At 43.3% G+C, this 65,911-nt stretch overlaps 1 protein-coding gene across 1 annotated transcript; it reads right to left on the reverse strand.

The window, feature by feature from the left end:
• Nucleotides 1-29,163: 29,163 nt before the first annotated feature.
• On the reverse strand, nucleotides 29,164-60,524 carry FEM1C (fem-1 homolog C). The gene is made up of 2 exons (XM_090038404.1): nucleotides 59,695-60,524; nucleotides 29,164-35,209 (listed from the first exon to the last, which is right to left on the reverse strand). The coding sequence occupies exons 1-2, from the start codon at nucleotides 60,236-60,238 to the stop codon at nucleotides 33,900-33,902; spliced, it is 1,854 nt and encodes a 617-aa protein (XP_089894530.1). The 5' UTR covers nucleotides 60,239-60,524; the 3' UTR covers nucleotides 29,164-33,899.
• Between the last annotated feature and the right edge of the window lie 5,387 nt (nucleotides 60,525-65,911).

The raw sequence follows: 65,911 nt of genomic DNA on the forward strand, positions 1-65,911 counted from the left end.
ATCAGATTGAAAACTAACCTTTTTGGAAAGCCAAATGACACCACAAAAAAGAATACAGACCTCAGCATAAAAATTCATATTCACCTACTCATAGCAAATGGATTGAGAAAACTCCACTTGCCTCAGACTCTTTCCTTCTACATACTGTGGATGTTGCTTAGATACTAGTGATAGACACTTTTAAACAGAGAGAAATGCATTGTCCATTTAAGTGAGCTAGAATGAATTCCTCTGCAGTGTATTCATCACTTCCACTAATATTTGAAAAAGACAGAATGCTAGAAGGGTAGACTACAAATTTTAAATATTGTGCTTAAAAATTACCATTTTATGCACACCAACTCCCAAATCCTTCCCAATCAATAGTGTTCTACAGAATATGACATCAGAAAGTGACCTTCGGTGGCAGCGATTCCTGTGAAAGCAACCATCGTGTGCTGCGAGAACCCATTAAGGATGCTGTGGTACCCACCCGTGTGAGGAGGTATATGCTCTCCTACCCCACCCAGCACCCTGCTTCTGCCCCAGCTATTCCAGAGGTGCCTCTGTTTGCTCCCCTGCTGCTGCCTTCTCCATGCCTTCTCTGCTCCCAGATAGCTGCTGTGCCAGCTGCCCTTCCCCACAAGCTCTCAAAAGCACACACTGCTGTTAGCAGACAGGAAAACACAGATGGAGCCACGATTTGCAGCCTGGATTTTCCCCTCCACTCGTCCCATGCTACCAGGGCCAGCAGGAGGGAACTATCTCCAGCACGAGAAACCATCCAGGAGTAACTCCAGCACTGGCAATTGCCCTTGCTCTAAGGTACAGGCTAGGGACTAGCCAGTGGAAAGTGCAGGGCATACAGCAGGGCGAGGTCCTACCCCTGTCATCCTCAAGCCTCAAGCACCCCCTGCCCCACCATATTCCTGAATTTAGATCTCTCAGTGATTTTCAGCTGGGATGCTGCAACACTCAGAAAAGTTATAGAGAGGTGCCTTAGGGCCAAAAAGTGTGAGGACCACTGGTATGCATTGTATTGGATATATAAAAATATAATATAATTACACACACATGCACCCCTTTTAAGGTGTAAGAGTGAAGTGTGCCACCAATTTTAATCCAGGAAAAAAAGTGTGTCCCAGATATTAAAAGTTTGGGAAGCACTGCTCTACAGGTTATTGAAATCTCTTTCCTCACTATCATACAATTCCTTGTATTAAATCTCATCAGTAACCTGTCATTTCACAGCATGGTTTAAGTAGGTCATTCTGAATTTAGTTACTGTCCTCCTTTTGTACAGACCTAGTCCCTTACGTTTCTGCAACTATGTCTTATCTGCACGCGCTAATTTACTACCAGTTATTTTATGCCATTAGTGAGTAGAGCCCCAAATAGAACCCCAAAAGTGATCAAATTTCATTATGTCAGGCAAATTTCATTATGCAAGCACATGGTAAGACATTGCCCCCTCCCCTTAAGAGCATAACATTCAAATAGATAACACAGGCAAAAGGTGGAAGAAGGAATTACTACCTCCATTCTGTAGATAGAGAATTGAGGCATAGAGATTAAGTGACTTGCCCATGATCACTCAAAATCTATAGCAAAGTCAGAAATTGAACCCAGATCTTCTGAAACACAATCATGACCTTATCTCTGAGACCTACCTACTATTGTTGTTTCTTACCCAGTCAGTTTTCCATCCAGCACATCAATACCTAGGACATATTTGCTCTTCCTGCTCTATACAAAATGTGGTATTTCTTGTGTTTTCATTCCTGTATTCTGTGGCATTATCAGTACTAAATACATGTGATACATTGACATATTTAACTATACCATGCCAGTAACACACTACACACAAAATCATAGAAAAATTAGGGTTGGAAGAAACATCAGGAGATCATCTAGTCCAGCCCCCTGCCCAAGCAGGACCATGCTTGTGCCTGGGAGGAGCGGAGGCAAAGCAAAAACCCAAACAATTGCTCACATTTTAAAAACCCATCTGGACACAAGGACAGGGGGTCAAAAAAGAGGACATGTCCAGGAAAACCCGGACATATGGTAACCCTGAATGCTCCAGTCCTGTGAGCTCCCACCAAGTCTCTGTTATTCCAGTTATATCATAGTTCCTTAACTCTGCAAAGACTTGCGATTCTTCCTGCTGGTTTCCCAGGCTCCATGCATTTGTGTACAGACACCTGAGGTAACTAGCCAAATGCCCTACTTTCTCAGGAAGAATGAGGAGGCCTCCCATGTTGCCCCCTCCTCTTTGTGCTTCCTCCAGGTCCCCCGCCTCCCCATTTACCATCTCAGGTGGATCCCATCTCTTCCTAGCAAGCCTTCTTGGAAGAACATCCCATGGTCAAAGAAGCCAAATCCCTGCTTGTGACACCACCTGTGCAGCCATGCATTGATCTGCAGGATGTATCCATTCCTGCCAGGGCCCTTCCCCTTGACCAAAAGAATCAAGGAGAACATCACCTGTCCCCCCCATCCCCTTCACCCTTGCACTCAGAGCCATGTTGTCACTCTTGATCTGCTCAGGGGCACCTCTGGCAGTATCATTGGTACCCACATGAGAAAGCAGCATGGGTAGTAGTCAGAGGGTCAGACAAATCTCAGTAATCCTTCCGTGACATCTCAGATCCAGGTTCCAGGCAAGCAACAGACCTCCAGCAACGGGCAATTGGTGCCTCCTGGCTATGCGGGGGGGACCAGCTGCTGATTGCTGCTCCTGGAGGCAAACAGGAAATGCTGCCGGCATTTCAGACCCTGGTCAGCCATCAGCCAGATTGCCGTCACTGGTGTGAGTGGAAGGGGCAAACTGGAAGTGCTGCCAGTGCTTCTCAGTGGGGGTACCACCTGGTGCTCCCCACTCTCTGGCTGGTGAGGGCCAATTTGCTCCCCCATGGCTTCCCTACACAATGCCTATACCTCCCGGGATCACAGGTCAGGCTGGCAAATGGATCTCTCCATCCTCCACAAAAGGGAGTCTCCAACCACCACCATCTGTCACTCCCTCTTTGCAGCAGTGGTCTTGATCCTCCTCAACTTGGGGATTCCTGGTCTGACCTCTTCTACCAATTGGATGTCCTCCTCCTCTGTTGCTAGCACTCCATAACTGTTCTCCAGGAAAATCACTGCAGGTGGGGATGACAACTTCTTACTGCTAGAGGTCACAAGTTTCCAGCTTCTACCTTCCTTGGAGTCCATGCCCTGCTCCTTTTACAGCACTGCCTCTAGCAGTCCTTTCTCCACAATCCTAGAGGTCTCCTCTAGCATTGAATCAATGAAGTCTTCATGGCAGAGGTTGCTTCGGAGCCTTGCTACATCTACACACGAACATGCTTTCTATAGCAGAGACAACCATATATTTTGTTTAGACTTAGAGCAAGACTAAATACTACAGAGTCTTCCATTCTGACTGACTGCTCCAGCATAGTAGCAGTATGGATGAGAATGAGTGATATTAATAGTCCTAATAAAGCAAACAGTTCTCCTCTAACTGTCCATCAGTGCCCCTGAAATGGCATAGATGGCTTCCTGGCTGCAAAAAGACCTGTTTCTTTAAAAAAAAAAAAAAAAAAGAAAAAAAAAAAAGGATTTAGTCAAAAAACATAATATATACACATATACATACATACTTATACATATGCTTCATAAAGCTGGAATGGGGTAGGCAGAGCTGCAAAGATGGTGATGTCCCTCTAAGCAAGATAGAACAACAGAGTGGACACGCAGGGCAAACTGCAGCAAAACAGCATAGCTTGTGTTAACACAGCATTGCACCACTGCTGCTTACATTGTACTCCCTCAGTTGGTTCACTTCTTTCGTGTAATTGCAGCCCCAGTGCATCCAGTATCCAATGTTTCCAGTATTCTCTCCTCTAACCAGTGCTAACAGAAGTGAGAGCTCGAGTATCCCTGATAACAGAACACCACACACACACACACACACACACACACACACACATACTTCAACACTTTATACTGCAGAAAAATGCATCATTCTGGAGGAATTCCAGCTCTCAAGTGTTCCAGAGAATACATATTGTTTTTCTTGCAGAACTGAGACATGTATACAAAATTCTCAAAAAACATGGACCTCTAAGTCCTTTTAGTTTAAGGAACAGCAAACTCAGTAAACTCATAACTGGTTGGTTTAATTTCAGATTAGCTGACTTGTTTTAAATAAAAACTCTTCTAGCCTGACTAAACACTCTCTTTACAGAAATATTATTGTGATGCATTCTAAAAAAGGTCATCCATAAAAATCTAGTAAATTTTGTTTCCGTGTGCGAGGCAGCTCTAGCTATTTCACATTAGGATGACTACATTCAGAAACAATGCTAGCAGAAATGGAATAAACATATTTTAGTGCTATTTTAAACCTTTTCATAAATCAAGTCATTTGTATGTTATATTTGTAAGGCTACTGCCACCAAGACATTATGTCAATAGATCAATAGCAGGCCCAAACCACACATTTCTACCTGGGGTCAGAGTGGAAAATTTTCTCCCCCAAAGCAAAACTTTCAATTACATTTCTGTTTATTGGATCTTTTTTTTCTGTGTAAGGTACTTAGATGTGCTCCAGAAAAGGTTCTGTATTCTAATGTTTCATCAGATTAAGGCGGAAATTAACAAATATAATAAAAATAATTCCCTAGAAAACCTCTTTAATAAAATGAATGTGGTTCCTTGGAGGATTTTCCTTTTATAGACTCAGTTCTAAATTATGGAACTATAAATAGAGGAGTCAGAACTGACAATTAACTATCTTCCCAAAGCAGTCATTTCTTTTTTTCTATTTTACTTTCACAATTTCTTGTGTGTGTGTTTGCATACTCAGCGGAAGAGATTTGTAGCCCAGAAATCCATAGCATAACTGAGAGGGGAGGCTAGTTGGACACCAGTTCTGGATGCTAATTTGGGGAGAGGGGTCAGCGGCACACAAATGGCAGCTGTTCCTGTTGCCAACCCACTGTGGTTAGGAACAACCCAGACACTACCTGGAGCACCACCACTGCCCAGGTCACAGAACTACCCCATTGTACCTCTGCCTAAGGATACAGACAGAAGTGCAGCTCCATGGAATAACTCGTGCAGCTTCCCATAAAGTGCTGTCAGTTAGACTGATCCTCTTGACCCAACAGACATTAGCTGTTGGGTTGGAAGGGTAGGAGATTGAACTCCAATTTAAAGCTGATTCATGGACATTTCTGCAAACACTTCCCCTAGCCCTGCTGCCCTTTTCCTGGCCCAGTACTCTTTTCAGAGTGGGATGCAGAGAAGCTAGGGGAGAAAGGCCCATTCTGGGGTTTCCCAGCCTGCACTGGAGTGTGTGTGTGTGTGGGGGGGGTTCCCAGCCTGCACTGGAGTGTGTGTGTGTGGGGGGGGGTTCCCCAGACTGCACTGGAGTGTGTGTGTGGGGGGGGGGTTCCCCAGACTGCACTGGAGTGTGTGTGTGTGTGTGGGGGGGTTCCCCAGACTGCACTGGAGTGTGTGTGTGGGGGGGGGGGGTTCCCCAGACTGCACTGGAGTGTGTGTGTGTGTGGGGGGGGGGTGTTTCCCAGCCTGCACTGGAGTGTGTGTGTGTGTAGGGGGGGGTGTTTCCCAGCCTGCACTGGAGTGTGTGTGTGTGGGGGGGGGGGTTCCCAGCCTGCACTGGAGTGTGTGTGTGTGTGTGGGGGGGGGGTGTTTCCCAGCCTGCACTGGAGTGTGTGTGTGTGTGGGGGGGGGGGATGTTTCCCAGCCTGCACTGGAGTGTGTGTGTGTGTGGGGGGGGGGATGTTTCCCAGCCTGCACTGGAGTGTGTGTGTGTGTGTGTGTGGGGGGTGTTCCCCAGACTGCACTGGAGTGTGTGTGTGTGTGGGGGGGGGAGGGTTTCCCAGACTGCACTGGAGTGTGTGTGTGTGGGGGCGGGGGTTTCCCAGACTGCACTGGAGTGTGTGTGTGTGGGGGCGGGGGGGTTTCCCAGCCTGCACTGGAGTGTGTGTGTGTGTGTGTGTGGGGGGGGGGTGTCCCAGCCTGCACTGGAGAGAGAGTGTGTGTGTGGTGGGGGAATTGGCCCCCCACCCCCCCATGCACCCTACCGTCCATATAATGAGGGTTCAGATTGTCACAGAATCAGGCACTTTTCAAGTGCTCTGCAGCCATGTACTTGTGTTAGGTCACAGCTGCAGAATACTTTCAGGGGCCAGATCAGACGAAAATTGTCACTTCTGTGTGCACCCAAAATTACTAGTTTAATAACATTTACACCTAGCTTGTGATGCTTTCAGTTGTTTTTCCAATTTTCATGTAGGCTGCAGCTCTTTTTTCTACCCAGGACTTATCATACTGGTTAGCCTTGCTTATTCTGAATGGACACCAGTCTGCCAGGAAAGTGCGCACTCTCCAAAATTTTACCTGCTGCCACCTCCCATGGTGCCACTGTTCCCAGATCTGGGCTATTCATTTGCCCTCCCCAGATACAGAACCTTTCATCTGACAACTCACAGCAGTTACAGCCTTCAATTTAGCTACCAAAACCAAGGGAAAAAAGCCTCCAATTTTTTTCCAGCCCCCAAGGTAACTTAGTATGTCAGTCTGCTGTGTGACATAGAAATAAACTAACCAGATATGAAGAAGCCAGATCAGGTACTGGAAGAATATAGCAATGACAGAACAGAGCACACTGCAGGCTAATCTACCCACCTCCTTGACAAAGAGGACAAGCTCCTGTGGAGTTCACATTTCACAGTTAGCCTGCTACCGATATCCAAGTGCACTTGGACACCTCTTATCTAAAGCTGCAGTTTACAGACACAGTCCTTCAAGAGTGCACTGCCCATATACACTCTGTTTTCCCTAGTTATACTCTTCAGGGATGACATGACAATAAAGTAAGGAACACAAAGGAATACCAAGGAGAGAGTGAGATATCTGTATCTATATCTACCTCTCTCCCTGCCATTTCGCCTGTGTCCCTCTGTGTTCCCCATATACACAATTCTTAAAAAACAAGATAACAACAGCTCTGTGGGCAGCAGCAAAGTCCTCCTAGCAACATAATTCTCCTAGGCCCAATTTCACCCTTCCCACAAGTCTTAGGGTTTGGTAAGAGGTGTTTAAACAGTGTTGGAAACTTTTTCAGTTTTATTGGGAGCCTCACAATATATTGGTTGCTTCTGTTAGGATCTCAGATCCTGAAGTCCTTCCATTTGGCAAGCATGTCAGCCACCATTTATTTTAAAAATTATACTTTACCAAAAAAGCTCAAGTCCTCCAAAGGGCTATAAAACCAGAAAATAAAAAGGAAAACTAAAAACTGACTTTCTTGTATTTTTTTTTTTTTTAAGAACCACAATAACCCACATGTGATTCTGGTGCTCAGACTCATCATTTCTCCACACCTGGAAGAAAGGAGGCAAGAAATCTCTTGCCTCTGGTCTTCTGGTTGAAATGGCCCCATGTGGCTAAGCACATAGCTTAAACTAGTCTCTTTCCCTCTATGTCAGATGAAGAAACTGAAGTTTTCCTCATCTTGTGCTCAGGAAGGACGCTCATACTTTTCCCTGGAGAGAAGTGGTAATTTGACGTTGCAAGTGCTCAGCACTTCTGGAAGTCAGTCAGGTTTTCCAAGCTGAGGACCTAACAACTGAGCTACTTAGGATCAGTAGGCTTGAAAAGGGACTTGCTTCAGGCCACTGAGACAGCTAGAACTCAAACGTGCATTTTTGACTTCTCTTTGGTGCCAGTTATTTAGGCCATGCTGCCTCCAAATGTTTTAGTAAGAACACCTTTAAGTGCAAGCGATATTTAACACATGCATGCATCCAGCATTATACTAGAGCAATAGCTCTCAAACTTCAGTCCGTTTCAAGCTGGCCAGTCACACAGCATCCAATTCACTCTGTCTGTTTCTAATTGTTAAAGGTTATATGCCACTGTAGATGGGCTTTTGGGCTACCTACAGACATTCGTGAGCTTAAATTGGGTTCAAAATGGCCCCCCAGTTTAAACTTGGCTCATCCCAGTGCTGACTTTACACAGTGGGCAATTTTACACATGCAAGCGCCCAGCACTGTAATGCTTGCAATTGTATAAGCAGCAAAACACACATCAGCACTGAGAGAATGGCAGCGGTGCGCTTTTGAACTAAAACGAATCAGAGGCGCTTTTGGTCAAAAGCATGCCACCACCATTTTCTGTGTGCTGATACGTGCTTCACCACTTATACAAGTGCACAGCGCAGTTTGCCTCAGCTTACGTGCGGGCAATCTCCAGTGCATCATGGGACAGGAAAGTATGTGTATAAATGCCCTTACAGGCCCAGTCTCAGTGACCAATAACCCCGCAGATGGTACCTGCCCCCCCAACGCTACCCACGGGTTGCACCTACCTCCGCTACCCCATCCATGGATCACACCTACTCCCCAGACCCCCTACGCCCTCCAGTCTGCTGGACTCCCAGCCCCACAGCTAGCCCCTCCATCCTGACTTACCTGATATCAGGCAGCCATTCTGAGTCAATTTAACCTCCCCCTAATGCCCTGAATGTCTGTACTTAGCCCTAATGTCTTCATTGTTCAGCAATGCTCCTGAAACTGAATTACTGAAACAAGGCAGGCAATATCCCCACCTCGTTCAAGTCACATAATTAACTGTAAATGGCAGAGCACAGAGGAACAAGGCTCCACATACCGGTCTAACTGACCATCAGGAGGACAATCGGGCCAACCCACATGGTGCACCTGACCAGTTACCAGCAGAAACCAGATGAAGGTAAGTGATCATCATCATCATGCAGAGCCAGTATTAGTGAACTGCCACTTTATACCCCTGAATGGTTCAGGGAAGTATGTTGGTACTAGATTTTTGCTCACATAATCAAAAACCAACCATTTCCATTTAAGGAAGTATTTCATTTCAAGTAGCCAGGAGAATGGCATAGCAGGGTTTTCAGAACTGGCATCTTTACCTTGGAGAGAAAAATTGTTCTCAGGGTATTCATTTGTTTTAGTCCCAATTTGTCATTAAAATTACAATCTACTTTTTACAGAGCACATAAGGAATTCAGTTTCTTAGCAACCCCCCTCCCACAGACAACAAGAAGAAAGAACGGTATTAACTCTCTCGAGTGCTAGGGGACTGGGCTCACGATACAGATTATGCTGTATGTTTACCATGCGAAACTGAGCATGAGAAAAGCTATTGCTTATTGGACAGAGCCCACAAATACTCTGACTCAGACCAATTCCAGTCTTATCCTAAAATAGAGGACTTTGAAACCAAGTCTTCTTTCTTCTCCCCTCGCCCCCCCCACACTCCCGAGGGTGGATTAAAGACATAGAAATTCTCTGAAAAAAATGTGTATTGTCAATTTATAAACCTACACTGACATGAAAGAAAGGAGATATTTTAAACAGCGTGTTCATAGACTAGTACATCAACATGATCTACTGGCTGAAATACACAACCATACAGCAATTCTATTAATTGAGGCTGACCCCCTGTGAAATCCTCTACAGCTAGCACTTTCTCAATGATTTTCTCACTCAGCCAATATAGTCCTTCTCCCAGTTTACATCACAAATTTGCTTGGAAGATGTGTGATATTAAATCCCTCAGGTATAACCTAAGTAAGACACCTGACCTCAGCCCAAGAATTGACCTCAAACTCTTAACAGTAACAAACACAGATGGCCAGGTTGCTTTTACAAAATTTTTTTTTTTTTTTTTATATATTATATATTTTTAACAATCTTATTGCACATTTCTGTATGGGGAAAAATAGCATGGTAAGGTAATTCACTAACTCTGTTATCTGATAACTGCTGGTTATCTGAAGCATATATTCAATCTGTCCACTGAGCTGCTTCAGTAAAGAGGTATCCATTAGTCTTTGGGCTGTAATGACCCTTGTAGTTGTAACCCTATCTTGGACACTTTGATGGCTTCCAGAAGGTTGCTGAGTCAGCTAAATTGGGTGGGGAGGAGAGAAATCAAGCACCCCTGCACACTCAATGCCCAGCTTCCTGATGGAAAGGAGGCATGTTAATCCAAATCTAACCATGATAAAAACTGCAGACACCAGTGTCACGTGAGCTGCTAACTGTAAAATGAGCTGGTGCAGCTAGAGCAGAAAGGGCTGTTGACAATAAGAGATTAGGTAGTAATAAACGTATAGCCCTATAAACCAGAGAAAGGACAGGCACCACAGCAGGGGGGCAGACAACGTAACCAAGCAGCTGCATCCATCACGCTAAAACCTTGTCTCCTTTCTGCTGCCCTGCCACCATTATGTCTTGTCACCAAGCAGTACATTTTATGCATGGTGGAAAGGGAGTGCAGCCACAAGGTGGGAGGTATTGTAAGAAGTGGGCTCTATGGTAATATGACAAAGTTCTAGGAGCATTTATGTGAGATGATGGATCACCCCCCGAACATAATTCAGCTTGTGGAGCAAGAGTTCATCGTGTCAGTTCCAATTAGTACCTCCAGGCCTTTCTATTTTTAATTTTTGTTTCCCTTGGAAATGAAAGGGCTACTGTTCCTCCTTTGCCTTTCAGCTAAGATCTGGCTTCACATCTCTTCTATATCAGACGCATCATTTAACTGAGGACCATGTCCTGTCATCACAGAGAAAGGTGGGCTCCATCTCAGAGGGCTTTTTTATTTTTTTACCTCCCACCCCCATTTAAAAGACTAATTTGTGGTCAAACAGCTCACATTTTAATCACATGGACACACAAACAAAATATGCTTTGACAACATAAAGGTTGTGACTCAAACCAACCGAACCAGAAAATGATTTGTGAAGGATTACAAATAACCCGTTCACCCTGCTAGTTAAAGGGAAAAAACAATGAGTTGTACCATGACTAGAAACTGCGTCAACATGAATGCTCAGTTCTAGCACTTACATGAGCTTGTTTCACAGCAGTAGTATTACCCAGACATAGCACAAAGCCTTGTTAGCCTATTTCCTGGGATTGCATCTACATTTTGGGTTGCTCTTTAATTTTCTTATCTGTCCTCTATAATCCCACCAGTTTATATCCCATCTGAAAGGCCCTGTCCATCCTCAGTTCAGCTGAATTTTAAATTTGGAATTTTTCAGCTAGTAGGAGTATTATCCCACTGTTACTTTTTTTGACAGAATCCCATCACAGCCTCCTTTGATAGTTCACTAGGTGACACTTTTGATATTTTTAACAGGCTACATTTGACTTGATAAGCCTGCAAGAAGGCTATCAGTCTGTGACTTTCTAAGTAGGCAAGCACAGAAACAGAGAGCTGGAAGAAATCATCTATTCCAGGGCTCTCCAACTGGTGGCCCATGGGCTGCATGTGGCTCACAAGGGGTTACGTTGCAACCTCTGGACTCCCACTAGGCCTCTCCTAATATAGCTCTGGCTGTATCAGCAGCCATAATCTCTGGGCTCCCCTTCTCTCCATTAGCTTCTCTGTTCTGCACCCGCCCCAGGGGGCGGGGGATGGCATAGCCTAGCATGGCAACTCAGTATGAGAAGGGCAGCTGGAGGAGTGGGGGGGAGCACCATTGCAGGGTCATTGCAGGGCTGAGGAAGGGGGTGCCTGCATAGGTAATCACTTCTGTGGGGAGAACGGTTGCAGGCACATACACTGCAGCCTGTGGGGCATGTGGACAAGTCCAAATTTAGTCCAACCCCCCCATGCACTGATGCAGAATTTACTGTTCCTAAACCATTCTAGACACATGCCTCTTCAGCCTTTTGTGAAAACCTCCAAGCAAAGAGATTTGAGAGTTTTTCCCAAGATTTAGTCTAAATCTGTTTTGCTACAGCGTAAGCCCATTGCTTTGTGTCCTGCCCTGTGGCAAGGGAGAACAGTTGGTCTCCCTCTTCTTTATGGCAGCTTTTCAAGTATTTGAAAACCGCTATCATGATCTCCTATTCTTTTGCATGGCTCTTATGGCACATAGCTAGCATAGCATTCACATGCATGGCTCTCCGACATATACCTAGCATAGGCTGTGTGCTCACTTCCTCTTTCTGCTGCCCCTGACGTCTCTAGGATTTGCAGTCCAGAATTACAACAGCAGGACTCTGAAGAGTTGCTCATCACTTCCTCTTCCTGCTTCCAGGTATTACAGTAAAAGCTCTGTTATCTGGCATCCCCTGGGAATGGGGTATGCCGGTTAATCAAATATGCACTGTCTGGTGCACTCCCTGGCATCACTATGCCAGAGGACAGGGGCGGGGAGGGGCATGCAGACTGCTTTGCCCCAGGCCGTGGTTCACAAGGAAGAAGTGAAGAAGAAGAACTCGACTCGTGGCGGAGAAATTGTAAGTGGGACTTCCGGGTTTGATTTTGCTGAGTCCCTTGGAAGGAAGATTTGTATTGACAGATGCCAGTTAGTGGAGCTTTCCAGCTGGTAAAGTGCTGGATAACATGACTTTTGCTGTACTGGGATTTGTAGTCTACAGTTGCAGCCACCAGTAAGTTTAGCAGGGCAGGACAGATCTGTACGCAGGGGACAGGAAGGATGGGACAGAAGTTTCATAAACCTGTTTGACTCAAATCATTTAAGTCTGATACTACATTCAACCAGGTTTATCTTAAACCAGTTTCAGCCATTTTGAAACAGGGTTTATGTGCACTGAACTTCTATTTTGTTACAGGTGTAAATCAGTTTCTGATCACTTAAACCAGTTTATGTGTAACTTCTGTCCTTAGCCACAATGTCCTTCTGTTGTGTATGCACTGAGCTTACTAAAACCTGGAACACATTATGTCAGTACCCTTGGTTGCTACTCTGAAATCCTCAGAAAACTAGAGATGTTCCCAGAAAATTCTATAAGAAAGGTAGTGAAAAAATACTGTTAGTGATGAACTGTGCAGCTGCTTGTTTTCTCAAACCAAACCCCACGTGATTAGCTGGACAAACAAAATCACCTGAAAGCCCCTCTCTTTTCCCTGCTACAAAAAAAAAAAAAAAATCAAACTGAGTTATATTTAATCTTTCACAGGCAATCAATTTACTATAGAAATGTTTGCAGATCTCTCTCGCTCACAAAACCCCGTGGAAACTAATACACTTTTTCAGCAGTCCTGTAACTTTAGCCAAGTTCATTTAATTTCCAGTTTTCCAGCTCAGAATAATTTTTGCATCCAATAAAACACATCTGAATGTAGAAACTTATGTAACCATTTAGTCAATTTATACGCCACTTGTAAAATAGATATCATCTTAACACCTGGTTAAAAATCGCTTGACTGCCATTTCAGCCAACAATAAAACATTCAACTCAATTGTAAGGCTAAAATGTCATGGCCTGTCACAGCATCTTTATGTAGATGACATTGTTGAACTGACAACAGAGTTAATTTACTATATGAAATGCGATTTGATACAAAATATTTCTGACTTCACCTAAAAGTATTGCTATGACTGTATAGTCTCATAGCAGAGTCACCATGTAGGTTTCTAGGCAACAAGTAATCAAAACAAATGTGGTCACTTGATTATTTAAAGGGTAGTCACTCCCCAAAGGGTCCAAAACATTTTTCTGACACCTGTCACTTGAATGTTCAACATTTTTGTCTGCAGATGATAGGCTCAGTATCATAATCTAGTTAGTACTTAACATTTATAAGGAAGACATGCAACATGTATACACTCATTTCTGACTCACAGTACATTATAGTTACTTAAGTCACATTTCAACACATGCACTGCCAGATGGATCGCTTGTTCCAAGTACAGTGTTCTGCTATGGATTGCAGATATAACAGTTAATGAAATGGCATCTTTTCTCCAGTTCTTAGCAAAGCTATGCTATTATTTTTTCAATGCTTAGTTTATTTTAAGGGGTATGGGCTGTAGCTGTGTTGGTCTAAGGCAGACAAGGTTCTTTGGATAAATCCGATATCTTTTATTAGACCAACTAAAATAGACTAATAAAAAAAGTAATAAAACAAAATTTTTTCCAACTATTTTAGTTGGTCTAATAAAAGATATCGGATTTACCAAAGAACCTTGTCTGTCTAGTTTATTTTGATACACCCTCTTCTCTTTGACAGGAGTAGAAGTGAAACTCTAGGTCTCCATACTCACGCATACTATTCAGCGAAACAGCAATATATATTACTAATAAAGCACCTAAAGATAGAAAGCTATTCAAACAATACACAGAAACAACTTGGAAGCTCAGATTATTCCAAATACTAAATGATAGTGATCAACTCCAAGGCTCACCTCAGCTTCTGGAAGGAGGTCAATCTAGAAAGGTTACACCTAATATTTCAAGAGCGAAGATTAAGTGTCAAATTCAAAGCAGATGTACAGGGAGAATCAAGCTATGTGACTGTAAGTGGACATAAGGGTATCCCTGTTAGAAAAAAGTATTAATTATGTCAACATAAATATTCTTAGACTCACTTCTAAGTCTTTTAATCATCAGTAACAAAAACGTATTTAATAAAGACTCGTTATAACAAACAAAACTGTGGATAAACCAAAAGCAGAGACTTAATCAAATTCAGTAATATGCAGACATTCATCTGTCCAGAAACTACATTAAAAGAACTCAGGAGTCCTGACAAGGACTTGGAAGTTAAGAATATCTTTCTAACCTCAATTCAATTCCCTTATGTCAATGTATTAGTCTTTAAACACAAGGTCCTATATTATTTCGGCCACAAGATCTGGGCTCTACAAAATGAAATCACAGTTTTGGTTCAGCCACTGAACTGAAAACTGAGGGAGGGTGTTGTCAGGGAAGAGAAATGGATGTGGATCAATTTGAGAGCAAGGAAGATGAAAGGTTAGCAGATCTTTAACTCAACAGCCCACTATACTGAAAAGGCCATACTGGTCTACAGGACTCTATACTAGGAGTCCTGTAGACCAGAGTTTATCATCTTTTTTGTACCAGGACCCATTTGTAAACATCAATGACCAGTCCTGACCCAGTACCCCTTACTTCTGACCTGCTGCCTCCCAGCCCTCCAGTGTGCAAGGCAACAGAGGTTTGTGTGGGGCATGGGAGGTCCCAAGCAGCCCCCCACAGGGTGGAACTCTGCCAGCCTGCAAGGGAAAAGCCATGGTTTCCCATGCTGTTCTCCTTTAACGGAAAATCCATTTTTACAGTCTGTTCACGACCCTTTCATATATCTTTGTGACCCACTTTTGGGTCAGGATGACCCATGGGTTGAGAAACACTGCTGTAGACAACAGCTTCTTTCAATCTAAGGCCTGATTAGTTCCCAGAGCACCAGCAGTGAGTTAAAGGAGGCAAAGGCTGGATGGACAAAGCATGTGGTATCAAGCAATATCATACTCCACATGAACATGGCAGGAACAAATGACGGTTATCCAGACAACATTAATTCTAGCATTTTCTAACTTTTCATTAATTAACTAGTTTTACATTTCTTGTAACAGAGTTATTGTGAGCAATAATATAAATACTGAAAGCCACAGACGGCAATGCCTCGAATGAAGCAAATAAGTAAAGGATGAGTCAGAGAAATGGGATGCTGTTGGGGGTGGCGGGGAAGGAAATTAAGGTGAAGGGAAAACAATATCCGAGACATATCTGAGATGTAAGGGGCTGTTTAGGAAAGAATAAAGAGTATGGGAAGCTTTAAGAAGAAGAAAAGCAGATGATCAGATTAATTTGGAAATGCCAGGATGAGGAAACCTACAGTCTGACTCAAACATTCAATTTTATTTAACTGTGTAAGCAGCCAAGCAGCAGCTTAGATAATGTACACAACTTATGAATAATATGTCTTCATAATTTATGCTCCAGACAGTGTCATAATAAGTTCCATGTAGGCCATAACAAAAGCAGAAGTGCTACAAAGCCTATTCTGCCCTCATAATGTGCACAATTCTGTAGCCAAGAGTATAAAACAGGGAAGGAAACCCCAACGAAAGAAAGCCAGGACCAGAGCTGGAAGTTTCCATGACAAAGATTCACCATAAAGTCTGACTCATGGGATCTGCAGCTAGAACGCACGCCCTATATCATGCACACCCACAATTAACTGAGGGCCATATTCTGCAGCCCTAACTCATGCAAGCGTTCCTAGTCTCCTTGATAGACCAAAGTATTTTCCTGAGGAAGGTGAGCAGGGAGAGACCCTAAGTTACTAGAAGAGTGGAAAGTATAAGGTAATGAGTCAGGTTTTCTGCAGGCCACACTGTGCCAAATCCCCTAGGCATAACAGAAAATTCAGACCAGCAAAAAAAGACATCAAGAAGTTTTCTTAAAAATACCAGGACAGCAAGTGCACTTCAAAAAAATATTCATGTGTGTATAAGTGCACCCCTACTGAGGAATTTTGATTCAGCATCTTGTAATCTGCTATGGACACTAGTTTTATACTGTTAAAATACTTTACATGCCAGGGGCAGGCAAGACTTCACTTTACACAGTCCACTCAATTCCTATATCCAGGAGATTGATCAAAGCTGATTTTTAACACATTTCCATTTGACACAAAGCACATGAGAAATTTTCCTACCTTCCCGCAGCTAAACTCCCAGAAATGAAGGAACCACACGCTCACCACCCAGTTTCTCGGATGCTTCCTACCAGTGAAGTTGATTGGAGTTGGGGAACATTTAACTGACTGTCAATCTAGGCCAACCTGAGGGATCTATAGGAAGAAGAAAATACACTCCTCTCCACAGAAACTGTCTCTTGTCCTGCCCAGGGCAGCTGTACTATTAGCTCTGCACATCTCACATGTGTGCACCCTCTCCTGGAAGCTGAGTTGCAGGTGTACATGCTTCAACAAAGGCAATGCTGCTTCTAGCCACCTTACCTTCCTTTGATTATTTTCAACTCAGAAAGGTACCATGTGCTAGACTTCAGCCAGTTTGCTGGTACAACTCCCCTCCCCCAACCCAAAGTCTTAATCCCACTGATCTGATACAAAGATCTGTGTTTTTGTTCAGGTTTAGGAGGGAGGGGAAGCAGAGAGCAAAGCTATTGCTTCTTCTCTTTTCCCTTCCCCTTCACCCATTATTAACTTCTACCAAGTTCATATACTGAGATACTGTGATTTATTCAAGTCAGCAGAGCCAGATGAACTTTACCTTAGAGTAGGAGTACCTTTTTGGCAGGGATGCCACAAATTAGTTCTAAATACTCCATGAATGCCACTCCCATCCCCTTTCCCTTTTCCTTCTCCTTCCTGATCTGTTGTTTTGCTTTCTGCTCCCTGTCCTGTGCTCCCTCCTAGTCTGTTGCACTGCTTTCTGGCCCCTGCCCTATCTGCCACTGTGCTGCCCAGCCCCTTCCCAATCTGCCACAGGCCACACATAGAGGCTACCTAAGTCACTTGTAGCATGCATACAACAGGTTGGTCACCCCTGCTCTACAACATTTAACAAACAAGCCAAAGAAATCACTGAACTCTTATTTGCTCCAAGAATTCAAGGATGACAGGGGAAGTCCCAACAGACCAGATAAAATATTCCCTGGATGTGTACATGAGATGTTTCACTGTGAACTGACTACTCTACTGCATAGTAAAGTGTCACTATTTAACCATGCACTAGGCTACTGCACAGTAAAAGAGGCTAATACACAGTTATCTACTATTTGAAAATAAGGGTAGATTAACTCCACATTAGCTACTGTGCAGTAACACATGTGTAGATACTGGCCAGGAGCAATTTGCTCCCAGTCAGTCCAGGCAGCAGAGAGCCCACTGCTGCCTGCCTAAGCCTCATGTGGAAGGAGTTGTGCTGGAAGAAGAAGCAGCCGTCTCCCTTCCACATGGGGATTGGGAACAACCTGATCCCCACATGGCCAGGAGAGCTGTCCTGGCAGCCAGGATGCTGCATCCCAGCCAGGTGGGGGAAGGAGTTGGGACACAATTCCCATATGGCTGGGAGTGGTGTCCCTACCTGACAGGGACAGCCACATGGGGATCGGGAGGGCCCCAAACCCCACAGGGCTGAGAGAAGCATCCCCAGATTTTAGGTGGGGACACCCCTCCTGGCGATGTGGGGATCAACAACCCCTAGTCCCCATGTGGTGGCCAGGCAGCAACCCCTTTCCTAGCCATGTGGGGATTAGGTCCAATCCCCACGTGACTGGGACACAGCAGTCCGTCAACCTCCTGCCAGCCCCAGGCTGGCACCTCCCCCTAACTACTGCAACAGAGCTGAGCAAGGCAGGAGCACAGGAAGATCCCTGGTCTCACCAGCTCCAGTTGGGAGCAAATTTGCTCCCAAGCTGGTCATGTGTAGACCTTTTCCCTGGGTGCAATTTACTGCTCCTTTTTTAATGTATTAAGAGCACGTATAGACATGCCCCCCATCTTTAAAATGGGGAAAAAGAAGACCTGAGGATTAGTCTTGCCTAACCTTAGTCCCTGTAAAGACATTGAAACAAATTATTAAACGATCCATTTGTAAGCATCAGAAAAGGGGCCAGCAACCTTTTCAAGCTGCGAGCCAGAACAACCTAGCTGTAGTCTGGCACCGGCCAGGTGGCTTTGGGAGCAGAGTGGGGAAAGAAAAACTGCAGCAATGCAGGTACAGCTTTCAGCTTCCCAGCCCCTGTGCAGCTCCTTTCTGCCCTGCCCTGGCACAAATGCAGGCAGAAGCAAAGCCTTCTGGCTCCGTAGGCCAGATCCAGGCCACAGGCTGTATTGTTGCCAACCCCTGATCTAGAGGAGGGGTAGGCAACCCTGGCATAGCTGCCAGAGTGTAGCATACAAAGACATTTTGTTTGGCATGTGAGCCTCAGGGCAGAGGGCAGGGAAGAAGCCAGGGCTGGGGCTGTGCTGCCCCAATAAGGGTCAGGCCCCTCATGGCTCCCCCGCCATCTGCCCCTGGCACACCAATATCTTACAAATCAAAGTTGTGCCTGCTTTTGGCAGCACTCTGTCCAAAAACATTGCCAACATCTGACTTAGGTGAGAAGAATGTAATATGGAGAACAATACAACACCTCTATTAAGAAGGTATTATGGATTTGTGAAGAACAAGCCATGTTAAACCAATCTAATTTCCTTCTTTTGTTGAGGCACAATTTGTTCATATACTTTAAAGGGACTAAGATTTTGTATATACATTTCCTGCCCTAGGTTAGATAACTGTATTAATTCTACTGAGCCAATTGTATAACTTGATTTTATGCTTATGGTAGGGCCTATTTTCCCCAAAATTCCCCGAGATTAATACAAAGAAAAAGTACTAATGAGTTTTTGCTATAGTGTAAAACAAGCAAGTGTATAAATAAGGGAAAGTAATAATGCATTGGGCAGTATTGATTAATGGTCCAGGTGCAGCAAGAACAATCCTAGAAGCTAGATCTTTTCAAGACTATTAAAGCTAGCTTAACCAATGTCTGCCAGGATCACCAAAGTACTCATTTGGTCCAATTCTCTGGGCTCTATGCCTAAAAAAAAAAAGAGGTCTCTAGAAATTTCTACCTTTTTTTCTGGTCTATATGATTTAGGTCCTTAACACATTGGGAACAGACTTATAAGATAGGCAGGATTGTGATCTACAGCTGTAACTTCAGAGAAAAGGTAAAAGAAAAAGAACTTGGTAAGTTTTTGGTTTTTAGGTGCTTTTTCTTTCTGAATAGGGCTGCTATGTTTCCTTTAATTAGTAATAAGTTCTTTTCTAGTTGGGGCGTGTAAAAAGTCTCATTTGTCACACAAGTAATTAGATGGCACTAGAGTACATTCAACAGATAGGGCTCAATTACTCAATTGGCCATTGATAATTCCTTCCTGTGTGCAACACTAACAGGATAGCTATAGCCTTGAGGATACAGTAAAGCAGAAATGTATAATGCAGCATTGACACAGTCCCACATGACCTTTTCATAAGTAAACTTGAGGAAATAAAGTCTAGATGAAGTTACTATAATGTGGGTGCATAACTGATTGAAAAACCAAACTCAAAGAGCAGTTATCACTAATTTGTTGTCCAACTAGTAAATATATCCAAAGGATGCTGGGATCAGTAGTAATCAATATTTCATTAATGACTTGGATGGTAGGACAGAGAATATAGTAATATTTACAAGTGACATGGAGCCAGGAGGACTTAAAAATACTTGGGGAAGACAAATACTAGAATTAAACATAGTCTTGATTAATTGAAAGGATGAATTCAGTGGGATGAAATTCAATAAAGATCTGTCGGAGGCACAAGTAAAAAAATCAGGACCACCTAGATAGCAGTACCACTGAAAAAAGAATCTAGGGGTTTGATGGGTCATTAACTGACAAGTTAACCATGTGATGCTGTTGCAAAAAAGCAAACATCAGTTTGGAGGTATTACTAGGAGTCTCATATGTAACAGATGGAGTTATTATTCAGCTTTCTTCAGTACTGGTGAGGTTTCCATTGGGTTGGGGCACTGTGCATAATAATTTAGACAAACTGGAAAGAGTTCAGAGGGAAGCAATAAGATTGATAAGAAATTGAGAAAAATGTCACCTATGAGGAAAGGTCAAAAAGAATTGGGGTTGTTTTAGTCTAGAAAAGAAAAGAAAAGACTGGGAGGGGGCATGATAACAGCCATGCATCATGCAGAAGGTCATTACAAAGAGGTCGGTAATTAGTCATTCTCTGTGCACATAAAGCCTGAAACAACAGTCATCAGATTAATTTGCAGCAAGGGCTCTATAGCTTAGATAGTAGGAAGAAGTCTCCAGATACAGATTAAGCAAGTACTGGAGTGGTGCTAACGGAGGCTGCAGAATCACACACCATGAAAAGTTTCATAAAAAAAGTTAGACAAGCATCTGGCAGGGACAGTCTGGGTGTACTTAATGCTTTCTAAGAGAGACAACTAGATAACCTCTTGAGGTCCCTGCCAACACTACTCTATTATTTTTATGATTTCCAAGAGGATGAAAAAAAGCATACAACTTCAAGGTTACAGGAAAAGTACTGAGAGTATCTCTGCTCTTCCCTTATAGCCTGATATATAGTACTATAAGGATGCATTTGTCCTTTTCAGTAACTAGGAGGATTTTCACTGTTTAAGCATTAAGAAGACAGTTCTTTGCTCTCTTTGATATACGAATACGACTTTCATCCAAAAAAAAAATATATATTACTTAGACAAGGATTCATTCTACTTTAGCTAGAAGGCAAGTTGTCAGGAAACATCCTCTGCTAAGTTCTATGGAGCTCAGTTGATCTAAGTCCTGGTTGCATTTAAAAGGTCAATTTCTTCTATGGCATGACCTTCTATATTCAATACTTCTGCTTAAACCCTCCAGCTCCTGGAGTCTCATGTTTAGGCATTTATCTCTCAGTTAACTTATTTAGAAAAGGCAAGGTTTTTGTCTATCTGGTTATGGAGAAAAGCTTGAAAAACTGATCCAGGTAGATTCAAAGCTCAGAAATTTGAAAAGAAATTAAATTAATTTAACATTTCTCAAATTTTAAAAAGCTCATAAGTGTAAAACCAATCCCATGAGTTCTGAACAACTGGGACTAACTAGCAAGCCTGCTTTTGTACTCATTTGCACCAGTGCAAAGTGAACATGAAACAGTACTGTTGACCTGGCATCATTTATGGCATCACTGACCTTGGACTGAGAAAGATGATTATAAAAGACACAAAGCAGAGAAGAGAATAACCAGGCCATACACATTTTAATATTCTAGTTCTCTGTTGTGGACAAGCCCTCAATGCTTACCCAACAGAGCTCCTGCCCAGGGAAAGGTCACTGCCATGAAGGACAGTCTAAAGCCTGTACTTTAACAGCAGGCGAGACTGAAATACTACAAGAGAAGCAAGGATATCCGTGATGGTGAAGAAGAAAGGAGCCCAGGGACTAAGAGAAAAGGCTTCTGTCTTAGTTCATCCTTATTAAAAAAGTTTCTACAAGAGGGTCCAAAGGACCATGGCAAAATAAATACGTGTAAGCTGAACATTATCTCTGCGTTCTTGGGAATTCAGAATTCTACAACAGGAGTGAAAGTAGTAACGTTCTGTATGAGCTAGCGTTCAAGGTCAGAGAGGGGAAAAAAAGAACGATGATAACTCTCCCATGCTACACTTGCTCGGGATTCCAAAAAGAAAGGCTTCAGTGGTTCATACATGTCATCTACCAACATGATCTTTTCTCTCATGAGCAGTAGTAAAATAGTCAATACTGTTAACGTATCTCACTGTTATTGTCTTACTCGCAACACCACACCGCACAGAGTCATGCTTCAAGCTTGCCTGTAGACCTCATGGCATTGGTTTACCAGCTGTTCACTTCTGAAAGTTATCTTTACAATCATAAAGGGTAAAGTACTAATTTAATGTTAAATAAAAAATTAAAATTAGGAACCATGAGGTACAGGCATGGGAGTAAAAGTACAGACTTTGCAACTTCTGCCTCCTCCTGGTTTTTGGGTTTTTCACTGGTAAATTCCCTTTTGATATATGAACAGTTTCTCAGTCTCATCTCCAGCCTAGTGTCAAATGCTAAGAGTGCCCACCACTTGACCAGTTACTCTACCTACCATTCACATTTATGTTACAGTGATTTCAGACATTTTTAACTTACTCAGACACTGAAGATAAAAGAAAAAAAAATTACTGACGTTAGTTCCCACAAAAAATGAAGCAAGCGCCTGTTTGCATTATTTTACAAATGACCCAGTTAAAGCAAGGCACACTTCCACTTCCATGCAAACCTGACCGTTATGACGTAAAAGATGAGGCCACCTAGAAGTAGTTCCTCTTAATGTACAGTTACTCAGTCTGAGGAACCAGAAGTACTGTAAAAATAGCAGAATTGAGGTTGTTAGGTTAGAGTGAGTCTTCCCCTTCAGTGAGCTGCATATTAATGCATAATATTTTTTGTCTCTGCATGTATTAAACATAGCGGATGGTGTAGCTATGCTCTGTCTGTAGCTGCTGCATTTCACCCCAGAAATACTTATACCTCACTATACACCATGGGTCAAAGTACACACAGTTGTTTGCAAATCAGTTTGTTAAATCAGTTCAAAATCCTCCTGGGTATAAGGTCACTAACACTACCTACCAAGGGCTGAATTAGCAGCATATATTGAAGTTGTCATGTGATTTGCAGGCCTAACCAGCTTTCTTCATACATCTAAGTGATATACCCAGTAGCACTAGACAAGAGTATTTACATTATCCAGATATGTGGCTGAGCATCATGTTACTGAACATAAAAGGACATTTTAGCCTTCTTTATAAAGGGTGCACCTGTCCAAATATTTCAGTTTCTGCTGCAATCAGTTGCTGGCAGACAGACAAGGAAACAGATCTCTGACTTTGGTTGTTGTCACTTCTCACCTTCAATCCTTCTACTCCATTTTTGGGTTTTTTGGAAATTAATTCTTCGTGGCTTTCCCTCATGCTAGCATTATATTAAAGATATATAAAAAGTGAACAGCTACATTAATGGTAACAGTAGATACTGCAGAGGTTTTAAAACAACATTTTACCTATTGATTTATACAGCTCCACAGATACATTTGCTGATCCCTCCCTTGTAGGAAACTACAATGAAGCATCTTTTTGAGAAACAATTTCTAATAGTACTGAAGACATACAAAAAACTAGAACTCTTGGTCTAATAAAAGGTATCCTTTTGGAACCAACTGGGAAATCGCAGGAAAATTGTCCTTTTCTGCAAGCTTTCAGGATCAAAGTCCCTTTATCAGGTTCTGGGAAAAGTATAGATAGTACAAGAGCCTGATAAAGGGACTTTGCTCCCGAAAGCTTTCTGAAAAGGACAATTCTTCTGCGATTTCCCAGTTGGTCTACTAAAAGTTATAATTTTGGAACCAAGAGTTTTCTGTACGTCTTCTCGTCTCTGAACAACACAGCTACCAAGTACACTCCTAATAGTACTGAAGATTTTTTTACACTGACTAGTAAAGTTAGGAGCCAACTTCACCAATTAGGTTTTGAATCTGCTTCAGCAGTCTCCACTTACATAACCACCCAGGCAGGGAACATTTAGACTGGAGATCCCAGGACTAGGATATGATACTCATGAATAAAAAATAAACCTCTTCTGCTTTTTTCTTATTGGAATCAGAGAGCTCCTTCACCTTGGATGAAGCAGGGGAAAAAACCCCACCATCACACAGAGCCACCAACAAATGGTTTGCCACAGTATATAAGGGGTCTTTTTGAAGAAATATATCCTTTCTCCACCCCATCTGTTGAAAAATGGCTGGTTTTCAATAGAAGGGGTGAATAATGACACTGGTTTAGCAACAGTGCCTTTATTTAAAATATTTTTTTCTAAAGGGCTAGGTTTTTTCACAAAATAGGGTAAATGAATGGTTCCAGTTGTCAAGAAAACTGAGTCCCTGACCTTTAGACTCCTGAGTTCCTAAGAAAGTTGTTTTAAAAAACAACCCAACCCCACCTCACCCCACAAAACCCCATATACATTCACTCAATATTGAATGAATTTAGATTCCACTTCATAAGCTGATAGAAAACAGGAAAACCAAAGACATTTATCACCTTAGCCCTTGCTGAAATCCTACTCACTTTCTAGAGCATTATTCTTGCATCCAAGCTGTACACACAAATCATTGGAGGTGGCAAAGCCATGGCTATAGCAGTCTACATAAAAATACCTACTACCAGTATTCCAGTAGCCATCAGCAATGTCACAAATTAGAGCACAGAGGGTGTTAAAACTGTATAGCACTTTGTCATGAAAAACTTCAGTAACTAAGCATCAATAGCTAAGGAGCCATTTAAGACAGGAGGGTTATGGTTTCATCGTCCCCATCATTTTGGTGCAGAAAGAAATATTAGGAATCCAGTATTTCAGGTTTCTTTTCAAACCTGGACTTTCACGATGTCAATTAAGGCAGCAAAGCTCTGTCTACACTACCTGCTTTGCACTATTTTGCTGCTATATTAGGGATCTTTTTTTGTAGAGCCTCCTTCCCCTACACACCCACACTAAACGAGCCTATTATTGAATAAATCATCTTTGCACTACTCTTCCTTTGTCAGATACAGCTACATAGATTTTCTCTGGAAAATCCATCTACTATTTAGGTATGAATGGAGTCTAAAGCAGCAGGACTTCTTGGTGAAGTAATGAGAAAAAGAAGCTATTTTAGGGCTCAGATGTCTAGACTGGTGTTCCAATTAACAAGAAACTTCCAAGTTAGGGCCTCCCTCCTTTCTTGCTAAAGGAAGTACTTCAATTAAGTCAGGCTATGAAACTAGCTTATGATCTTCAGCCAGATTTTGCTAGAGATTTTTCTTATTAATTTCAGACATCTTTTTTTATTCTTGGACCTCTTAGGAACCAAATGACACTTGCTCTATCGCCATCAGAGTAAAGTCAAGCAGAGTGCACAGCAAGTGTTAGTCTTAATGTGGTTCCCACCTTAAGCAGCACATAAAACAGTACATTTCTAATATCAGCACATGCTACTACAATATGGAAGGATAACAAAAACACAAAACCAAAACCTGATGGATGATTAAAACTCATGAGACGTGCAAAATGCGTGGAAAATTGATGCGTATTTTCTAAAACCCAAATTATGCTGTACGATCAGGGTATTCCAAGGAAACAAAATGCAGACATAGGCATTTAAATAAGAAGCATACCTTTTAAATACTTTCCTGAAGAATAGACATTTAGGATAACTATAAACAAAACACCCAGAGTGCAATTAGATTTCCATCCTGCTAACAGCATGACTTTGTATAGCACCCACCCAGCGTCTTGCACAAGATAAACAGTGATAAACAGGACATCAAGTCAGAAAACCCAATCCTACATTAATGAGTGATGCTGAGTAGCTGCCAAGTCCCTGCCTCCTAGAAGGAAAAAAGGCTTAGGAGGGAAAAAATATAGCTGTTTCCTTAATGTGACGAAGATAAGCTGATGCTCTCATAGCACACCTATTTTCAGTCACAGGCTTATTTTGAATAAGCTGTACCCTCTTAAGTAATGGAGCAGCAATTCAACAATACCCCTCTCCTACACCATATAAGCTCCTACAATTCTCATTTCAATGTTGGCCAGAGCACGCAGCTGTGGAAAGAAAAGAATGGGAATAAAATAAAATAAAAACTAATAAACTTGGCACTTATTTTAGTTTGGTCTTATTCAGGAAAAAAAGGAGGTAATGTATAATTTGAGGAAAGGTTTATTTTTGTGGATTTTACTAAGTTCTCATTTTAGGGTCAGTAGCGCAAATAGTACATAATTGAAACGTGTAATTTAAGAAAAACAGCACAAGCAAGATGAGAATATTGGGACAAGAAAAATTTGATGCTCAGACGACACCTCAGTGAGGGATAGTCAATGAAAACTCAAGTGGCCTCCAGCACCAAGTGGTCCACTGGGCTAGCAGAGTTAAGGTAGGCCAGTTTACAGTCAGTAGCACGTAAGGGGGCAAGGTAGCTAAGATCACATCTAGTCACCTTTGACCTTCCAGCATGACTGACCAACTATCCATTTACACTTGGGTTGACAAGAATCCCTTGGGATTTATAGCAAAATCCCTTAATGCCATGCCCTGCTGATGGTCACGATACAAGAACTAAACAGAACATGGAAAAAGGGAAACAAAGAGACTGTGCAAATTAAATTGAAGTTACACACTAAAGAAGCCTGGTATTATAGCTAAATCATAAGATTAGGAATCAGGAATTAGGAATTCTGTTCTTTGCTCCAACACAGGCTTCTTCTAAGAATTTGTCATGGGTAGTGTATTTTTCTGTGCAACTGCTTCTGCATCTGCAAAATGGAGATAGTATTAGCTCAAAATGCTGCTAAGATGCAAGCTATATTTGGTTGTTTTTATAAACTAATTTAAGATTATCAGGGGGAAGGTAGTGTATGCTGCCTGAATACTTGATGCATCCTTGGTAACTAGGTGGTGTATTGGCAGTAGGAATCATCCAGACCATCTAATTCTCATTCCCCAACTCCAACTTGTACTCAATGTATCCTGCTATTATCTGGGAGTCATGAGTTACTTACAAACTCTCTCTTCCAGATGGCTTCCCAAGTTAGGTCAATAAACACATTTTCCCTCCACTATCCAGGACTGTGACAGACAAGACATTAAGCAACCAAGAATAATACAATTCTGGAAAGTTTAAAAAAAAAAGTTGTATATTTGGCAATTAAAACCAGCCGTATTTTTTTAAGATGATGCTAGAAAAGTGTCAAAAAGGGTTGCACCCAAGCTAAAGTCTACACTGAACATATATAACTGCAAGCATAACAAAGACTGGCTTGTGCTACTGCCAGGAAACAGCACCCACTGATAACCAAAAAGAAATAAAACTTTTTGTATGGCTCGCATTCACTATAGGTCAGACAGAAACAATGCTGTGGGTATTATCGTCTCATCTCCTCAACTTCCTCCCAAATGAGAGTGATACAAAGGGAGAGGAGCCACAGCCTCCTCCAACCCATCACCCTCTATGTAAGCCACACCCTTCCTTGATTGACCACACACTCTGCACAGGGCAAAATTTGTTTCTTCAACAATATTCCCAAAATCAAGTAAAAATAATTGAGAAATATTTGAGCCATTAGGCTGTTTAACCATTTCATTTTATTGTGAAAGCCTGGTCATCTTCATCCAGGTACCTCCTCCTGTTTCCATGGCTGGTCATTGACAACTCCTTGTGCCATGTCCAAGGGCTTTGTCACACATTTACTTGCAACAGTTGCACATCATTGGAATACTGTGATATATTAAAGTTTGCACATATTTGGGTGGTGTCATTTGTTCATTTGCAGCACTTGCAAATTACTGGAATGTACTAGCCTAGTAGTTAGTATGTATTAGGAGATACCCCTTGCCAAAAAGACAATGTCATTGCAATGCCAAGAGGGCACTTAACATGTGCTAAATTTCTTGAATATTCACCTGCTTGTATGTCAACAGTACTTAGTAAGTGTTAAGTTGAATGTGTGACACCACCCCTAAATCTAAGTTTGTTTTCAGGAGTGAGGTGCATACTACCCTTTGCAGTGCAATGGAAATGACTATGCAGATTCCAGATAAGTGATGTTTTCAAAGGGCTTCCCCTGCTCAGTTCTGCAAACAACATGGACCAAGTTGCTTCTCGGCCTCTCGTGGGCTAAGATCAAAGGTGACTACTGAGGTAGTCTTCCTAGTCACACCCACCCAAGACTGCTCTCCCGGACCAGGGGATAACATACAGTAAACCTCCCACTTAGCTGCTGGAGTGGGAAGGTGTTGGTTTTATACCCACTTTATGAAAAGGGGAGATCCCACTCTAGCTTGCTCCTGGGGCCATATGACTGAGGGCAAGCAAAACTCGGTGGCATCCAAACTCCAAGCCTCTAGGCTTGGACCTGTAAGTAAGATGCCTGTCAAACGATTTGGAAATATCTGAAGCCCCAGATGGGGGCAAAGGATGTTTGCCAGTAGTAGGGCCACTTACGGTTCTGAACCGATTTGGAATTTGATTTGGCAAGTTTGGCTTGGAATACGGAAAATTTAATTACCACCCCCCCCAATCAAAAAAAACCCAACCAACAAAAATCCCAACATGGACCAAGTTGCAAATCTTGCATTTTGAGAACCTGTAAGTCATGACAACTTTTTGGTGAACAATCATATGTTTTGCTGAAGTCTGTTCTACTTGTTTGTTAATCATTTTCGCATAGGCCAGGGGTGGGCAATTATTTTGGGCGGAGGGCCGAGTACCGAGTTTTGGCAAGCCATCAAGAGCCGCATGACAGGCAGCCATGGGCAGATAAATATTAATTTTCTAAATTTTGGGGAGGCCTTGTGGGCCAGATAGAATGAACTGGCAGGCCGCATCCAGTTCACGGGCTGCATTTTGCCCACTCCTGGCATAGGCTGTACAGATAAGGAAGTAATAAATATTTATAAGTGTACTAGCAACTATATTAATCTCACATAGCTTCTCTCTATAATTTAGAGTCACTTTTGGACTTCTGACATTTTTTTCCTGTGTCCATATTCAGACTTCAGACATCTGGGCTGTAGTTGTATTGGACATACAACTGTTATATTTCATTTCCTTTCTGGATGTTGTCATTAATGACTGCAGCAGGAGAATGGTACAGCTGTAATATCAGGGTTTAAAAGCAAAATTTCCATGAAGATATAGTTAAAAAGTGATGCTACAAGTAGCCTTAAGGGGGGGGGGGGAAGAGATGGAGAGAGACTCAGACAGATACTCTCCAAAATGTAATTTTAATGTAGTTTGCATTTGGAGGCTGTAGAGTAAGAGCAGAGAAATGCTTGTTATTCCTTTTTTACATTACCGTTAAAGCTTAATTACGTGCCGTAAAAAAGAAACCACAGTATTTCAATACATGGAACTAGCCCTGCATAGGAAGTCTGTGAGATAGGACGGAACGCATATACAAAACAAGTTAAAAACCAAAGTGAACAATCACTTCCCACTCTGTCCCCAGTGAAGGATCCAAACCTACCCGACAGTTACTCACACTCACAGAACCCAAGGGATTAGCACGGTACAAAACAGTGCACTTCAAACTACATTCAGTTGTCCCCTTCCTTCATTTATAGTATACTTCCATCAATTTCCTCTTCCCTGCAAAATTATTTTCCAAAACCAATTACCACATACTGTTATTTGACTTTAAGGTACAGACAAAAGATGGAACTTAGTGTTATATCTTCATAGTCATATTTTAGTATTAAAGAAACCAGTCAGCATTCCACATGTAACTTGTGAAATATTCAATTAAGTTTGTAGTGGAAAATACACACATACATCCACTATTACCTTACAACCAAAATGAAACTTAAAGTGACATTTATCTTATAAAGGACTTTATTCTTCTGTATTAAATGTCAGAATATCCCTTTCCTTTTTAAAGTGTACCAATTTGAAAGTCCAACATTTTTAGAAACATTCTCAAAAACAGATTGTTTGGAGAGATTGGGAGAACCATGGTATCTGTAGCTAAAGGTGAAGCTGAACATCTGTCAGCCAGTTACCACCCTACATTTGTTGACAGTTTCATTTGAGAGACTAAAAGTGGACATCCTCATCAAAACAGATCCATTTGAAATACTGAGCACTTACTAGACAAGAGTTACCCACCCCTTCAAAGATTCTGGTCATCCAGTTCAGGAATGATACATGACTGGGTAGTGGAAAACTTGCATTACAATATCTATACTTGTTCTGCAGAAATAGATGACTCAATTCTGCACCTTCCAAATTCTATTTTTAAAATGAATAAAATGTTTGTAAATGTAAAAAAAATCCATCCTTCTTTAGAGAGAAAATAACCAAGTGATGCTTAATAATTACATGTCTTTACTTTGTGCAGTGTAGCAGTCGGAATGACCACAGACGCATATACATATGAAATACTTGCTATAAGGATGGTAATAACAGGAAAATACTAGCTTAACTTTAGAATTTGGTGGAAGAGAAAAGGGTTTCATTTTCTACCACTGTTTATTTTTCACTTTCCTGGATCAAAGTACTTTGGTGAAAGCTCTAGGAGAACTGAACAACAGAAAATCTTTGTCTCTCAAAAAAAAAAAAAAAAAAAAAAAAAAATCTACCTCATATTTCTCCACAAGTATGCCTCTAAGAGGTATCTGTGTCCTTATCCTCATAGGAATATGCTGGAAATTTTTCAGCCATTCTAAATATAACAGAACTCAAAATATGTATTGTTCTTGATACTCTATGGCATTCGACTGAGACCTCCAGCAACAAGAGTAAAATGGTTTCTCTTTCCATCAGAGAAACATATAATAGAAAATAAGAACATGGAAAGTGACCAGTTAAGGGGAAAAATAGAAAAGAATCCATCCTAATAGCAATTCAAGAACATGCACTTTTTCGTGTAATTCAAGTTCCAGCTAACAAAGCTGCCACAGTTATCATAGTGTTAAATTTGTAGTAACACTTCCCAAAACTGAAGGAGTAACAAGAGTCCAGGGAGGTGAATATTCAAAGCTACATTTACCAACCCACTAACTCGTATCTGTGGGATCACTCATATAATAACTAACATGGAGTCTAGACTGCTGTAGTTTAACAATGAAGCAAAAATCAGGCATTATAATGTGATGGTAAAAGACCAAGTGTAAAATGGGGTTAAATATACCAGCCTTTCCCTTATGAAGTCCTAGGTCTGAATATTTGATGCAATCACAAGCAAGAGTTTAATGGGTCATGCCACTACAAATTCAAAATCTGGAACAGTATGTTTTAGGATGGAGGTGTTGTCATATATAGGAGATGCACGCAGAATAGGCAAGTTATTCCATGGGAAGTACTTTCTTTTTTTTCAAAGAAACGTAAGTAGATTTAGTAGACAACAGAATAAATTTTTTTTTATACGAAAGACTTCACTATCTTCATTGGCTCTATAAGCAAAGAAAGCCATGTGCTCTTTCTGGTTAACTAGAAAACTCATTGGGATGTTTTCTAATTTAAAAACGTTTGATAGCACCAGCAGCAAAGTATTCCCGTAAATGTTATTTTTACATATTTCTGAAGTCTCGAACAGAAGCCTCTTGGAGAAAAATGTCCAGCTTTAACCATCTATTGTTCTATTCAAGTAAGAAATGTCAACTCCTCATTCTAAAGAGCAGCACAGATTCTAGAGTCCACGGCATGCTCTAGAATCCCTTTTTCCATGACCCACGTTGGAGCTTCAAACGTACCAGTGTTCAGTCCTATGGTGCGCTGTGGATTCTTAATGAAATTTACTTGAGGAATGGTAAGGAAAAACAAAGACTATTAAAAATAAAGAACTGAAATCAAATTACTTGTTCTCACAATCAACAACTGGGGTGACACATATTTTAATCATTACAAGTCAAAGAAATTCAGCCAATTGTATAAAAATTCACTAGTGCAAATTTACTAATAACTTGCCAGAGAAATTCTGAACAGGAATTCCTCATAATTTGGTTTTTCACACAAACAACATGTGTGCATCAAGGGACAAAGAGTGGAAAGCTGTTTCAATATACTTTGTAAGTACAGAGTTTTATATAAAATGCAGTTCTCAAACAATATTCCTTCCAACATGTCTGCTGGCTGTAAAGTAGTATCCCATCACATGCCTCGAGGCCATCCAACCACTCAGCTTTACTTGATGTCATGTGCTAAGGGAAAGGAGACACTGAAACAGCCAGGCAGCAAACACTGTTTTTATACTCTGTCAAGGATGTGCTCATCGCCAAATCAAATCACAAATATCAAGAACAAAGTATTCTAAATTCAAATTAAAAAACTAAAACTATTAAGTCACCCGAGTCTCATTAATTTGGCTTTTAAAACTGCTCTATCATCTGATGCCAGTCCCTAATCCAAAAAGAGTCCAGATCAACCCACTGATTTTTTTGGAGATAGAAAAAACCCATTGGAACACTCTGTTTACTGCCCATCACTGAAGCCACCCACAATGCAAGACCACTGAACTGGCAGGTAAACTGCATTCTATTCAATCAAAGATTGTTTTCTGTGAGAACAATTTTATTTTAAAGACATTTTCAGGGCTTATATGCCACAATAAATTTTACTCTGCATCAACAGTAAAGTGCTGTATTTTATTGATTACCTGAATCTCATTCTCACTTAAAATCTTCACTTATGGATGTCTTAACAAGTCAAAAGAGCCCTTTCTGCTGCAGTAGCTAAGCTGTTGTGCAAATATTATAAAAAATAGGTAACTTTCATTAGGAGCTATGTACACAACACAACTTCTGGTGTTTCCTTTATTACTGCTGACCAATACTAGAGATGAAAGATGCATGCAAATTATCTATAAAGGTGTATTTAAAATGAAGAGAAAGGGACACTATGTAACTTTTGATAGCTTGGCAGAGAGCCACTTACTATAATATAATTATACTAAATGATGTCTAGATCTGGATTGACAAGCTTCATACCACTGACATGCTTTAGTTTCTTTGTAGCTAAAGAAGCTGATTTGTAATTTCAGACTACAGCATACATTTGATCTATTTCTCTTTAAAGTGTATTACATTTGAGGTTAAAATTTGAGCAAACTTCACATCTAGTCACACAATCAGCACAAGAAAGACATTAGTGCAAGGGAAAGGTGTCAGTTGTACATGATGAAGATTCTTCCCCTTACTGCATGATGCATTAGAATGACTTTTAGACTTAAATTTCAAGTGGATTACCAAGAGAACAAAGAGATTTTTCTCTCAAATTTAGCACGCATTTCCAGAGGATTAAGAGAAAGCAAATCTCAGATACAGCTAGAGTAAAAAAGTCAAACCAAAAACAGCTTGGAGAGCTGACACATAGCTCCAAAAGTTGTCATGCTGTGAAGGCAGTATTCTCAAAAAAGAGCTCCAACAAACTGCAAAAAATGGAGTTTGAGGTGAAGTTGGCCAACTGCTGCATAGAAATATGCTAACACACAACAGTCATGTTTAAGCCAGTGCATAGAGAAGATAAAGCACTTATGGTAATTGCAAATGTTAACAAGTCCATACAACTTGTACAATTTAGCAATGAGTCCATAAAAAAGAATAGAATTAGAGCAGAAATGCTCAAGCAAAAACAAAAAAGATGACCTTCCAACTGTATAAAATCCACATACCAGTAATAGTAAAAAGACACCAATGAAAATTAACTCAGTCCCAAACACCCAACAGGCAAATAAAACCAGAGTAGACAAGCCTTTGGCAGACAATTTAAAGAGTCTAAATATGGCATTACATTTCTAAATAATCCACAAAATATATTATATGGCATATTCATATTAAATACTGGGTAACCAATTCTGCAGATCTGATGCTAACAATGCTTTAGCCAATGACAGCATGATGGGTCAAGCTAAATAAACGCTGGTGTGTCACAACAGTGCTTGAGAAAGCAACAATTAAATGTCACCAACTCGTGCTTCAACAACAGTACTGTGGGACTGTCACATTATCATCTATGGAGCAAAACAAAGTTTTCTAGTTTCTCAGGGATGTGCCCTTTATAGCATATGTTATGATTTACGATGACACGAGCAGAAAGACACTGTAATGTAGTATGGTTTATAGGCTGGATCAAATTTTTTGCCATTTCCTTCTCATCTAGCAAATCACTAGCGGTCTGTTTATGCAAGTTTGTGGCATCAAAGTGTGAACCTGACTTGATAAGAAGATTCATAATATCTGGATGGTTGTTCAGTGCAGCAATATGCAGGGGGCTGTTGTTATCAGAGTCTCTGACATTTACATCAGCACCACATTCCACCAGAATAGCAGTAACTTGCAGAGAGGGGAATTTACAAACTGGGTAGCGACCTACACATGTAGTATTCTTGTCAACAGCAAGATGAAGTGGGCTGAAGTTATTCTTTCCTCTAGGCTGCAGCTTAAGAAACTTATAAATAGTCTGCTTTTTAAAATGCTCCTGTTCTGAACTGCAAGGAACTTTTTCCAGCAAGCAAATTAAATGCAGGATGATGGAAAGGGCTTTGTTCAATTGTATGGGGTCAGGTGGACTCTGAGTTTGTTTCATGGCCCGCTCAATTTCGAGGACACTTTTACACAGTATACCCATAAGATCGTCGAATGTCACAGTGGTGCCCAGCAGACCTTTTGCTCTGTCTTGCAGCATGAAGGAGAAGAGTTCAGCAAATGATAACAGACTGCTGGCAGTCATAGGGCTCAGTGGGTCTAAATTGCTCTGCTGCATGTCCAAAGCATACTTCCATAGGTTGATGCATCGCTTAAAGTTACCAGAGTCTGCATAGACAGCACCCCGATACCTAATGTAGTAAGATGTATCTGGGTGAGAAGGACCAAGAATACGTTCTCTAATTAACAGCGCTTGCATTCTCATCTCATCAGGGTCTGCAATAAGATTTTCTAGCTCCTCTGAGCTGTTCACCTCCTTCGCATAATCATAAGCCATTATTAGCGTTTGTGGCACAGGTTTGCTGAGGATGTTAGTCCTGTCACTGTATCTCATCTCCATAGCTCTTTTCCAGTATTTCAGAGCACCAAGCAGATCTCTCTTTTTGTCCACAAAGGTTGCTCCTAGAAGTTCCAAAGCATTGATGCGTTCAGCCTTGCTGGTCTGTACATGCTGGGTCAGAAAGTCCACAATATTTGTGTGACCTGTAACACTGGCTGACAAGAGAGGAGTCATCCCATATCCATCTTTTTCCATTTTTGCACAGTATTTAAGAAGCATCTTCATGATCTCTAAACTTCCAGATTCTGCACAATCGTGTAATGCAGTGTTTCCTGGCAAGAAAAAAAAAACATAATTACACAAATCATAGCAAAATTGAAGGGTAACCACATAGCTAAAGAAACAAAAAACAAGAGAGTTGAGAGCTACATCTAGAATACACTAGACTGATTAAAACACCAAGGCTATCAACCACCTATGGAAGGGAAGGTTTACTGGATAAAATTCAAGATGTTCCAGGTACCCTTTTGTCTCATTACTTCAAATTTAAACAGAATCCTCCACTACCTGTTGACTCATTTTATATTTGCCGTTCAAGGATAAAACAGATACTGGATAAAACACGTATACTGCCTCTAGACCAGGGGCGGGTAATTATTTTGGACCAAGGGCCACAAAGGGAATTTTGGTGAACTATTGCAGACTGGGTCAACACTTTCCCCCACCTGCCCCCTAACATTGGCTCAACACTTCCCCCCACCTGTCCCCTAACAGCTCACCAAAAGTCTCCGAGTCAAGGGCCTCTCTCCCCCCTCTCCCCATAGCTGCAGCAAGCCCTAATCCCCACACTACCCCAGAACATGCCAGCCACGTCTGCAGCTTACACCAACACTTATCTGGTGCTCAGGAAACAGCCCTGGGCAGGCCGGCATCACCTGTAGACACTGCAGGTAGGCCCCAGGTGGGGATCAGGGCATCTGCCCAGGTCCACAGTGGACGTCAACACATCAGTGCTGAGCGAAAACAGCCCTGCCTGCCCAGCATCATGCATGCAGTAGCCGGAGCCAGAGCCACCAGCTTCCCACAGATCAGATCCCACGAGTTTGTGGCCATCTGCCTGCAGGCCAGATACAATCAGTTAGCAGGCCAGATCTAGCCTACGGGTCATAGTCAAGACAGGGAGTGTTTCTTCTGTGTGTCTGTATACCACTTGTTAAAACAGGACTCCACTCAAATCGGGGTCTTTGGGTGCTATGGACACTAGCCAAACTTTTAAATAAACTAGAAAATATAGTTATTCACTTATCTACCTACATACGTATTCATTTATCTACCTACATACGTATTCCTTGCCTTTTCACTTTATTTGGATTAAATGATCTACTGACACAGGGCTCCCAGTATTTATCTTAAATTATGGAATTTAAGATCCCTTTGTTCTTCTGGTTAGGATTCCCCAAGCAAAGTTGAAAGAAAAAGAGTGGATAAAGGAAAAAAAACACCGATTTCTCCAAAATACACTGTACTGTTACCCACGATAAAATGTAAATTTAAAAAAAAAGCCTGAAATATTTCATGACTACAGAATATTTCCCTTTAGTATAATGCTACAAGTTCTTTTTATAATAAAATGTCAACATGGCATGTATAAAAAAGCCAGTAAAAAACAGAAAACATTGGGGGACAACTAAAAGCCATATTTATCTATTCAAGAAGTACTGGAGCTGAAAGTTTTAAAGAAGTTCATTTCATGAAGCGGAAAATATGATGATTTAATATGTCCCTTATACCATTGATTTATCTCAGAAATAAACAATTTGGTTGTTATTTACATCTGCATATGCCAGATGCACTCATTCATTTATTTATTTATTAGATTTACATCTCACCCTATCCAAAAGGCAGCTTACAATAAACTAAACTTTATGTAGCCTATTACATTATCAGAAAAATAATTATTAGAAATTTCATACGCAAAACCTAGAAAAAAAATCTCAATGAAAAACTTCACCAAATATTTACATTCTTATACCAGTAAACTTGCAAGTGCAAATTATTTGACGGAGAATCATATAACCTATGACAACTAATATTATTATCTAGATAGTCAATATCCCTGGTGGGAGACCATCATTCCACAAGTAATTAGAACTATATCCATTGACTAATGAAAGGAAAAAAAAAAGCCAAACAAACCAGATACCTTCCTGTTAGTCATTTTTTGCAGCAGAAGACCTGTTTCTACAGCAGAACTCGTTACATCTGATGCTGCTACTTCATTTGCTATTACTCCAACCACCCATGTCATGGTTTTTTCGCTCTGTGTTATTAATTCACTCTCCAGACCAGATATTTAGTTGCATTACAGGGCTTTTGTACCACCTGAGAAAATGGGAAGGTTGTACCTGGCCAACTAGAAAATATTTTGGTGTGGAAAAGCAAACATGCTTGCTTCCTGCATAGGAGGTATACCAAAATGAAAGGGATATGGTCAGTCACTGACCGTCTCTCTCTCCTTCCGTAGTCTTTAGTGTTCTAATTTTTCTCCTCTCATACTAGGGATCGGCAACCCCCAGCATGTGTGCCAGCGCATGACATGAAAAGCCATTTTCCTCAGCACGCCACAGCCGACCCAGACTCTAGGCAGCTTCTGCCAGCAGCTGCCCAGAGCCTGGGCCAGCTATAGTTGGGAGGCTGCAAACAGCTACATGAGACTCTGCAGTCCCACCACTAGTTCTGTGGCTGCAGCAGCTGTGAATGCACCTCTGGGTGCATGGCTAGGAAGAGGCCTGGGCAGTGCAACTCTGGCTCCTCCCCCACTGTCCACCAGAGGCACATGTGCAGCTGCCGCCACACAGAGCCAGTGCAGGGGCTGCAGAACTTGGCACAGCTGTTTGCAGCCTTCTAGCCACCTGCTACAACTGCCCAGAGCCTGGGCCGGCTGAGGAAAATAGCTAGGAGGCTGCAAAAAGCTGCTCTGGGCTCCGGAGCCCTGGCACCAGCTCCATGGTGATGACGGGTGCACACATGGTTCGCAGCACATGGCAGAGAGGGGGCAGGAACAGCATAACCCGGCCCCTCCCCTGGAGACATGTGCAGACACTGACAGCAATGAGGATTGGGCCCCTTGTGGCTGCCCCATCTCTGGTACACCAAGTTGAGACATAAGTGGAGGTGGGGATGATTCTGGCACTCCAGCCAAAAATGTTGCCGATCCCTGCCTCATACTCTGCCTTCTGCACATCCTTTCACAGAGTCAACATCTGATGAGAACAGCTTCAAACTGGGTGTGCTAGCACAAGCTTTCATGACACATGCATACACTTTGGTCAGTTTATAAGTTGCAGATCTACCCTGCCTTTTCCAGCTATGCTCAGGTGAAGTATAATTTTTTTTTTTTTTTTTTTTTTAACCACAGGAATTTTATTTTTCATAGCCACCCAGATTGCAACAGAGCTCAGGTAGAAAACCAAACCCACTTGAAAAAATGAGATGGCTATAACTAGTGTCTCGACAGTTCTTCCTATCGCTCAGCATGAGAGAAAATTTGGGCTGCCTGGTTTATGGCTTGTTCCTAACCTAGAAACAGGAGTCAAATTTTGGTCTGGATTAACCAGTATGCATTCAGCCCAAAGTGAACTTGACCTTTATACTGGTAAAGATAGGAGGTCGAATGGCGTACCTCATTACAAGTCCATTCTATGTTAGAGAAAAATTCTATTATATAGAAGGATACATTAAGGTTCCATCCTATTATTTTTCATGACACTGATATGCTCGTGGAACAATTTATATATCTTAAAGTACATAAGACTTGAAAACCCAAGAAATACTACAGTATAATCCCTTCATTTCCTAGAAGTCATCTATGACCTTGCAGTGTGACCATTTTTAAAGCATTTAAAATGTATATATCCACAATTTGATTCACCACATAAAAGCTTGATTATTAAATGACAACTATTTACTTCCAATAAGATATAATGCTAGTTTCTATCCATTTCCAAACCATGGACCTTTCTGCTCATCCAGAAGTACACAAACTCAACAGTGCATGCTACAACACCAGCACAGGTGCCAGTTCTATGGGCAGGTGTCTGCATGGAGCTGATCACAGCTTTGCCCCGGTCCCACACCATTGTCGCCTTATAATCCCGGCCTCAGCCCTAGACCTGGACCCCAGCCCTGCTTTGCTCCCGGATGCTGCTCCTTGCCTACCTATAACTCCATTCCACCCCATCCCAACCACCTGGACAAGCACAGAGCAGAACCACTTATGGAGTTTTGGTGAGCTGTTGGGGGCGGGGTGCTGGCCCGGCCCATGGCAACCCACTAAAACTCCCAAAGTGGCTCTTCAGGCCCAGATATTGCCCACCTTTGCTCCATGGCCTACCCAACATGCCATGGATTTTCAGACTTCAGCAACACATCTGAAAAGAAGCGGGGGTTAATACAGCTTTTATTATAAAGGTCACTACTACTTTGCTGCAATGACCCACAGGTCCAGCAGATTCCCACATAAGGGATATCTTAGGACAATGGTTCTCGACCTTTTTAGACTCAAGGATAGACTTGAGGCCTTGGATAGACTTGGGAAACCTCTCCAAAAATGTCAGCTCTTCGTTTTCATTTGCTTTTTTGACTACAGAAAAACAGAGCTACTTTTCTGTTGCGAAGAACTCAGAAAGACCACTATAGGTCAGAACGTTTTTAACAGTACTGTGATTCATGTTTTCACACCCCACAGGGCTAACACATTTTGGACCACTGCAACACCCCTGAAAGGATCTCAAAGCATCCTGGAGTGCTGCACCACCCTCACTGAAAATCACCATCCTAAGACTACAACAGGAATTAACTGTGGTTACCCCAGCAACACTGCAAGAAAAAACAGTACAGTATTACCCATAGATTAATATAATTTGTCAGTTTACAAAAAGACTGCAATTCTCTACCTTCTGTGGACCAGCAGCAATCTTCAGACCCTTCTTGCTGGTTCACAAAATAAAATATTTTGAAAACCAAACAATGAAGAGGGGGCGGAATTAGTGTTAGGAAAGAAAACAATTCATAAAAACAGTCTCTTCTGTGAAAAATAGTCAACCGCTAAAATAATGCAATATCTATTTTTCCTTTTCAACCAAATAAGACTTAGGATCTCCTTCCAACTCTCTTTCTGCGGAGGAAGTACATTGTTACCGCAGAACTTGGATAATTCATATCAGGGTAGTTCATAACCCACTTAGTTTGAGGCAGGCTGACAAATTAAAGATGAGCAACTCACCTTTTTGCAGCATACAACCACAGCAAAGTTCCAGCTGCCCCTATAGCTTTAACTGCAAAGGCCATCACTACTCCAATCAGCTGGAACTCATCAGTGGTCCAGCCCAGCTGACTGGCAAAGCAGTACCTCTTGGAACAAAAGCTGCAGCAAACAGCTGGAGAACTTCTAGTCCTACACAGCTACAGCTCTGCTTACTACTTACGGAAAATTCTCAAATCCCCATCTTTGCACGAAAGCGTAGAATGCAATTCTGCAAGCCATTTGGATTCTATTGTGTAGAGAGCAAGCCTGGCCACCACAGAAATATTTTCTGGTGACAAAACTTCTTAAAGCAATACCAGGTACTTCTACTAAAGGCTGAAGGGTAGTATTTTTTACCAAAACTGTTACCATTAATTTTGTAAGTCATTCAACACATGAAGATTTGAGATGACTCATGCTCAAAAACAACTGCTCTAACAATGACTAAAAGGGTACCAAAATATTGTTTTCGCACGCGAGGGCCCAATTCTATCAGCACTTATTACAAGTGCGATAATGGCTACAAAAAGTGATACTTGGTTTCCAACAGAAGAATGCTTAGTACTATGCTTAGTTCATGCCTATGTCTTTGACTAATGAAATAAAAAACCCTGTTATTATTAATGAATGCTATTATTTTGGTTATGAACATTAATTTTAGTACTGGCTTTGATTGTGCTGTCAGCCAATTTCCACACCTTCATGATGGGACTGTCCTCCCCCACCATTTCTCCATCTATTAATTTTCATACTATATATAATTTTTACAGGTCATAAAAGAACACCCTCTAAAACCTCCACATTTCCCCTTTTTCTGGATTGTTCTCAGTTATACCATCAAAATGACCATCTGCTAGGAACTGTTTTAATATTCCAAGAACATCAAATAAAACTGAGAATCATGTACATATGCCAATCTATAAGTTACTTTTTTGAACAAGAGTATTTCCTGTAACTGTATTACCTACTTGTATAACTGCTTTGATTTTTTGTCAGAAGAATTTCTCCCTGGTTTAGCGTTCTAGAACGCATGGTAGATTCTCTGTATTACAGAACATCTACTACAACTCAAGTCAAACCTTAAGATGTGCCAGACAGCTATCAAGACACATGAACAACACATGGGGAGTAAAACTAAAAATAGGGTGAGGTATTAGCTTTCTAGGAACTCCTACTTTCTGCGCAGATTATTTTATACAGATACAGAGACCGAAAAAAAGAACAATTATGCAAGTTATATTAGGGTAGATACACACCCACAAACACACCTCTCTCTATATAAATTTAAAAAAAATACTTGCTTTACACATATACCGATTTTCATGTTGTATTTCACAGAAGGAACAAAACTGCTTGTGCTAAATCTACTTGTACTTAACAGCTGCTTGAATTACTTTTGTCCTAAGTGGTCTGATGGAGGACAAGGATATGAACTGTTCCCGAGAATAAATACATTGTCTCCAGCTACTTAGTCTTATGCAGATAAGTATTTGTTGTGAAGGTATGTCTCACAGGAGAGAGAAATCATTGGAATTAAGGCAATTTGACATACTCTCTAATACTTGTGTACTTAGAAATGTGTGAAAATAAGGAGGTAGGTAAGGCATCAGGTTGTGTTATGGCACTGAATATTTTGGAAACATGGACTTCTAATCTATGCATCTCTAGCAGTAACAAACAGAACCGTTACAGTAAGACATATTTTCAACACTGTAGTACACCATTACCTTATGCATCTTAGACTCAGTTCTTATCTGTTATCAATCCATTATTGTCAAAAAAGCCCAAGTTAGTTTTAAGTTTGGCACTTCCTAACTGGAGTGCTTGATTTCACAAACTTAACATTATGTTATGTTTAAAAAAACAAAATAAACAAAACCAGAAGTTAAAACAAACTGAAAAGTCAAAAATGTTATCATGAGGAATAATGCTGACTGTCCACACTCCTCAGCCTTGACTTCATCTTGGTCTCTGCATGTTATTTATTCACAAGAAAAGTTCCCCTGCTTGTGTCAACTCTCTTGAAACATGCAAGACTCACGACCATCCAAAGACAGAGATTCCACACATGCAACCACAACAAAAGTTGGATGATGTGGATAGCCATGTGTGAGCAGCAGGAAGAAAAACAACTTGTATTCAAGAACAAGAAATGAACGAGCTCTAACTCCCTGGTGTGGGGAGGGTGCCAGACGTACAACTGAGTATAAAGAAACAACATGTTTCTGGACAAATTTATTTTCTAGATAAGACTTTTTGCACTGCAGGAATTCAAGTTAAAGGCTTACTGTAGTTGTGGAAGCCGAACTAAAAATCAGGCAATTGTTTCAGTGCAGTTGGCCAGAAGTTCTAATTCTGCCTTTATATTTAGATGCACGTTGACAATCCACTGGTCAGACTACTTTAACGCAACATATCTAACATGCAGTTAAAGCATGTAGTCCCTTCTCTACACTAAAGTTTTGTAATGAGCTAATTAGTGCATTGCCACATTCCAACGTACCTTTAAATCTGGGTGAAAACAAAGCCTGGATTAAAGGGTACCTCCCAACCCCCACAAAGCATGTTCACAAATATTTTAAACTGATGTATTTTAACATTCTGAGGTTGCTAAGGAAAGTTGTGTTTATATTTTATTTATTAGATGTATAGGCTGCTCTCCCCAGAGAAGGCAAAGAGCAGCTTATAGTTAAAGATGAAATATAAAGACAGATAAAATATTTTAAAAGAACTCAGAAAATCTACTTTAGGATTTTAAAATTATTCATATTTTACCCTGCAGGGACAGGCATAACAATACTTTTAATAAGGTGTGACTAAGACTATTTTTATACCTCAAGAAAGTTAACATATGCTACTGCATTTCTAAACTTTTAGTCAGTATCTCTCCTCCAGCTACCACCAGACAACTGGAAGTTGTGGGGAGTGGCCTACCACAAATTCCAGAGCCCTTTAGCCCTGGTGGATGTCCTAATCAGGGGTAGGAGGACAAGTGAAGACTGACACTGGTCCCCCCCCCTCCTGATACTGTAGCCCCATCTTCCTGAATACCAGCCCCACTACCACTGTGTGCCCTGTGCTTGACCAGAATCAGTGTGTTATTATTACCACTGTGCTCCTCAAGCTGGACCCAAAGGCAGAGCTGTTGCCATTGCGTGGACCATGCTGGACCCGGAGCTACTGCCCTGGCATAAAACATGTCAGTGGCAGCAGTTCCAGCTCAAACATGTGGAATGCTGTGGTAGCTTGTTGCCACCACCACCAAACGCACCGGGCAGGACCTGAAGCTGCTACCACCACCAATGGAGTCACCCCTGGGCTGAATCTGGCCAAGGAGCCCCAAGGTCCAGATCCAGGCCAGGGAAGGAGGTTATTCTGACACCCTTACTTGAGAAGATAAGTCTGTAAGCAAAGAGATGTGAAAAAGAAAATAACCAGAACTAGGACTACACAAGGTTCAGATTTAAAATCACAATTAAATTCAAGGTGGCGGTTCTATTTTCTAGAAGGGAAGGTGCATTACCAACACCAAAAAGCTTCTAACAATGACTTCACAGAAACTTGAAAGCTAGGAGGCCATTTTTTCCCTGCACATCTGGCCCCACATACCTACCTAAAGATAGCAAATTTTAACATAAACTAGGATCCAAGACAGCTGCCCATACTACATGATACAAATCAGTCTTCAGAGAAAATTGCCTACTGAATGCCATCAACTTCTTTTCAGTGGTAGATACATCATTATAACTCATCAACATCAGAGACAAAATACACAAAAACTGAGGTTAGAGTTGAATCAATTTGGCCAGCTGCCAAGTCAGACATTTTTGCAGACTCATGAATTTACTATAATAAGCATACAGAGAAAAACTAGAATATTCCAGAGAATCTCTCAAATTAGACTTCTTTCCACAAACAGATCTTTCCTTTTTATCTCTGTTGAGATTAACAACAGTTCTACTTCAATCAGAAATAAGCTTCTTATTAATAATTTGTATTATAAGAGCCTCCAAAGGCCCCAGCTGCCATTCAGTTTTAACTGCTTTAAATCAGAAGGCAACTGACACATTGAAGAAACAAAGAAGGAAATTAAGGGAATGGTTCTAACAGTACAAATCTACACAGGCCTGATGGGAGCACACATGAATGGCTGCAAGTCACCTACCTTCTATATAGCCAGTCAACTGGCTATATACCTAGCAGTTATCAAGTGTCAATTTGAGAAAGAAATGGAAGGACAATATAGTAGCTTTAACACTTAATTCAAAGACTAAGGTCTATATAATCAAATCGGTGACTGAAGCTTCTCACAGCCCTAATGTATATATCAGGGCAGGGCTAATATATAGCCCTGCCCTGCCCTGATATATACACTAGGGCTGTGCGAAGCTTCAGCTCACCAATTTGATTCGGCAGAGATTCGACCCCATTAGGCAGCTGAATCTCTGAATCAGAATCGAATCAGGAGACCCTCCAATCTCTCCAAATCTAAATCGGAACCCTCCGAATTAATTAGGAGAGGTTCGATGATTTGGACATAGACACAATTTTTAATGTTTTTTCTACATACCTCAAAGTACCAGGCGTCTCGTGAATGCTGAGATGGTGGGTGGATGGAGCATCCCACAGGAGTCCCCGGCGCACTCAGCGGCAGACCCGGAAGTGGCCCAGAAGCACTTACGGTCCACTTCCAGGTCCTCTACAGAGTGCACAGGATCCCTCCCCACCCCTGCGACTGGTGCCTCCTGGGTCTGGGGGGGCACTCAGGGTCCCCCTAAGGCCGACTGCTGATCCAGGGTGGCGTGGAGGGAGTCCCCCGCATGCTCGATGGCAGACCTGGAAGTGGAGTGGAAGTACTTCCAGTCTACCGCCAAGCATGTGGGGGGCCCCCTGCACTCCTGTGGGATGCTCCATCTGCCCCACCATCTCAGCATTCATGAGCTGTGCCTGGTACCTCGAGGTATGTAGAAAAAACATTTAAAGCTGTGTCTATGGGTGAATCACTGCTTCTCCGAATCAGTTCGAATCTTCAGATTCGGACTGGGCCAAATCAAATCTGGACAGTGATCTGAATCAACTAATCAAATCACTGTGCCCTGAATCCAGCCAAATCCGAATCTAAATCGAATTCAGCCCACTTCGCACTCCCCTAATATATATATTATCCACAAGTTTTACAGTAAGATACCCATTAATAAAAAGTATTAAATATTAAATCAGAATATCAGGCTGTGCACATCAGCTGACAAGCAGGAGATTATTCCAGTAACCCATGAAGAAGTATTTTCTTGTGGGTACAAGAAGAGGAAGGTAACTTGCTCAGAAAAATATTTGTACAAGAGGCAAGAATACTTGTGGGTGATCTTTTATTGGACACAAATGCATAGTTAGGACACACGTAAACAAGTTTTCAAAAGGGGTGCACCAATAGAGATTTTTGGGGCCAATACTAACAGCCAATTTTTAAGGAAGCATATCAGCTGCTTCCGATCCAATTTCCAATATACTGTGTGCAGCTGGTAAGTCTGTAGTGGTGAAAGGGGAGGGTAGATTAAGACTGCAGTGAGGGAGGGAGTGCGGCTGGGGTAGATGCTGCCCAGCCAGAAGGGGGCAGGTGCAGGATAAAGCCGAAGCTTGTCCAGGGGGTGCGGGAAGTGGGAGCAACTCCTGCTACTGCTACCGCTGTTTGTCCAGGGGGGCCTCACCACAGGGGGCCTTGATCTACACCCCCCCCCACACCTCTTCCCTCCCCACTCCTCTTCCACCACAAACTTATCAGCTATATGCAGCATTTCACGCTGCTGGGTTGTGCTCCTTGCTGCCCATGCACTATGCTGGGGCTGCACGCACAAACAGGTATTTATCAGCCAAATTATTGGCCACTTCAGCCCAATTTCTGATATAGTCAATTTTCTTTATATCAGTGCTGATCCGATATTGGACTGATGTATCACTGCATCTCTAGTTTTCAGGTATCACAGTACCCCTTCAACTCACTTGAGACCTGAAGAAAGGTACTATGATACCCAAAAGCTTGTCTGTGTGACCAGAGGAAGGTACCGTGATACCCAAAAGCTTGTCTATAGTTATCCCAATCGTGCAGCTGGTCCAATAAAAGATATCACTCGCAAGGATTCTTGCCCCTCACATTTCCTGGACCACCACGACAACATCACTTCAACACTACCAAAACATAAGAGACAAGTTATACTGCAGTCCTGGTTATTCTAGGCATACATTTAAATAAACACTTTCCACACTACCCTGCAAAAGACACAATCCTGTGTTTATACCATTAATTTGTTTCCACTAAAACATTCTGTAACAAATTCAGCAAATTTGATCCCTCTGCTGTTGGATCAAAGAAGAGAGTATAATGCTAGAATAACCAGGACTACAATATAACTTGTCTCTTATGTTTTGGTAGTGTTGAAGTGATGTTGTTCTCATGATGGTCCAGGAAATGTGAGGGGCAAGAATCCTTGCGGGTGATATCTTTTATTGGACCAGCTGCACAATTGGGATAACTATAGACAAATTAGTTGGCTGGTGGGCATGTGGATGAAAGTGTCATATAAATAGGTATAAACTAAAAGCAGAAAATAACTTCTAAAAATATGAACAACAAGGGTACTTGGATTTACTTGTCTACCTGATTTTTAATATTCATTACATTTTATTACTTTGCAGTAATAGTTTGAGAGTAGTATATATGCCTTTCAGAAAGGTTAATGCTTCCAGTATTTGTCATCTTGATGCACATAAATATCTAATCTAGATGCGCAGTTAAACTCCTTTGGGCTCCTCAGGAGTTACAAATGGATTAAGAAAACGGAACACACTGATCTGAAAACATTTAAATTGTGAGGCTTTTAAAACATTATTAATATAACTTAAGAAAAGAAAAAGCAATTAAAATGTTTGACTACACTTTTTAAATGCAAGTTTCCTTTAGAAAAATGCTGCATGGAAACTACTATTTAGAGATGAGTTTTCAAAAGGTCTTTGTTTGCAGAGGAAAGGACTGACCCAGTTTCTTCAGGCCTGGAACGGTCCTGTGGCCCTGCCCTGGGCAGAGGGAGGAAGGCAGGGAGCATGGCCAAGAGACCCCTCAGCCCTGAGCAGGCAAGAAAACTCTCGCCTTCCTCCTCAGCCCTGCTGGGCAGGCTCAGGCAGCTGCCTCCAGGCTGGGGTTCAAGGGCATCATGCAGAAAAGCAGGGGCTGAATGGTTCTACACAGCCAGTCCCAGGCACTGCTAGGCTAGCCCTGCCTGCTGCTACTGACATGGGCACTTTTATGTGTGTTCTGGGAATGGAGCAGGGTGGGGAGGGAGGGAGAGGACGGCACTTTAATTAAAGCAGCTCCTTCAGCCACTCTAATTAAAGTGCCGTCCAACTCCTGGATCAGTGTCCACCTGCTTAGAAATGGCCGGGGGGGGGGGGCGGTGCTTAAGCTAAAGCGCATTTGTATGCGTGTTATAAATGTAAAACAAACAAACAAGAAAAGGTTTACATCTGTAGTTTAAAATGTGTTGCATTATTACTAAATATTGGTTACTGGATCGGCATTGGCTGATATAGTTGGTTAATAAATCGACTATCAGTATCGGTTAAGAAAATCTTTATTGGTGAATCCCTAGTTTTCATTATATGGTCATGCAGGAAGCCAGACTAAAGTTGGGCCCTCACAGGTAAATTGCAGAAACTTTGGCTAAAAATATCCACAAAAAGAATCATTATCAAAAATCTACTTCCTCATACTAAGATTAAAAAAAGAGCACTATGGAACAAGGGTATTCTTGTTCCCAGATGTAGTTCTTTTTAACTGTGTTCTCATGAGTATGAATAATATTAAGACATCAGTGAAGTACAAGGTTATCCGAGTCATTTAGTTTCAATATGAAGTATTCTTTTTTTCCAACTCAAGTCAAGTATTTTCTTTCTTTGAACTCTATCTGCTTTTACAATTTAATTTAGTTGGAACATGTATTCCAACTAAAGTTCAGTTTCACATAGCCTTGTTGACCAAAATATGTACACAATGTACTGTTATGCCATCATTAATAGAGACTCAAAATACATTTAGATCAAGGTCTTCATTCACTGGGAGTCTTCTTTTTTTCAAAATGAAGCTTGCCAAGTAAACAGATAGAAAAATCCAGAAGAATGAAGCCCGTCAGACTTCTTATACCTCCTTGTTAGGGAAGGTTAATTGTTTTGAATATAAGAACATATACAACAAACTTCACATCAACTGTGCATGAACTTGAGTGATTCTGTTCCACTCCCTAACATCTAAGGCTATCGGGTACAGATACACAGATGGGTGCCCCACCCCTCCTCGTCTAAGAACTTTACATACATTTCAGTCTTCATCTGAATTACAGAATGAATATCCATCTTCCTACTTAAGAGACTGAAGATTGCACACAAATGCACAGACCCAGACTGAACAAGTCTAGTGTTCTATGTTTATATAAGGCAGGGGTGTCAAACTCAGCTGGGGCCACAAGCTAGATCAGGGGTGGGCAAGATCCAGCTCACGTGGCCATTCTATCCAGCCCGCAGGGCCCCTAAAAAATTTAGAAAATTAATATATTTATCTGTCTTTGGTTCCTGTAAAAAAAAATGACAGAAACCAGGGGCAGTAGGACACAGGGGAAGCCCAGCGGACTCCCGCAACAGCAGGGTTCATCCAACCTCACCCACACCTCAGCCAGAAGCCCCAGCAGGGGCTTCTGGACTGTATCGTGGCTGCACGGGTGCCGGAAACTCAGGTAAGGGGAAGGGCAGGGGAGGATCCTGGGCAGGGGAGGAACCCAGGGAAAAGATGAGCCCAGGGAAAAGTGGCCCCTCCCCCACCTCATGGCCGGCACTCCCTGCTGCAGCTGCTCGCAGCCCACATGGGGCTGTCCTGAGCAGGCACAGGCAGCTCCACGTGGACTGTGAGCAGGTGCAGTGTGGACCGCTGGCCACATGGCGGGCAAGGGGCTGCTTTTCCCTCAATACCGCATCAGCTTGTAACCTGCCCCTACTGCCAGCCTGGGCCCCACACCAGCTCTGGGCTCGCCTGTCAGGGTCCAGGCTGGCAGCGGGGACAGGTTACAAGCTGGTGCTGAGTGTGGGGAAGAGCAGCCCCCCCTGCCTTGTGGCCAGCGCCCCACACTGCAGCCGCTCGCAGCCTGTGTGGAGCTGCCTGTGTCTGCTCAGGACAGCCTTGTGCGGGCTGCGAGCAGCTGCAACAGGGAGTGCCAGCCATGGGACAGGGGAGGGGCTGCTTTGCCCCCATGTTCAGTACCAGCTTGTTCCCCAACAGGGAGCAAGGGATCAGGGCTGCACACTGCCCCTGCCTGTACTGTGGGGCTGGGGGGCACTGGGAGTGAGCAGGTACACAGGGCCCACACCAGTGCCCCAGGGCCAGTGCCAGCAGGGCCCAGAGCAGGGCAGGAATACAGGGTTCCGGCCGGCTGGGGCTCTATGGAGTCGGAGACAGATCCCCCCTCTCCCTGCTGGTGCAGCCCAGACCAGATCCACAGCTCCCTGTGAGCTCATGCCCCGCTTTGGTGACTAGGGGGCAGGGCAACTGTCAAGGGGCGGGGCTACCCATGTGGCCCTCAACAGCTTGCCAAAACTGGGCAAATGGCCCTCCGCCCAAAAATAATTGCCTGCCCCTGGGCTAGATCCACACTGCAGTCCTCTTGCAGGCTGGATCCAACCTGGAGCATGAAAGCCGTGGCAGAAACAAGGAGTTCAGCAGTAGCGGGTCCAAGTGGGGTGAGGGAGGAGAATGTAGGAATGGTGGAAGTGAACCAAGCTCACTGGCAATAGCCATGCCAAGCAGGCTGTGCCCTCCAACTTCCAGTGGCCCACCAGTAGCCCAGGGGCCACTGGAGAGGCTCCATGAGCCAGCACTGGCAGGTGGAACCTGTCTGACACCCTCCTCTAGAGAGTTAAAGTATTGCTGTATTTTCTGGCATGCAACACATCCTTGAATAATCATACACATCCTCTTTTTGGAAGACCCCAAAGAGGAAGAGGGGGGAAAAAAAAGATCTTACTTGAGAGTACACGCATGTACCTGAGGTCTAGGGTTTCTGGTTCTGGGGACCATACAGCAGGGCACAATTCAGCACACCACCATGCCAGGGCTATGCAGCGGGTGCATTCCCACGTGCTGGCTCTGGAGCCACATGTCAAGTCTGAGCAGTCCTGGACGCAGTGCTCTGGGCCCAAACTGGCACTTGGCTCCAGAGTCAGCAGCAATTATTGCTGCCACTGCTCCCCACTACCCCCAAAAATTTCTGGGCTCATGGGGAGCCCTTTTCCTTGCAATATAATGTGCACCCAAAAATTGCCCCATCTGGTTTTGAGATGAAGAGGCAGGAATACAAAAGATACTGTATTTTCTTGCATAACAACAGTTTGTGAATATGATCAGTAAGAAAGCAGAGCCAAAGCAGTATTTAGTTCTTGGAAAATTTTGCTTTCCTGTAAATCTGATTTGCTAGCAAACCAATTACCCTTTATTAAAACATTTTCTTGATATACATCCAGTCAAAAAGTAAAGGGGAGCAGACTTAAAGAAAGGGAAGCCCTCAGTAAGGTGCTAAAATAATGCCCAGGTGACAAAGAATACCCCTCATTCTCAACTGCTGAGAAAAGGACAGGCTATTTTCCTTGGATTTTGCTGAGCAAAGGTTTAGTTTTCAGATCGTTTTTCTAGTGAAGGAGTATTACTTTCAAGCAAACTCTCCTTTTCTGTTGACCAGTCACCAGAAGGTCAGCATACACACATGTAGTCACAGTAACAGTTATTCAGTAGTAAAATGCTGGGCTCAAGAATTCAGGGAGATATTCCAGATTCTGAAAAGGGAGCATCCTGAAGGCTTACCATGTTCAGCAAGTAAGGTAGTAAAACAGGCCACTGAATTTAGCCAAAATACAGACTATTTCCCAAAAGAGCTAGGACACCTGAGAAGTGTCCCTTGCTTAGAATTTGAATGTAGGGCCCTCTCCCCCCACAAAGAACACCAGTGCCTGCTGCTCCTCTTTCTTCAGACATCTTGCTCAAGAACCAAAGAGAAAGAGAAGATTCTTGATGTCAGGACTACCAAGGATTCAGGACTCAAGATTGTCTAGGCTGAGTCTTTAGCTGTATCAGTGAAACTGACCAAAATCTTGTTACTTTCAAGCTGCTTGCTGAAACCAGGGCTAACTACACTAGAACAGTCTGCAAGATTAAAAAGATCATGCTGTTTTTAGTTTTATTTTGTTTGTTTTTTTAAAAAACTAAAATTCCAATTCAAAAGAAACGGAAGGTTTTCCTCTTCCCATTCACAATTTTCACTGGACAAGCACATTTTGCATCTGCTACTGGCCATTTTTTCCTTCATCTACATTTTTCATATGGCACAAAAAAGACATTTTAATAATTACTTAAACATTTCCAAATTCCTTTGAGACTTTTTGAGCTCTTGCCTCTACACTATATAGAAGTCTGCGGAAATTAAACAGAGTGATTATTCAGTTTAGAGCAGTAGTTTTCAAACTTTTTTGGCTATATACCTGCAAAATATTGGCCTCTAAAATTTAGAGTTCCAGGCCATCCTCTCCAATTTGTTTTAATTTTTTCAACTGGTGGTATATAAGGGCACGTTTATGTCAGGTACCACCCCAAGCTAAGAATACTGTGCCCACTATTTCCCCAAACATAAATATAGTCGCCACCTTAGTGCAGTACTACCTGTGCACATCTACAAATTCAGCCACTCAGTACTGCACTAAGGCAACTATTTATTTCTGAGGAGGCAGTCCATGTGTGATGGACAGTGTGTTTCAGTATGGCTCTGCCTGATGTACCAGGACAGTACAAATATATTCTACATCTCCCTACCATCACCACCTGAGAGACATTCCCAGAAGTTGTTGTTACCTTGACCCTGACCCTGCTGAAATCCTTATGCCTATCTTAATTACCAACTGCAGTTTATGTGGACACCGTAAACATTCCAGCAAGTAGGAACACATCATTCAAATCCCTCTTTTTTACCTGTTTCATCCAATTCTATTGTAAAAAGCAGCATCCTGTTTTCTGGACTTCTAAAAACCTACCTACCCTGGATCTCAGATGCCTGCTCCTCCCTGCTGAAAGATTTGTTTGAAGCTTTATTGTCCACTCCTATCTGGTTTCATGAATGATGTCTGGTAGGCCTGTGCAAATAGGGAAGTACTGGATTTGGATTTGGCTGATTTGGAGGATGCCAATTCAATTCAGAGATTTGGATCACTGTCCTGCATCAATTCGGCCAAATCTGCTTCGGAAGATTCCTTGCTGATTCGGCGATTCGGGTCAGTTGGGGAGAGGCAGGCACAGCTGGGGGGCTGCAGGTTCTCCTGTGGTTCCTCTGGCTATGCCTGCTTCTTCCAGATTGGAGGGAGCCATGGAAGAAGCTGCCATGGCTGCCCTGCCTGGCCCCATCCCACCCCATACCATGCCCGGCCCCAGCCTAGTCCAGGCACTTAAAAAAGCCCCATACTCACCAGACGCAGGAGCAGTGATTGGGGCCTCTGGGCACTCATGGCAGAGGCCCCCTGCATAGCACGGCAGCGGGGGACAGCAGGGATTCCCCCCCCACCTGACACCTGCACAGCAGCTGCCCCATGGTGCAGGTGCAGCATGGCTTGGCAGGGTGCCATGCGCTGTCTGGGAGCTGGGGCCAGTGGAGCTGAGCGCTGCCAGGCTCTGGCTGAAGCATGGAACCATCCCAGCTCTCAGACAGCATGCAGCGCCCTGCCAAGCCATGCTGCACCCACAGTGGGGCACCCACTGCGCAGGTGCCAGGCAGGGCAGGGGCGCAATCCCTGCTGCCCACTACAGGAGGGCTAACATATTTAACGATTTCTTTGCCTCTGTCTTCCTAAGTAGGGACCAGTTCAGCCACCTCCCTGCTGGGCCCCCCTCGGGCCCCGGGAGAGACACGCCTGGGCCAGGGTTAGCGAGGAGTTAGTTAGGGTACTTCTGGAGAGGCTGGACGTGTTCAAGTCCGCTGGTCCGGACGATCTTCACCCTAGGGTTCTACAGGAACTGGCCGAGGTCATTGCGGGACCCCTGGCGCGGCTCTATGAGCACTCGTGGTGCTCTGGTGAGGTGCCGGAGGACTGGAAGAGGGCCAATGTGGTCCCTATCTTCAAAAAGGGAAAAAAAGAGGACCCGGGAAATTACAGGCCAGTTAGTCTGACCTCAATCCCGGGTAAGCTCTTTGAAAAAATTATCCTGGCACACATCCAGGAGGGCCTTGCGGGGGAATGCATGCTCAGGGGCAACCAACATGGGTTCATCAGTGGCAGGTCTTGTCAGACCAACCTGGTGGCCTTTTACGATCAGGTCACCAAATCATTAGATGCAGAGGTTGCTGTGGATGTAGTCTTTCTGGACTTCCGGAAGGCTTTCGACACTGTCTCTCACCCTGTCCTCATCAAAAAGCTGGGAGACTGTGGTGTCGATGCCCACACGGTCAAATGGGTCGCCAACTGGTTGGAGGGCCGCACCCAAAGGGTGGTAGTGGATGGGTTCTTCTCGACCTGGAAGGACGTGGGCAGTGGGGTTCCGCAGGGCTCGGTCCTCGGGCCCGCACTGTTCAACATCTTCATCAGTGACTTGGATGAGGGGGTAGAAAGCACCCTGTTCAAGTTTGCTGATGACACTAAGATGTGGGGGGATGTGGGTGCACTAGAAGGGTGCAATAGGCTACAAGCTGACCTTGACAGGTTGCAACGGTGGGCGGATGAGAATAGGATGGGGTTTAACACTGATAAGTGCAAGGTGTTGCACATGGGGAGGAAGAACCGGCACCACACTTACAGGTTGGGAAACTCCCCTCTTGCCAGCATGGAGACGGAAAAGGATCTTGGAGTCGTCACTGACTCCATGATGAACATGGGCCGGCAGTGTGGGGAGGCAGTCAAGAAGGCCAACCGTATCCTGTCATGCATCCACAGATGCATCTCGAGCAGGTCCAAGGAGGTGATCCTCCCCCTCTATGCGGCACTGGTCAGGCCGCAGCTAGAGTACTGCGTCCAGTTCTGGGCGCCACACTTCAAGAGGGACGTGGACGATATGGAAAGAGTTCAGAGGAGGGCCACTCGTATGATCAGGGGTCAGCAGGGCAGGCCTTATGAGGAGAGGCTACGGGACCTGAACCTGTTTAGCCTCCACAAGAGAAGGTTAAGGGGGGACCTTGTGGCCTGCTACAAACTGGTCAGGGGGGATCAGCAGGTATTGGGGGAGTCCCTGTTCCCCCATGCGCTGCCAGGAGTGACCAGGAATAACGGTCACAAGCTGGCGGAGGGTAAGTTTAGATTAGATATTAGGAGGCGCTACTTCACAGTCAGGGCGGCTAGGGCCTGGAACCGGCTTCCAGGAGAAGTGGTGCAGGCTCCTAGCCTGGGGATTTTTAAAAGGAAGTTAGATGAGCACCTTGCCAGGGTCATCTGACCCCGGTGCTCTTTCCTGCCAAGGCAGGGGGTCGGACTAGATGATCTACCTAGGTCCCTTCCGACTCTAGCTACTATGAAACTATGACTCTACCACGAGTGCCCAGAGGCCCCAATCACCACTCCTGCAACCAGCAAGTACAGGGCTTTTTTTTTTTTTTTTTTTTTTTAAGTGCCAGGACTAGGCTGGGGCCAGGCAGGGCAGCCATGGAGACTTCTTCCATGGCTCCTCCAGCTGTGCTTGCCTCTGCCTTGGTGGGGGGAACCACAGGGGCTATGCCCTGCTGCTGCTTGCCCCCACTGTCAGTGCGTGGGGGCGCAATGCAGGTGCGGCTCGCACTGGGTGGCAGCAGGGCATAGCCCCCACTCCCAGCACTGCCATGCCCGCATCAGCACTGGGAGTGGGGGTTCTGCCCCGTGTAGCAGCACTGGGAGTGGGGGCTATGTCCTGCTGCCACTTGCCCCCTTCCGCCCAAAGTGAGCCATGCCTGCATCCTGCCCCCCACCCAGCTGGGCAAGTGGCAGCAGGGCCGAGCCCCCGCACCCAGTGATACCACGCACACACCCTGCACCCCTTCCCCCAGTAACACGCCCCACGCCCCGGCCCCTCCCTCCTCCATTCCCCTTCCTTCCCCCCAACCCCAACAGACTTGTCAGGTGCCTGTTTAGTCTATGGCCGAATCTCCAAATCAGCCAAATCTTTTCCAGGGCTTTTCCTAATCGATTCAGAGCTTGTAACTGGTCTCCCAATTTAATTCAGATTCAGAGATTTGGTCCCTGAATCAGGACAGATCTCCTCCGAACTGAATCAGCTACTGAAGCTTTGCACAGACCTAATGCCTGGATCAGATGCCTTAGCAGCATCTTTCTAGAAGTATCCCAGTTCATTAAGAGCTAATATTTATTATATATACAGAGCTTTGTTATTTACTTCCATGGTTTTGAAAATATAAAGAATAAAAAACAAACAGCATTTATAAGACAGTCTAAGAAGAAGGAAAACAATCCAGCACAATCTAATGGAATACCAGGATAATAGGAAAACCCACACTCCAGGTACTTACCTGGAACCCTAGGGACCCTTTACCATACAACTAAGGGGAATGGAAACTGAAGACATGTTTGGCAAGATTTGAGTCCCTCCTCCAAGAAAGAGGATACCATACAAAGACACGAGTAAATTCTATTTCCTTTCAAATTCAGGTGGAAAAAGCCATGTTGGCACAACAGTAAGGTTAGTGATGCCCCTTATAGATCAAGGATCAGGAGGCCAATTCCCAAAGGCTAAAATTAACTACAAACTTCCAGGCTCCTGTGAGTCTCTGATGCTCTCAGCCTGGCTCAAAGCTGTCACCCACAACTGACAAAAATCATGCTGCCCTCTTACTCCTCTTCAAGCCCTCCATCCCAACAGCATCTTCAAAAGTCAGGCAGCTTCCTACTGCTAATAAGGAAAGGATGTCCACCTGATGTAAACTGGAATAGTCTATTTCCAAAGAGTAAAAAAGGAAGACCAATTACCTATACAAATTCTTAAAAAGTGACTTTTATTGGACTAAAATTCATATCCAGCCAGACTCATAGTTTTTCATGAAATAGAGATAGATTGCCTATGCTGTAGGGTCTCCAATTCAAGGGATTAAATTTTGAATCATGCAGAAATTGAAAGGAAAACGTGAGACCAGAGAGAAAATTCTTATAGGGAGAACTCCATCATACAGTCATTTAAACTATATGAAGCGTTCACATATTTAAAAGAATAATTTCTCAGACTACTAGTACGAACATAAAATGTATATTGAAAGATCCAAGTCTATAAATGTGATGCTTACCCTCAAACTATTCCAGGGTGGGGGATTCATGAGTGACTTTATTCCTTGAAAGTTATCTTTTTCTTAAAAGGAGAAACTAGAATGATTCCATTCCACAAACTGTGCAATTCATATTTCTACTATCAATCAAATTTTAGCTGTATTATTCCCCACATATTTTTCTCTGCAGAGTATTCCACATTTCATTCACTGACTTGCAATTTAAAGCGTACAGCTTTTTTTCTGAAGTGTAAATCCCAAATTCTACATTTGGGTAACTTACAAAGACCAAACAACAGAAAGGGGCAACTGTCAAATTATAATTCAAATTTGGAATGCTGTTAAAATACTATTAGTCAGAACCAAGAGTAAGAAGTGCTATGCCTAATGTAGTCACTAGTTTAAAGAGCAAACCCCTCGCTACCTCAACCTACCAAAAATAAAGTGACAAAATACAGACCAACTATCAAGGATTTAAAAAAATAGAAGAAGTCACTAGTAGCCTGTTATACAGCCAATATACCCTTCAGGACAAAGCTCCATCACCATGTAGGATTGTAATGCATTTAAAAAAGCAGAAAATTGCCCACGGTTAGGACAAGAAGCTCATGCAACTACAATCATAACAAAAAGGACAGAAGTCTTCAGCTTGAACAATAGTGCCAGGATCACTGTAAACCAGAAGCAAAGAGACATCTGTTGTGATCAGTATACCACAGAAACCCTTTTTGTCGTGATCATGGTCACATGAGAGCTCCTCTTTACCCTAATGTACATTTCTCCCTTGTCACAGCCAAAATAAAAGCATCAGTCCAAAGGATTCAAGAATGAGGAATGACACACACAGACGGCTTCCTCCTTAACCAATTAGAGTATTTCCTTACTCCAATCATAATGGTGCAAGACTAAATCATTTGATCAATGCATGACATGCATATAACAAATGGTCATGGAAATGTCCCAAATTTCACACACAAATTTAAATTCTTGTATATTTGAAAAACTTACAGGGTCCACTCAAGAACATGGTCTCCCTGCCAAAATCTATTGGTCTTCTAACATTTTAGTTCAGAGCAAACATTTACGTAGCCAGTTTTTTCAAGAACTGGGTTTCACAAGTTAAAATTTGCCAATTTAAAATGAAATGAGGTAACTAGCAGTAGCAATTAACGAACCACTGGAAGAGCAAGTGGAAAATACATGAAGTTACAAGCAAAACGCTAACTTCAGTTTCTTGCTGGACTTTGAACACGTACCTTATAAAGTCAGATGAATATCTGCAGACTATCTGCCCTTCAACTTCCTCCCCCCCCACAAAAAAAAGTTACCCGATAGTCAGATACCTAGAAGTACAAACCTACGAAGTTACAAAACACTACTTCAGTTTTTTGCTGGACTTTGAATGTTTACATGATTGAACCAGACAATTACTTGTGAACTATCTTTCCTCCCTGCAAAAAAAGGGTTACCCAATAGTCAGATGCCTGAAAGTTATACACACCTAACAAATTATAAAACGAAGTGCTAACTTCAATTTCTTGCTGGACTTTAAACATTTACATGATGGAACCAGATGAATATTTGTGGACTATCTGCCCTCCCTCTCCACCGCACCCCAAAAAGGTTACCCGATACCTGGGTACCTGGAAGTTGTACATACCTAACAAGCTATAAACAAAACACCAACTTCAGGTTCTTGCTGGACTTTGAAAATTGACATGATGGAGCCAGACAAATATTTGTGAACTCTCGAAACTCTTCCCCCTCCCCGCAAAAAAACAGTTTGTGCAATAGTTGTGTAGTTGGACATTATAAACAAAACACTAACTTCAGTTTCTGGCTGGACTTTTAACGTTTACATGGAGTCAGACGACTACTTGTTGTCTATCTGCCTCCCTCATTAGCCTTCCCCACACCCAAAAAAGGTTGTCCAATAGTTGGACACCTGGAAGTTGCAAACACCAAACAAATTATAGACAAAACACTAACTTCAGTTTCCTAAGTAGTATGACTAAGTAGTATGACTATTTGTGGACTGTCTGTCCTTCTCCCCTCCCAAGAAGGCTATCTAATAGTCCACAAATATTCCCATGGCTCAATCACAGAAATGGCCCAAGTCCAGCATGAAACTGAAGTTAGCATTTCATTCACACCTTGTTAGGGTTTTACAGCTTCCAGGTACCTAAATGTCTGCCCAAATACCACCTTCCCCAGCCCTGCCCAAACACCCCTAAAACCACCTAGTTTTGAAGAGAGCAGTTCTCAACCTTTTTGAGACTACGATGCCCCCTCAAGAAGTGCCAGCACTTCGTTTCCACTTGACTACATGGAAATGACAGCGACACTCTCATAGTGCAAGGTGAAGCGCATCTCTAAACATGCTGGGGTCTGATGTGGAGCCTGGGGGCTTGTCTAGTGTGCCCATGGCACCCCTGGTTGAGACACACTGGAGAAGAGAAGCCGAAGGGGGGATTTAACAGCAGCCTTCAACTGCCTGTAGGGTGGTTAGGAAGAGGATGGAGCTACTGTTGTCAGCAGTGACAGGTAACAGAACAAGGAGCTCAAATTGCAGTAAGGAAGAGTTAGGTTGGATAATAGAAAAAACTCTCTCATTACAAGGGTGGTAAAGCACTGAAAACAGGTTACTTAGAGGCGGTGGACTCTCCATCCTTGGAGATTTTTAAGCCTCTCAACCAAGCCTTAGCTGGGATGATCTAGTTGGGACTGGTCCTGCTTTGAGCAGGGGGTTAACCTAGACCTAGGTGACCTCCAGAGGTCCTTTCTGAGCTCAACTGGTTACATCTTGGTGTTAATAATCCCAAGGCTGCAGGTTTGATTCTGAGTGGGACTAGACTGTCCACGTGGTCCCTTCCAGCCCTGTGTCTGTAGGATCTTCAGTTCCCTGTTGGACTACACAATCCCTGAGGTCCCTTCTAGCTATGTGTCTGCACAATACTCGATCCTGGGTGGGACTAGGCAGTCCCTGAGGTCCCTTCCAGCCCTGTCTGCAGGATTCTCAGTCACAGATGATCCCTGAGGCCCCTTCCAGCTTTAAGCCTGCAGGATCCTTCCTCCCTGGTTGGACTAGAGGATCTTCCAGTCCTACATCCGTAGGGTCAAACCAGACGCTTCCCCGAGGCCCTTTACAGCCCTCCCCCCACACTAGGTGACCCCCTCCCTTGACACCCGCCTGGCCCCCCACCCTCACCTTTGACGCTCTTGCGGTTGACGTCAGCGCCCTTCTCCAGCAGGTACTGGGCAATCTCCTTGTGGCCCTTGTAGCAGGAGATCATGAGGCAGGTGTGGCCATGGCGGTTGGACACCTCCAGGTCGGCCTGGTGCTCCACCAGGTACTTGACGATGTCAAGGTGGCCGTCGAAGCAGGCGGCGCGCAGCGGTGTGGAGTTGGTGAGCGTGGTGTTGTTGACGGAGGCACCGTGCTCCAGCAGGCAGCGCACGACGCGCAGGTGGCCAGCGGCCGAGGCGGCCCACAACGGGGGCGCACCCTCGATGGTCTCGCCGTCGAAGCTGACAGAGCCACCCACCTCGATGGCGGCGGCGCAGTGGTCCAGCAGGTACTCCACCGTGTCCAGGTGCCCGTAGCGTGCCGCCATCAACAGCGGCGTCGCGCCGCCCGTCTTCTCGCCCACCAGCGCCGCCACCTCGCCCGGCGCCCGGCCCGACAGCAGCTTGGCCAGCAGCCGCAGCTTGCCGTCCCGCGCCGCGTTGAAAACGGCCGTCCGCAGGTCCATGGCGCCCACCCGCCGCTGCCCTCCCTCAGCCGCGCCGGGACCCCGGGCGGGGGGGGGAGGGGCCGCGGCGCCCGCGCATCCAGCCCCCGAAATGGCGCCGGATCGGGTCCCGCGGGCGAGCCCACTGGGGGGGCGGGCGAGGGGAGGCTCTACAACGGGTCGCTACCCCCCTTGCCCGGGGACAGGGAAGGTTCCGTCCGCCCCCCTCTCCCGGCCGCAGAAAAGGCTCCGTCCAGCCGCCCGTCCTTCCCCCACCCCTCCCCTCCCGGCGTTCTAGCCTACTCGCCTCGCTTGTCAGGAACCTGGCCCCTGCACAGCCGAAAGTGCTGACGCGACCGCCCCGCCCATGGGGAGGGGCCTGCCGCCGCACCAGCCACTAGCATGGGGCGGAGTGGGGAAGGAGGCTCAAGCTAGGCTGAGAGGGCGCGGAGCAGGCGCCGTGCTGGCTCCCTCCCTCCTAGTGCTGCCGCGCGAGGGAGCCCGCGTACTGGAGTGGGGGAGGGGAGGCGCCTCATGGGCGAGCTGCCGGTCGGTGCCCCACTGGAGCAAGGAGGGGGAGGCTGGAACCAGTGTTGCCAGGTGCATGGTAATGATCGTATTTGTACTAGACTCGTACAGCCCACCATAGTACAAGGGTTCGAAATCTAGGATAATTTTGGAGGTAGGTAATTAATGCTGAAAATGCAAAACTCAAGTCACTCTCAGAAAGGCTTAACTGACTTTTGGGATTTCTGTCAGCTCTTTCTGAGGACGGCCTGCTTCACAATAAAGAAATGCTTCAACTGAGATGACCCAGTTCTCACTCTCTGCGGGGTTCCAGCGAGCAATATAAAGTAAACAAGACTTTTTGCACTTATTTGCAGATTTTTTTTTCATCGTACAATAATTTTTCAGCAAATGGGATCATTTTGAGCTTCCAATAAGATCATTTCATATAGCTTCATAGAAGTTAGGGGCTAGACTAGACCTCACAAGACTGTCAGGTCCAGCCCCCCTGCTCTTAGGCAGGAAAGGGCCTGGCATTTAAGACCTGGCAATGCTGGCTGGCACCCAGCAGGTGCTTCATGAGGGTCTTTGTGCCTGTGGGGTCTCCACCCTTCTCCCACCTGCCTGTTTAGGGACCACCCTGTGGCAGCACCTGGCAGGTGAACTCCAGGTCCCCAAAGCTGGCACTCTGCAGCTGTCTGGCCAAGCAGGGCCAGGAGGTGCACCCTTGCCCCGGCCTTCTGCCCCTCCTTCATGCCAGCGTGCTCCTGGGCCAATCAAGGGTGCTGGAAAGATGGGGGTAGTTGATGAGCCATATCATCACACATAACATCCCCCCCTCTCCCCATTTTTCTCCCATTCAGGATAAACTAATAGGCTGGAGGCCCAGAGCAGCCTCGTTCAGTGTAAGCTGGAAGCCAAACCAAGCAGAACCTCACTGGCAGGAGTGATCCATGGGCTGTGACATAGGAGCTCCAGGACCAGGAACAGCCAGCAGGCAGCAGCGTGGCAAGACAAAGGCTAGCTTGAGATGGGCATAACATCCAGACCATTAAAAGGAAGAGAGAATGGTTAAGGCCTGTGGAATGAAGATTTTAGAAGGGAACAGGTAGATGATAATGAGCCATGAAGTCATGCAATGTCCTCAGCACTGCTGGACTAGAAATGCTGCTGCCACTTCCAGGTAGTTGGTATTAAACTTTGGGTGGAGCAGGAATCAAAGTGGGGTGCCAGTTCGCCCTCCCCTCTGCCCCTGAACCGGGCTAACTACCTCTCTGTTGATGGCATTTGGACATTCAGCAACTTCCAGCAACAAATCTCTACTCAGCAGTATGCAGCAGCAGTAAAGGGGGAAAAAAAAGCTAACGCAAATGTTAGGTTATGTAGAGAAAGAGGAAGACAATTATACCAAGGAAGCATAATGTCTTTATATAAATCATTGGTACACCCTCCTCTCTAGATTACTGTTTCAGTTCTGGCCACCCTGTCTCAAGGAAAAAAGATATATAAAAAATAGAACAGGTTCACAGGCAGGAAATGAACACGGAGGCATGGAAAGGACACCACATGAAGAGAGAGACTGTGAGGACTAGCATAGTAGTTTAAAAAAGGGATGAACCAGAGAGGACATTACAGGGATATATGGAAATGCATGGTGTATGGAAGGCAAAGTGACATTCCTTCTTCTTAATAGATTAGCATGGAAAAGGAAGCAGAAAGTGAGGGAAAAGCCAGCTGACAGGTATAGAAACAAGGGTCTGTGGCTTGGGGTAGAAGCCAAGAAAGCAAGCTGCTGGGCAGAAGAGTTTCTGAGAAAATTGACTTGGATTTCTGAACAGGGAAGTTGTCAGCTACTGTTTCTTTTTACCATGCTTCAGGAAATAAGACTTTTTTGTACTTTAAAAAAAAAGCAAACAAGATTACAGCAGAGAAGTTGTCTCACTGATTCCTCCTTCCCACAAAGGAAACAAACCAGCAAGGCCCAAAACGCTGACTAACCACTTAGTCTAAAAGAGGCAACAATATAAACAAGGGCACATCCCATGAAATTGGAAGGTGACCAATTCTAACTGATAAGAGGAAATGCTTGGTGCACAACCCATTATAAACTTGAGGAACTCACAACCATAAGAGATGCACATAGTCTAAACAAGACCACAAGGACATATTAAAACCTGGATCTCCCACACAGATGAGTGGTCTGCCTAATGGGTATTAAGGGAGGACACTGGAACCCCTTCCTGCTGGTTGTCTTTTGTACAGGTGAGGCATGTTAGGAAACACCTACTAGATCCAGTCCCACAGGTGAGATTGTGGGAACTGCTCAGTTTGAGAACCCAGTTCCAGCTTAGTGAGTTGGGGCTGAGCTTGTATATCTGTCAGGGTCAGTCTTGGGTAGCCATGTACTTGTCCACTGGCAGAAGTATAGGTGCATAATGTACCTTCCTGGGACTGAGGGACTTTAAAAGGAAATCTGAGGATCTCAGTCACAACTAAATGTGGCAAAGTCTCTTTGTGAGATTAGCCCAAGTTAAGGGCTGTGGTTAGAAACAGGATACAGACAGGAACTGGTCTGTTGTAAGTTGTTATGCCTATTCCTATGTCCCTGTGTTCCACCATAGTGACCTATTAATTTCCCTTTGTTCTTCTCATTTTTAAAGAAACATTTTGGTTACTTTTCACTTTATATTTCAGTTGTTTTTTAAATTGATATAACTTCTGCAAATAAACACATGAAGTATTCAACAGAATATTAGTTTGTGAAGTCTAGTTAAATTTTTGCTTCAGTATCTATTCAAAACCTACAAAATGTGAAGCCTCAGACAAGCACCATCATGGCACCTTGGCTATTGAGACTACTGCTGAGTTAAATTAACACTTTCCACATATCTCTAAGATGCCTGAAAAATAATAAATATCAGGTAAACACCTTAGACTCTCCAGCTCTATATTTTATTTCTTACATTCATATTTAACAGATTTTTAGTCACCCAACACCTTTATATTTGTCCTGTTTGACCTGTTTGTAGAAGGTGTTAATGAAAGGTAGAGGTGCCCTGCATCTCTCAAGAAACCCAGGTCACCTTTCTATGCCTCAGTTCCCCCACCCCTTACAAAATATCTACCTTTCTAACATGATTTAGATAAAAGTAAACATGATCTACCTTTCTAACATCTGTACCTTTCCAACACGTTTTAGATGTTTTAGAGCCTAGAAATATAAATATTTATATTTGCCTAATGATGCATTTACATATAGAGCTCATTGCTGATTAATATGTATTTGTATTAAAAAGTAGTAAAATTAGGGCAGACAAAGATATAAGGTAATATTTGACTGTGGGGATAGAGACAGGTCAAATACCAACCAAATGTAAGCTACAGATAGCAGGGGGATCTAATATAGAAATGATACCAAAAAAGACATATGGAGATAAGGGCAGTACTTTGGATATCAATTTGCAATTCAATATAGTGGGGGGCGGGCGAGGAAGAAGCAGCCAAAGCAATTTTGGGTTGCATATGTAGAAGCAATACATCACAGACCACCACACTGCTTTGTAGTCCCTTTGTATTCAGCACTGATGGGACTGTGCACAGACTACTGATCATACTTTTGGAATCTCAGTATCAAAAAGATGAAAGAAATTGGCAGGATATCAGAGACAAGCAATTAAAACTATTAAGGGGAAGGTTGTATTAATTTCTGAGGAAAGGAAAAAATAGATATGCATAGGTTGGGTAAACTGGGGGCAAGGACTTACTTAACGTTGTTCAAGATTTTTAACTAAAGGTAATGGGAAGAAATGGGACAAAGGAAAATATATGCTTGATATCAAGAATAATTTCCTGATGAAGAGGTTCTGTTAGATTGAAAAAATCACTCAGAGATTGTAGAAGGCCATTGCTAGAGAAATTTAATATTTAAAACCAGATTGGACAAATCATAGAATATATAAAAGATATACTGTAGGGAGCACTTGTCTGCTGACAGAAAGATAGATAAGTAATTTCAATAGGACGTTTCTGTCTGACTTCTAAAGTATTCCCACAGAATTACCGGCAGAAAATGCAAGGCCTCCTTCACCTGCTTCCCACAATTCAGAGGCCCTGAGCCAGCAATGAGCTCTTTTTGGGTAAATCTCTGTGCTGGCATGAAGTTCATTGGAGGATTGGGGCAGTAAGCCTTAATATTGCAAGTAGGCAAACTGAACTCTAAGGGAGAATTAATGCTGGTAAGTAATACTTCCATTCCAGTATTGTTTGCATGATTTACCAGTAGATTATAAAGACACTGTAAGGACAAAATTGTTTTAGTTTAAGCAAGACTCTATCTTGTGGCAAACTGTTAATGAAACCTATGGGCTTATCCTGACAATTTAGAGAAATACTTGAAAATCCCGAGTACTGGCTTTAAAAACATTAAATAAAATGTTGACGGAAGCATACTCTCCCATGGATCCTGCTGCTGTCCTTTTCTCCAGTGCATAGTTTCCTCCAGTACTTGGGTGCCCATACACTTTTAATTCTTTAAATATTTTTAGAAATGGAATAGTTATGAAAGTGAAAAATGTATGGGGCAGTAGGTATATTTCTGACAATGCTGCTAAATTCTGACCTGCATATTCCAGTTATGTGACTCCATGCTACTCGTTTGAGACTGTACCAGATTCACTATATGTGGCCTTGTAATTCTGATCAGGTAATCATGCCAAATTGTATTGCAGCTATTGCACTCTGAACCCATTTGGGTGTAGAATGGGTCCACCAAAGCCATATTTCTGAACACAAGCTGGACTTAAACCTGCTCTTCTGAGATAAGAAGGCTAGTGTATTAACTCACTGTATCTCAAGTCCTTCTGAAAACAAGCACAGCCATTATCCCCTTCAAATTATGACCTCCAATTTTTAGTTTTCTTTCTCAAGCTGTTGGCATGGCACAACAGCATGAAAAGACAATCCACATTACTGTCACCCACTATGAGTGACTGTTAATCTCATGCTTTTATTCATTCTCCAAACCAAGAGGTACCTGAGTGTTTCCTAATGTATACTCTATCTAAAGGAGTGGCTTCCCATGTGGTTACTTCCTGTTCTGTTTGCAGTCACAGAATCTCTCTCTGAGGTGTGACTGCAATATCATCCCTGTAGCAACAAAGCAATGCACAACAGGAAAAGAAAACACGT

The sequence above is a fragment of the Crocodylus siamensis genome, chromosome 3, assembly GCF_052110815.1.
Source record: "Crocodylus siamensis isolate JL-2025a chromosome 3, ASM5211081v1, whole genome shotgun sequence".
NCBI lineage: Eukaryota > Metazoa > Chordata > Crocodylia > Crocodylidae > Crocodylus > Crocodylus siamensis.

Coding starts and splice junctions, on each gene's coding strand:
- FEM1C (XM_090038404.1), bottom strand. CDS start 60,238: ATGGACCTGCGGACGGCCGTTTTCAACGCGGCGCGGGACGGCAAGCTG. Junction 35,210..59,694: donor CAACCGCAAGAGCGTCAAAG/GTGAGGGTGGGG, acceptor TTTTCTTGCCAG/GAAACACTGCATTACACGAT.